Source organism: Notamacropus eugenii, chromosome 4 (genome assembly GCF_028372415.1).
Source record: "Notamacropus eugenii isolate mMacEug1 chromosome 4, mMacEug1.pri_v2, whole genome shotgun sequence".
Lineage (NCBI taxonomy): Eukaryota > Metazoa > Chordata > Mammalia > Diprotodontia > Macropodidae > Notamacropus > Notamacropus eugenii.
The window spans coordinates 31,835,122-31,907,210 of NC_092875.1; the positions used below are offsets into that span (position 1 = coordinate 31,835,122).

Here is a 72,089-nt window from a genome sequence, read left to right on the forward strand (position 1 = left end):
TCTATCACAGCCAGTACTCTATCCACCCCAGAATCTTTCATCAATGGCTAAGATGGGCACTTGTTTGGGGGGAGGAGGGGGGTAGCTTCTTACTAATAAGGACAATATGTCTTTTTTATAAATGTATTTCTAGTTCTTTGTTTTTGTTTTTGTTTTTGTTTTTAAACTAGATATGTGGTTTCATTGGTGTAGAAAACTCTGGTGATCAAAACACTTCAACAATGCAAAAAAAAAAAAAAAAGTAGCCACTCAACAATTTCTATAGTCTTTAAGATACCTTGAAGTTGACTGCCCTGGGGTTCCACCGCCAGGATCACCAGAGGCAACACTCGGAGTGCTTCCTGACTTCGGAGATTAGCTCTCTTCTACCCATTTTCCTGCTGCTTTTCTACTCACTTGCCTAAAATTATCAAATTGAATTAAATAGACGACACAGTATTAGACTCACATGACCAAATGCCCTATGAAGTTGGCACTACACTTCACAGATGAAGGAAAAGGAGGCACCATGCCCAGAATGGTACATAGGAAATCTCAGAGGTGGAATCTGGACTTAGGACTTCCTATATGTTCAGTCTATTTTTTTTCTCTGCACTACATCTACATATCTTACTTTCATAGGATCCTAGTTCTGGAAAAGACCTTAGAAACCATCAAGTCCAGTTCTCATTTTATGGATGAGGAAACTAAGGCCTAGACAGGTAAATAACTTGGTGCAGCATAGATTTAGAGCTGAAAGGGACTTCAGAGGCCAATTAGTCCAACCCTCTCATTTTACAAATGAGGAAACTGAGGCCCAGAGAAGGTTATGTCTTACCCAAGGTCACATAGGTCATAAGCACTAGAAGTGAAGCTAAGCACTGATTTTTTTAACCCCAAGTAGGTTAACCATAACCCTGAAAGTCAGGGCAGCCCTGAAAGGTTAAGGTAAGGTGATAAGGATTAAAATGTCCATGAAGAGTGACATGTTGAATGTCAAGTGCCACAAGAAAAGATAAAGAACTAGGACGACACCACATGAAGTTCCTAAGACCTATGTTTAAGTTCTGATGACTACTACTTCAGGACATATATCTAGACTGAGAGAGAGAGAGATTGATATATCTAGTACAGCCCCACTCCCATTTTACAGATGAAATAGATGCCTAAGGAGGTAAATGACTCACCCAAAGCTACATGGGTAAAAACTAGCCAAGTAGGATTTAGTCACATGTTCTTTGATTCCAAATATGGTGTCCTGTTCCTAGGATGGACTGCTCAGCTCTTACTTCAAAGAATACTGTACCTTCTGAACTTCAAGCTCTGCCAGATTTAAAAGTCAAATGTGTGAACCATTTCTTCTCTCCTCCTCCTTTTTGTCTTGTTTTTTGTTTTCTGTTTTTTGTTTTTTTTGTAAGGTACAGGTTTGTTTTTACTCAAGGATAGTTTGTCTGCTCTTAACCAACTCCTCAGCCCAGTCAAAATGACTTGGGGAGGCTCACCAATTCTGACTGGACATGTGTGTGGGGGCTCTAAATGATCAACCCCTCACTTCAATTACTGGATTGTTAAAAGGGAAGAAAGTAATCAGTGAAGAATTGGGTTCATGCTCAGGATTATCTCTCCTCTTTCCCATCCCCCAAATTCCAGTGGCTCCCTGTTACTGCCAGGATCAAACCTAAAATCTTCTGGTGGACTTCCAAAAGCTCTTTCTGCCTTTCCAGTCTTCTTACACCTTACTCCTCCCTCCTTACTCTGTAATCAATGACACTGTATTTCCTGACACTGGGCATTTCCACTGACTCTTCTCCATCTCTGGAACTATTGTGTTTCCTCCTCTCTGCCATCTGGCTTCCTTAAAATCTCAAATCAAACACCATTTTTTGCAAGGTGTCTTTCCCAGTCCTCCTTAATAATCTGTTTGGTTTCAATTTATGCTATCTTATTTTTAATTGTATGTTGTCTCCCCCACTAGACTGTGTGTTCCTCAGGAGCAGGGACTCCTGTTCCCTTCTTTGCATGCACAGTATCAGCCATATTGTCAGTCAATTAGGATTTATTAAGTGTTCTTGATTCCTAACGCCTTTCACTTCAAAACTTTTGGTGATGGGGGAACTCATTACCTCTTGAGACATTCACTTGTTGACAACTATGTGTTAGAAATGTTTTTTTGTTTTGTTTTTTCTTTGAGCTTAAATTTAATTCTGAAGAACTTCTGATCACTTAACTTCTGTACTCTGGAGCCAAGGAGCCAAGGTCATCCTACTGTTACAACTTTTCTTTTTTTTTTTTTTTTTTTTTAGTACTTCTCTCCCCCCACTTAATAGTATTTTATTTTTTCCAATTATATGTAAATGGTTTTTAGTATTCCCTTTTATTAGATTGAGTTCCAAATTTTCTCTACCCCAATAACAAGCAATCTGATATGGGTTGTAAGTGTACAATCATATTAAATATATTTCCACATTTTCATATTGTGAAAGAAGAATCAGAATGAAAGGGAAAAATGAGGAAAAAAACCAAAAGTGAATCATGAAAATGCTTCAATCTGCATTCAGATTTCATTGTTCTTTCTTAGGATGTGGATAGCATTTTCCATCATGAGTCTTTTGGAATTATCTTAGATCGTTGTGCTGCTGAGAAGAGCTAAGTCTATCACAGTTGATCATTACACAATGTTGTTGTTACTGTGTACAATGTTCTCCTGGTTCTGCTCACTTTCAGCATCTGTTCATGTAAGTCCAGATTTTTCTGAAATCCACATGTTCATCACTTCTTATAGCACAATGGTATTTCATTACATTCATATATCACAACTTGTTTAGCTATTCCTCAAATGATGGACATTGGTCAATTTCCAATTTTTTGGCCACCATCAAAAATGTTGCTATAAATATTTTTGTGCATGTGTTTCCTTTTCCATTTTTTATGATCTTTTGGGGATACAGGTCTAGTAGTGGCATTGCTGGATCAAAGGGCATGCAGTTTTATATAGCCCTTTGGGCATAGCTCCAAAATTATATCTCCAGAATGGTGGGATCCATTCACAACTCCACCAATATTTTAATGTTCCAGTTTTTCCACATCTTTTCTAACATTTATCATTTTCCTTAGTCAATGTTGATAGGTGTGATGTAGCACCTCAGAGCTGTTTTAATTTGTATTTCTCTAATCAATAATAATTTAGAGCATTATTTTTCATAGGACTAATAGCTAACTTTAATTTCTTCATCTGAAAACTGCCTGGTGAATGTCTTATTTCAACTGATACTCATGACTTGTTATTTAATGCTTTCACCATTCTAACTGTATTTTTTTTCGGAAATGTACTATATTTTTCCATACAACTTAATTTTATTTCAATTCCTTCTGAGAATAAAGGAAGGATATTGAAAAGATCTATTCTTGGTGCTTGAATATATTAAAGAAACACACTATATTAGACAAATGCAGCAGCCAGAACTGGTTTCTGACATTTAAAGAGTTGAAAATGCCAACATGAGGCAGACTCTACTGTTTTAATGTGTATATTTTGCTCCAGACATCCAAAGTATTAAAAAAGAACCATTTACCCAGGATTTTTGTTTAGCTGACATATTAAGAGGGCAGTTAAATCAGATGTTGAAAATGTCAAAGACTCTGTGATTTTTTATATCTTTATTCTGTCTTCTGTGTTAAGTGAGTTTTATCGTATAGTATCAAATGATGCCACTGAACTCAGCTTCGATGTTGATCATTGAGTGTTGCTTTGATTGTTTTCAGTCTGTCTAGGTGATGAGCTAACAAACTGTGTATGTGAATGAAAATGTAAGAAAACACCCGAGTAAGCTACGTAGATGATGGGGGTCCAGTTATACTATTTTTCCATGATTACTTTTGGTTATTTGCCAAGCTTTCTGTGTTGCTGGTATTTCCATCTTGTGGATTAGACTGTGATTCATGAGCTTTGGGGGGGGGGGGGTCTGTCTTTAACGATGTATCTGTAACAGCCCTTGCTGAGGATGGTTCTAGTTTGCTTGCTGGCTATGGACACCTTAGATTCTATCACCACCATATTGGCAGGTGACTTGAGTTTAACGTCTCATCTAAAGCTTCTCTGAGTCCAGTTTCTTTTTTCATCTTCAGTCCATGATGACCTAAACATTTGATAAATCCACTGGTTTTGTAGCATGTGCTTTTTCTCCAGTCATCTTGGTGTAATTACTGCCATTTACAATGGGCAGCAAACAGATGTTCCTAAGGTAGTCAGGTCCAACGGCTAAACAATTTTCCTAAATGTGTAGAGGTTTGCTTTTCTTTTTTAGAAATCAAGTCTGAAGCTATAATGATAGAATTTTAGGAGGAAAATATTGAGATGGATTCTTCAGATAAATATATGCATCTTTTCCAAACTGTACTGTAACCATTATTTGATTTTTTCATCTAAACATAAATATCTTTGCACCAGCCAACATAATGAAAGGCTATAGTTGGGATGGAAGTGATACCTGCTTCCATGGAAGCAGAGGCCTGGCTGCTCTTCACTGTTCTTAGAACAGAGAGATGGTACATTAGAAATGGGCAGCTGACGATTCCAGTGGCTTTTGGGGGATGCCTCTTTGGCCTATGGCATGCACATTCAAAGATGCAAAAGTGGTGAGAGTTGACAGGTTTTTTATTCCTGCAGCCCCATGTCTAGGTGACTCCCTCCTCTCCAGCCCTGGCCACCTCTTTTATTTTGAAAAAGTACTTAGGAATTAACATTAAATAGCGGTACAATCAAGCTTGATGAGAAACTTACATATAAACTAATTTCAACACTAAATTGAAGGTTTGGGTTTTTTTCCACTCATTCCCTCTAAATCCTCACCAGTGCTTTGATCCTATCTGCATTCGTTTTTCTTCTAATACAGTCAGAGTGAGTATTGCTAGGCAGAGAGCTGGAGTCAAAGACTCCAAGTTCAAATCTAGCCTCTGATGCTAGCTCTGTGATCCTGGGCAAGTCACTTAACCTCTGTATGTCTCATTTTCTTCATCCATAAGGGAGAGATAAGAGCACTTACCTCCCAGGGTTGTTATGAGAATAAATGAGATTTATGAAGTACTTTGTAAACCTTAGAGGCTTATCTTCCTCCTCCTCATCATGATTATTATGGATCAAGCTTGTCAATGTCCCTTCTAAAAGGTAGAAGCCCAAACTGAGATACTTCAGATAACGCTTGACCCAGGACCCCGAGAAATGAAGAAGAGGGGTAGGCAAGCTTGCCTGCCTGCAGAAGCCCTAAGTAGGGGCTTTCAGAATCATAGGTAACTCCTGCTCCCAGCTTATCTTGTGAACATATGAGGGGTGGGAGGCGTTAGGATCAATAAACACTTATTAGGCATCTACTATATGCCAGACAGTGGAAATACAAAGACATAAGTGAAAGATTTCTATACATGTGTGTATGTTGTGTATTCGTGTGTATGTACATGTACACACATACACACATCAGTATAGAAAGAATATATACACATGCAAAATGGTGTCAGGAGGGCAAGGTACCAGCAGATTGGGGGGGGGGGGTAATTCTACAAGGTGGAGGGGGAAGGGAGAGCATTTTGGGCATTGGGGACAACTGGTACGAAGGTGTGGGAGGTAGTATCTTGTGTAAAGGAGTGACAAGAGGGCCAGTCTGACTGGAGCATGAAATGTGATCCAAGGGGAGATAAGGAGGCTAGAGAGGTCATCTGAGGCCAGGCCATGAAAGTATCAGAAAACAGACAGAAGAGCAGCTTAGGATCAATTCCCTGAGACAGAAGGGGGCTATTAGAGTTGGAGTAAAGAATGACATGGTCAGGTCTGTGCTTGGGGGGAGGGGCAGGGAGAATTTTGTGCAGAGGATTTAGAGTTGGAAGGAATTCAAGAAATCTTCTGGCTCGACCTCCTTTTACAGTTCAGGAAACTGATGCCCAGAGTAAACAAGTGGAATAGAAATTCTGCATGATCCTAAATGATAACTTGTGGAAATGAATTCAAAACCATGTCCTCTAACATTAAATAAAGGCTTCTTAACTGGAGGTCCATTAAATTGTTTTTCTAACATTGTGATAATTTTGTTTCAATACCCTTAGTTCCCCTTCAATTCTGTATATTTTATTTCATGCATTTCAAAACATTCTTAGCAGTGGTCTTCTAGGCTCTAGCAGACTGTCAAAGGGGACACACACTCCCTGTAAAAGCAGCTAAATTTTGCCATATTCTCCACTATATCCTGTAAGCTAAGAACTTTGGAGCTACATTTTGTGTTGCTTTTCTTCAGTAAAATGTAAACTACTAAGGGCAGGGGTTCTTTCTTTCTGCCTGCGTTTGTATTTCCAGCACAGTAAGAGTAAATGTGATTGTGGACTTGCTGACTTCCAGATATGGCCACATTTAAGAGAGAGATCCTAGACTGAGACAGTCCTTTCAAACCCAGCAAAAGAACCCATGAGATTATATATGTGTATGAGTGATCTATAAATGTCATATATAAGGTGATATGTCATAAAAACTTGTGTATATATGTGTATTAGATAACATAAGACCTACCAGATTGTATATATGTACATATATACCTACATATGTATATAGAAATAATACATAACTGAAAAACAAATGTTTAGCAATACTCATCACTTCCACCCAGAGGTATGGGTGTGGAGGTGTGTATTAACACCTATGGGTCCTATTAGATGGTCTTTGACAAAGGTATTTTTGCAAAGCCAGTGTCCTCGGAGTCCACTAGCATTGTAAGGGTGCTAAAACACTGAGTGAAACAGTCCTTGGATGTCCACATCCGTGGAAACCATTTTTTCACAACAGCTGTGTAAAGTAGACACAACTGATAATGAACTCACACCCGAAACAGTGCAGTTCATTCAACCATGAAGATGATCAGTAGTCCCTGACAGCTTTAGTATTTTGGCAGGTACAAAGTGTAATTTCAGGTATGGGGAATTAATCTGCCTACAGAAAGAAAGGGAAGCATGGATGGTTGGGGATTTCTTTAGCTCTCTGAAGTCCTTTGTTCATGTAAGGGGATTAAGGAACATGGGTTGTACCAGCTTTGCCCAAGACCAGCAATTTTGGTTCTTGGGAGAGTGGCCCTGTGGCTTGAGAATATGTCTGGTCAAAGAGGGTGTCCTCTCTTGGACTTTCTCTAAAATTCCCCCAAGTCAGGTACTTTCATTTCTTCTTCAATCCTTTTGGACTCCTGCTAGGATTTTGTCTTCTTCCATTACAATGGAAGCACCTTAACGGTAAGGGTTGTTCCTTTTTGCCAATATTTCTATTCCCAACACCTGGTAAGAGGTTAATAAATGACTGTGGACTTGTTGATCTCTAAATATGGTCACACTTAGGGGATAAGACTTCTAGGAACCATGTCACATGGTAGCTTTGTAGCTTAATTATTAAATTTCCATGCTATTGGAGGAAAATACTCAAGTGGTTTTGTGATCTCTCCTTTAACAAGGCAAATCACAGCCACTTTTGTGACTTTTGATCATCTTTTCTTAAAAGATCACAGTTTTTGTGCAAACCCTTGGAACCTACCACTAGGTCTACATCCCAAAGAAATCAGAGGAAAAGGAAAACATTCTATGTGCACCAAAATATTTATAATAGCTACTTATGTAGCAAAGAATTGGAAAAATGAAAAGATGCCTATCAGTTGGGGAATGACTGAACATCTGATGATTGTGATGAAATGCTATTTGCTACAAGAAATTGTGAGCAACATGATTTCAGAAATCTGGGAAGACTTATATGATGCAAAGTGAAGTACACTTTGAAGTTACACACTAACAGCAATATCGTATTATGAAAAGTGAATGACTTAGTTATATTTTGATCAGTGTAATCAAGACAATTCTTTTCTATTTTTTAATAATTTTATTTGTTTTCAGTGTTTTATAATCACCTCCATATATCTTAGATTTTTCCCCTCCTTCCCCAAGACAACTTGCAATCTTATATATGTTCTACAAATGAATTCCTATTAAATATAATTTCACCATAGTCATGTTGAATAGAAGAATTAAAATGAATGGGAGAAACCATAAAACAAAGTGAAACAAAGATCAAGACAATTCTGAAGGACTTATAATGAAAATGCTATCTACCTCCAGAGTGAGAAATGATAACCTCTTAATGAAGATTGAAGAATATTTTTTCACTTTATTTTTCTTGCCTTTTTTTGCAAAATGAATATGGAAATGTTTTTATGAGTTTGCATGTATAATTGATATCATTTCTTGTTTTCTCCTGGGTAAGGAAAAGACTGGAGGAAATAGAGAATATAGAACTCAAAATTTTATAAAGAATATTTAACACAAATATCATTATTTTTAAAGGTCACAGTTTTTTGGCAAGGGGGGGGGGAACTTTCAATCATTCATGTTAAGGAAAAGACCTGATCTGTATAGAAAATTTGACTTCCCAAGACAAGAATCAAAAGAAGCATGTAAAGGTAAACAAGAAAGAAAAATCATAAAAGACTCTCTAAACCTGAACTATTTACATTACTACATGGAAAGAAAATATTTTTAACTCTTGAATCTTTTCTCAGTATTTGGGTAGATGGAGAGATTGTACACACACATGCGCGCGCACGCAGAGTACAGGGTGTGTTATATCAGAAGAGATGATATCCACAAAAAATAAAATAAAATAAAATAAAAAACTAAGGAGTGAAGGAGGAAAATTCCAGGAAGAAACTTCTGTACTTTATCTACATACCATGATAATGCCAGTGGAGCATGCTTTTGGCTGGCTGGCTGTACCCTTTCCAAATAGCCAGCTAATCTTTTCTTAACCATTCATTTATCTGACATTGTTCCTTATCTCTCTTGCAGCCTGTTGTGCCACAAACTATACTCTTCTTACCATCTGCTCAGTGGGGCAGCTAGGTGGTGTAGTCGATAGAGCACCAGTGCAGGAGTCAGGAGGATCTGAGTTCAAATCTCACTTCAGACACTTGACTCTTACTAGCTGTATGAACTTGGGCAAGTCACTTAACCCCAACTCCCTCATCCTGGGTCATCTCCAGTCTTCCTGATGAATATCTGGTCACTGGATTCAGATGACTCTGGACGAGAAGTGAGGCTGGTGACCTGCACGGCCTTCTCTCACTTAAAACAAAGTCAAGTGCAAGTCATGTCACTATTTCTCTGATGGCATGGTCTTCTTTGTCAACGAAAGGACAAACACACACCATCCTCTCAGTAAAAAGCAAATGAAATACTTAAATAGTGCAACCTTGAAGATTATCTACAATTTTTAAAGTCATGGTGGGTGGTATAGTGGCCAAAGAGTCTCAGAATCAGGGACTCAGAGAGTAAAGCTCAATCTCTGATAACTATTAATGATATAACCATGGGAAAAATCTTTGAGCCTCTCAGTGGCCAAGGTTACTATCCAAGTGTAATAGCTGCATAGCAAATATTCAATCAGCATTGGTAGGAGTTTCCTTCTTAGGATTCCCCTACTCCAGTGAAATCAAAGCCATTTTAAATTGCAGTGCCCCAATACAAAACCCTGGTTACCTCATCCTAGTTATGATTCTTCCTGAGATATGGAGGGAATTCCAACCCATCTACACATCAGTCTTTAGCTTTCTTGATGTTACACCAGCTTCAGTCTAGTAGAAAACAAATTATGATGCCTCAAAAACAAGGTATTTCTCACAGTAGAAAGAGTTAAGATAATTCTTGGAAAAGTGCCTTAGAGTAGGTGGATAGAGAGGTGGTCAAGGCAGTTGCTTCTGTCCTGCAGAATGATGGGATAAGCAAACATCCCAAACACATCATGGAATCAGTTTCTCCAACTGGAGAGTGATGTTAGGGGTATGCAGAAGGAATTCAGAAGAATCTTTTCATGGGCAAGACCAAAGGTTGCAAGACAGAATGGATGATGAATTGCTTTTTGAGAGTAATGACCCTTACATAGCACCATAAGGGTTCCAATTACACATTCCTTACAACACTGAGATTGGTAGAGCAAATACTCATTTTCTGAGTATTATTTAAGTGGCCACAGGTTGTGATCATACAGTTCATCAAATATTTCAGTGAATCAGTCTAACACGACTAGAGCCAGAGCCTAAGCCCACTTTGCACTTTAAAGTGTATAAATTTAATCAGGAGATAGGGTAAAGTTAGAAGTAAAAGAAAAAAGGGTCTGGGTTCAAATCCCACCTTTGATTATTCCCACGATCTTGGGCAAGTTCACTTATTCTTTTTTATGATTAACTATAAAATGAGGGAGTTAGATTATAAGGGCCTTTGAAGTTCTTCCAGTTCTAATTTTATGAATGAATGCTTCTGTTGCTTTGGTACAATGCTAGGAACCTGACCTTGATGAACAAATCATAAATTCGCCTCAGTTAATCTTCTTTCTTAGGAAAATAGCAGAAGTAAATTCTCCAGTCTTATTTTTTCACCTGCTTTTATTATCTTTCTAAACAAATGCAAGCAAGAAGACAGATTAGTATTGGATAAAGCCTGGGGTCCTTTCTGCCTTGGTGGAAATATCCTTAGCAACTGCTCTTAGCAGATAAAGGGATTTTTAATCCTTTGGGAGCAAGAGGGGTCCTGGAGGGGAGATTTCAGTGAGATAGTCTTCCTTCCCTAATTCACTTCTGGAGGACTGGAGCCAATGTCAGTTCTCATTAAAGAGGTGGATGCCCATCGTCTTTATTTCTGTTCCAACTGGAATCTACAGACTGGATAATCATCTCAGCAGGGTGTCAAGAGAAGAGGCACCTCCCTGCTTTAAATAAGGGAGAAGAGGGGGTGCTGACATTTTTCTCATTAAAGCCAAAACCTAGAAGATATAATTTGGGTCCCTTCTACCTTGAATAGTCTTGACTAGCTTTGTTCAGTTAAATGTCCCTGTTCACTTATTAGTGTCAAGATAGAGATTATAATTGATCTTTAGGCTTGGAGGTTTGGCCTTGGGGTGGCAGGGTAGGGAAATATGGAGCCAAAGGACACACAAGGAAAGTCATGGAAACCATTTTCCCTCTATCAAAGGTTTGAAACTATCTTCCCAGTTCAACTGCTTAAAACATACACACTAAAACAAATAAATCCTTATAAGTCATAGGTGCTTTGATATCCCTTTCAACTCTGATTTTTCTATGTTGTAAGGTCCGTTCCTTAGAAAAAGAAGGAGGTGATGAAACAAGGGTTGGCTTCATATAGAGGTGGAACTTGGAATTGTCTGAAACATGGAAAAGACTTGGATAGAATCAAGAGAATCCCCCCCCCCCCCCAAATGGGAAGAATGCAATTGGATATATGGAAGCAGTGAGGTCTATTCTTGGGACTGAGGACATCTTATCCGACTAGAATAGGAAATGTGAGCTGTGAGTAGAAGGAAGCAAAAGACTGTTGTTAGATAGTGATTTCTTATCCCAGAAGCTAAAGTCTGGGTTTATTTAAATAGTAGATTACTAAAGTCACTGACTATTGTGGTGGATCAGTGGAATAGTTTAGGTACACAAGAAACACTATTTTTAGCCAGTACCAAGTAGTTTTGAGGATGTTTTCTTTATAATACAGTTTTAGATCTGGTAGGCCACCTTCTCTTGCATTTGTTTTCTTTAATTCTCTTGATATTCTGGACCTTTTGTTCTTCTGGATGAATTTTATTTTTTCTAGTCTATAAAATAATTTTTGGTATGGTACTGAATAAGTAAATTAATTTACACAGAATTGTCATTTTATTATATTAGCTCAGTCTACCCATGAACAACTGATATTTTTCCAATTATTTAGATCTGACTTTATTTGTGTGAAAAAAATGTTTTGTTATTGTGTTCATATAGTTCCTGGGTTTGTCTTCGCAGGTAGACTCCCAACTAGTTTATATTGTCAACAGTAACTTTCAATGGAATTTCTCTTTCTGTTTCTTGCTCTTGGGCTTTGTTTGCTGATGACTTATGTGCATTTATTTTATATCCTGAAACTCTCCTAAAATTTATTACTTCAAGTAGTTCTTTTAGTTGATTCTCTAGAATTCGCGAAGTATAACATATCTGCAAAGAGTGATAACTTTGTTTCTTCTTTGCCTGTTCTAATTCTTTCAATTTCTTTTCTTCAGTTGCTAATGGTGACATTTCTAGTACAATATTGAATAAGAGTGGTGATAATGGTCATCTTTAATTTTTTTATGATAAGATTTATCTAGTTCTGAGATGGGGGAGGTTGAAGTCCCCTACTTTAGTATAGTTTTGTTCTCTATTTCTTCCTGTAACTCACTTAATTTCTTTAAGAATTTGGATGCTTATAACACTTGGTGTATATAGGTTTGGCAATGATATTTATGCATTGTCTATGGTACATTTTTAGCAGGATGTAGTTTCCTTCTTAATTCCTTTTAATTATATCTATTTTTGCTATTACTTTGTCTTAGCTCAGAATTGCTACCCCTGCTTTTGTCTTCAGCTGAAGCATAATATATTCTGCTCCAGCCTTTTGTCTTTACTCTGTGTGTATCTCTCTGTTTCAAATGCATTTCTTGTAAACAACATATTGTGGAATTATGGTTTTTAATCTATTCTGCTATCTGCTTCTGTTTTATGGGAGAGTTCATCCCATTCACATTCACAGTTATGATAACCAATTGTCTTCCTTTCCATCATGTTCCCCCCCCCCCATTGTTTTCTCTCTCCTTTCTTCCTTTTCCTCCTCACCTGTGTTTTGCTTCTGACCACTACCTCCCTGAATTTGCCTTCCCTTTCATCCACCCCCTCCCTTTTCTTCCCCCTTTCTTCTCCTACTTTTTTATATAGGGTAAGTTAGATTTCTATACCCAATTGAGTGTGTATGATATTCCCTCTGAGCAAAATCCTGTGAGAGTAAGGTTCAAATAATACTTGCCTTTCTCCCTTCTTTCCTCTACTGGAATAGTCCTTTGCACCATTTCATGTGGTGTAATTTACCCCTTTCCTCTTCTCCCAGTACAATCTTTTGTTTTTCATTATTTTTTTTATCATCATATAAAAGTCAACTTATATCCAAGCCCTCTGCCTATATATACCCCTTCTAAATGTCACAATAAAGATAGTTCTCTAGAGTTACAAGTATCATCTTTCCTGTTTACCCTTTTTGAATAACATTTTTTTTCTTTTCCTGTTTACCCCTTTTATGCTTCTCTTGAATCTTATATTTGAAGATTAAATTATCTGTTCAACTCTGAATTTTTCATCTGGAAAACTTGGAAGTCCCTTATTTCATTGAATATCCCTTTCTTCCTCTTAAAATGATGCTCAGTTTTGCTGGATAGTTGATCCTTGGTTGTATTCCATGTTCCTTTGCCTTATGGAATATCATGTTAAAGTCCTCTAAACTTCTAATGTAGAAGCTGCAAGATTCTGCATAATCTTGACTCTGGTTCTACAGTATCCAAGTTGTTTCTTTCTGGCTGCTTGGCAGCATTTTCTCCTTGACCTGATAATGCTGGAATTTGGCTACAATATTCCTGCTATTTTCATTTTGAGATCTCTTTTGGGAAATGATTGGTGGAGTCTTTCAATGGCTATTTTACTCTCTGGTTCTAGGATCTCAGGACAATTTTCCTTGATAATTTCTCAAAAGATACTGTCCAGGCTCTTTTTTTTTTTTTTTTGATCATGACTTTCAGGTAAACCAGTAACTTTTTTTAAAAATTTTAGATAAATACTACAACCTAAATACAATAAAAAGAAATACTATAAACAAATTTTTAATTTAGATATAAAGTAAGTAAAGAAAAAACGTCATGTATACAGCAGAACATAGAGGATTTAGAATATATAGCAGTAGTTTATAATTTCAAGAAATCCTATATATTAAATACTGTGGAATATGTTGAAAGCTGTCCATTTTTGCTTCCTTGTAGGTTTTCTTTTGTTCTCTATTGTGCACTTTTTACTTTGTTTTTTCACCCCCTTCCTCTCCCTTCCCCACCACCCCAAGGCTCCAATTGAGCATGGATAATAAAGGTATTGAGATAAACACACACACACACACGAGTAGAAGTTAACATCTCTTCAGGAAAGTATATGTTTATGTTTGCATATCTCTTGTTTTCTTCTCTCCTAACATCTCTTTTACTTCTACCTGCTACCTTGCCCTCTTATTATTTAACCTACTCCCACTACTGTAATCCCTCCCATTCTCCTAACCCTAAAGACCATTCTATATTCCTCTTTTAAATTATTCTTTCACCCTCCCATCTAACTATCCTCCTTTATCCTCTCCCCCTTTCCTGTCACCTTAGTTTCATTTCTTTCTAAATTTAGAAGATTTTTATACTCTTCTACATGTATATGTATTTCTTCCTCTCAAACCCATTTCTGATGAAAGTGTTTTCCAGAACTAACAGCTCCCTTCACCCATCTAATACCTCTGTATCAATTCTTCCTCTTGCACCTCGTTTGTGTAAGATAATAGCTCTTTTTTAGCTGTTCTTGAACTGTCTTACTTTTTGAAGTCTTATCATATTCAGGCCTACCACAATCTTTTAAGTTGTCTAATTACTAGTAAGAATCTTAGACATAGGTTTTACTTTTTGCATACAAAAAAGGTAAATATTCTATCCTTATTTAGTCCCTTGTAATTGGTCATTTGTATGTACCTTATATTTCTCTTGGCTCTTGTATGTCAAATCTTCGATTTGAGTTCAGGGTGTTGTTTTTTTTTTTAAACAGAGTCCTAGAAGTTTGATAGTTGATTAAATGTCCATTTTTTAAAATTCAGAATTATGTTTAGCTTTGCTGGGTATGATATTTTTGGCCAGAGGCCCAGTACTTTTACTCTTCAATATATGGTGCTGCAAGACCTATGATTTTTTTTAGTATCACCAAATCTAGATCTTGTGTGATTCTAATTGTGATACTGTTGCATAAATTGTTCTTTCCTTTTACTCAATATTTTGTCTGATCTGGAGATTTTGGAATATAACTAGAATATTTCTGTGAGTTTTCCTCATATCTCTCAGGTAGTAATTGGTGACTTTTTTCTATTTCTACTTTCCTCTCTTGTTCTAATGCTTCAGGAAAAGTTTCCTTAATTATTTCCTGTATTATTGTATCAAGATTCTTCTTTTGATCATAACTTTCTGGTAGTCCAATTATTCTTGTTTTTTTTTCCCTCAATCTGTTCACAAGATCTGTTTTGCTTATGAGATGTTTTGTATTCTCTATTTTTTTCATTCCTTACATTTTGGTTTTTTTCTTTCATCTATTATAACTTCCCTGGATTCCCCTTCCCCAATTCTGATTTTCAAGGAGTCATTTTCTTCCTTAAGATTCTGGATCTCCTATTTTAATTGGTTGACTTTTTCTCAATCTTCCTGTTTTTCTTTTATAATTATTATTATTTTTCTCTTTCCCCTCAATCTCATTTGATTTTTAAAGTCTTTTTAAGTTCTTCAATAAATTACTTTTGGGCAGGTGATCATTTGACAATAATCTTTGGGGTAGAAGAGGGTTTCTTTACTTCAATGTCATCCTCTGAAGATGATCGCCACGCTTTTCTTTTCCTATAATAGCTCTGTATGGTTGAATTCTTTCTCCTTTATGCATTTTTTTGTACTAACTTAGTGGTGAAATTTTCTGACCTACTCTGCCATCTTTCTAGAATTCTCTCCTAAACCAATTCTTAAATTATCTCTCCTTGGTCTATTTTCCAGGTCAATTGTTGGGTTTTTTTCTCAGTGAGATATTTTACATTTTCTTTTTTTCCATTCTTTTGATTTTTATTTGATTCTTGATGTTTCATAGTCATTAGCTGCCACTTGCCCAATTCTAATTTTTAATGAATTATTTTCTTCAGTTAGCTTTTGTACTTTCCTATTTGGCCAATTGTACTTTTTAAAGAGTTGTGTTCTTCAGTGGACTTTTGTTCCATTTGGCCAACTTATTTTTTTTAAGGAATTGTTTTCTACATCATTTTTTGTCCTTTTCTATGTTGTTGACTCTCTTGCATATCTCATTTTCCCACCAAATTTTCTTCTGCCTCTTATTTGACTTTTAAAAACCTTCCTGGGCTCTTCCAAGGCTTTTGGGGCTTGAGACCTGTTCACATCCTCCTTTGAGGTTTCAAATATTAGGTATATTGACAACGTTGTCCTCTTTTGAATTTGTGTTTTTTGATCTTCCCTGTCTTCGTAGAAAGAATCTATGGTCAGTGTCAGCTTCTCCCTTTTGTTCATGATGTTTACCCAACTCCTAGTTTTTTAAAGTTGAGTTCCCCTGCTGGAGCACAGAGGTCACCATCCCAAGCCTTTTGTGGTAGGGGCCAGGGGCCTGGTCACTGATTTTGTGTGCTCGGGTCTCTATACTAGCAGCTGGAGGCTGTAGGGGTCTGGCTGCTTAGGTGCTGAGTTGGGGTCCTAATGGTGGTGTCTTGTGTGTGGGCTTGAGGTTAGGTGGGGGTTTTCTGCGTTTCCCTGGTGCTACCCTGAAGTACTTGTTGGAGGTCTTCCCCCTGAAGGATGCTGCCTGCCTTGGGCTGCACCAAAGCATAGGGTGGTCTGGCTGCTAGGGGATGCCTGCCCACCAGTGCATATTGTGGTTCTTGCTTTTGGAGTCTGTTGGCTCCTCTTGACTGTGCCAAGGCACATGGGGTCCTGGTGTTGGCGCTTGCTCGCTCCACCACCCTGGGGCTTAGGATCTCCCACTGGTTTGCTGAGGTGCCTCCAGTCCTTGACTCCCCTTCCACTAGAGTAAAGAGGGACTTTCCTGATGATCTCCAAGTGTCCTGGGCTAATAGAACGCTTCTTCTCATTTTTCTGCTAGCTCTGCTGTTCCAGGATTTTTCCTGGGGTTATATCTTCTGGGTTTTCAGAGGTCAATAAAGGTGAATGAGAGCAACTTACTGCTTATTCTGCCATCTTGGCTCCCAGAGGTATAATACATTTTTTTCAATACTCTTGTCTGGAGTATAAGCTAACTTCTATAAGGAGTAGGATCTTCCTCTGACTGGAGTTTTGCACATATGAATTCCTCATGAACATTGAGGGAAGTAAGGGCAAGGATTACCAGGGGTGGGGTAACTGAAGCCTAGAGGCCACATGTGGCCCTCTAGGTCCTCAAGTGTGGCCTTTTACATGTGGCCTTGAAGCTACAAGTTCCCCACCCCTGGATTATGCTCTTTTAAGAGATAAAGAAGCCCAGATAGCATCATGTGAGATCAGAGACCTGGGTTTTGAATCCCACTCTAGTCTAGGCTTCACTTCTTAAGACTGGGCAAAGCCTGCTGAATATGGGTTAGTTCGTTTTAGGGCAAGATCCTCTGGCTAAGTAGGATCCTAGAGAGGAAGTAAATGTTGTATGAACTTCCAGGGACTGGGATTTTAAAGTGTTTGTCTTAATGTTATTTTATAGATGATAGAACAAAAGAAAATTCTTACTTTAGAGAAAGTAAAGAAAAAAGGTTACCTTTGAAGACCTGGGTGTTCAATTGTTAATTCAAATTAGAATTGAATTCCTGCTTAAAGGCCAGGCATAGCACCTGATAGTAAGGATGCAAAGGTAAAACTGAAACTGTTTTTGTCTTAAATAAAGGAGATTGTTTTATTGCAGAAGCATATACATAGATAAGTGAACCCCAAGAATATGCAAAGCAATGGGCAATAATTGGGAAAATGTGTCAAGAAAGGCTTCTCATGTAGGAGTTATTTCTCCATTCTTGAGTCTCAGTTTACCTCTCTTGCTCTTGAAGGGAGTGGTTCTTTAAATCTCATGCTCACTATTTCAGGGTGAGGGTGCATTGGATACTGAAGGAGGTGATATCTGTGTCCCATGATAGCCATTCCTCCAAAGGGGAAGAGAGAGAGACCCAATACTATTTTTTCCCCCCAAGTTGTCCAGTTTTACTATTGTGAAAGGAATGGGGCGGGGGAGCAGGACTGAGAGCAGTATGAAAAGTGAAGAAATTGACTTTTTTGGAGGCCCATCTTCCCCTCCCCCCAACACTGTTGCTCTGCAGTCTCTGGCTAGGGGCTGCCTGTTAATGGGGAATGCAGTATTAATGAAGTGTCCCAGATCGCCTCCACCACTGGTAATCCATCTCCATCAGGGCTGAGGAGGCTGTTGACAGGGTGAATGGAAGTGAATGAGTCCATCATCCTTGATGAGGAGGGGGCAGGGGAGGAGAGTTGCTGGGGAGAGGGTCTCCTGAGAGCACAAACACTCCTGTTCTCTCCTGCAGGTATGCAATAAATGGAGAGTGATAAAACAGGAGGCTGCACCAGGAAATCAATGAGAGGAGGGCCCTGTGGGCTCCCTTCCTCCTTCCTCTGCCTTCCCTTGCTCCTACTCAAGTTCACTTTCCCAGGGAAATGTCTAAGGTGAGGGCTATGGAAACACTTCTTCAAAGGCCCCTCTTAGGCTGAACTCACAGCTAAAGTGCACTAGAGCTCCCTGTTTCTGCTTGGAATTCTGAAGGAAAAAAGATGGAATTTTCCATCAGCCTTCCAGAGCCCTGTTCATTGGGGATGGATAGAATGGGTGGGAAGGCATGTAAAGGAAGGGGGGGGGGGGAGACAGCTTACCAAAGGTATTTGCCTCCCTGTTACCTCTGGGACAGTTATCCTCTTGGGATCCACAGACTTCCTCTCATTCCTCCAAGAGGTCAGTGGATAGATTTGTGAAATCGGTGGAGGAAGAGGGGTAGAATTACATCAGAATTTTTACTAAGACTTAGTGTTACATTCAATTGTGAAGTTGTTGGTTGGGTTTGTCCCTCGTTTTCAAAGAGGTCAATGACATCAAGATGATATGAGTTGCAGTTGACTTTAATTTGAGTGAGGGAGGGCTGTGCTAGATCACCAGCCTCACTTTCTCCTCCAGAGCCATCTAGGTCCAGTAGTGAGATATTAGTCAGGATGACTGGAGATGGCCCAGGATGCAATGGGAGACCCTGGCCCTTTTAGATTAAGGATTTTCAGGTTCTCACTTTGAGTGAGGTAATGTTCATTCAGTGAATAGGTTTCTTTAAGAAGTGAGTCAAGGGGATGGCCCTTTTAATTTAAAAAAATCACACATGGAGGGAAGACTTTTCAGGGTCGCTGGTCAAAAGAGAAACAGCTTCTACTGACATTTACTCAGAGCCAGCAGGGTCCAAAATATAGCCATTAAGTGGAACTTGGGCAGGGACCTATTGTGGTCCAATCTATGAGTTCCAGAGTGAAATGGGTTTAAGACTTGGCCATAGACAATGAAGCACTGATCTGAGGCTTCACTGGGCTGTCAAAGGTGTCCATGACCCAAGAGGTAAGAGCCACCTTGATCTAGAATTGAATGGAAACTCTTTAATCAATATTTAAGGTCCATTAACCCTTTCTGTACTCTGCAATCCAGCTATCCTTCACATAGGGTGCTATAACTTTCGAGTTGACACTTTTGACCAGGCTGTGCCTCATTTTTGGAGCATCTTTCCTTTTGGAGAATTCTTGGTTTCCTTCAAGAACTCTGCTCAAGCATCACTTTCCATCTAATGGCTCATCCTCTAGTTAATAGCATTACCTCCTCTTTATTTCTATATATTTCCTACATAAAAACCCTAGAAGCATAGGTATATATTTAGAATGGATTTCAGAGACCCTTATTTCTACTTTCCTAGTTTTACAGAAGAGGAAACTTGGGCAAGTCATTTAAGCTCTCTGGGCCTCAAAATCAAGTAGATAGCAATCACCAAAAGTGGGATTTGAATTCAGTTCTTCTGACTCCAGAGCCAGGGCTCTATTCACTTTAGTGTGAAGCAGATCTGTTTTTCTATCTTGATAGAATGGTGGAGACTCCTTGAAGGCAGGGATTATTTTTTTTGTCTTCATCTTTAGCTTCTAATATAGTACTGAGCTACTAGATATCTTAGTAAAAAGGGTTTATTCTGTGAAGTTTGGATTTGGTCAAAGCACTGAATTTGAGGACTTACAGGACCACACGTTCCCCACCTCTGATGTAGCACATAGTGTTTCTGATGGTTCTGCTCTACTGAGTCCCAAGCCACTTCTGAGAACCATTCTAAGAGGAGTTCCTGGGAGTGAGATGCTTATGTTTAATGATGCTAAAGCAGGAACACATTATGGGCTACATAGTGAGTCAAGCATTTGGAAAATGCCCAACTTGGTCTCTGCCCTCAGCAGCTTACAACCCAGTAAGGAAGAAGACTGATGTAGAGAAATAAATAGATTCAAGGCAGAATGTCGTGGTCACAAAGACACAAAATGCTCTATGAAGACTCGGGTTTGGAAGTTTTAGATGTTCTGATGTAGAAGGAGGCAGCAAAGTTCTTATTAGGACAGGGTAAGCAGACCTTTGTCACAGGGCTTCAAAATCTAAAAGGCATTAGTACCACTAGCTCTAGAATGGATACTACTCAGCAAAAGTAATCAACAAGAAATGAGAAACTATCATCTAGTGGCTTCCTCTACTACCCCTCTCCCAGCTGCAGCAAGTTCCTTCCCACCCTTCTCCTTCCCTTCCCATTCAGACAATAGCCTCTTGGTATTTTGTGATGAATCTTTACCCATACCAAAACTAAAGGGCAAGTTATCCCAACTTGCCCCTGACACAAACATTGTTAGATGTGATTCTGTCTAGCCAGGGTGATCTTTAGACTAGGAGTCAGGAACATGGTATTGTAATTAGTTCTGCTATTTAACTACACTGTTAGGTAAATCAGTCTCTCTGAAAAGCAGCATGGTGCCACAGAAAACACTAGATTTGGAATCAGAAGGCAATAGCCTTAAAAAGCAGTTTTGGACCCTTTCTTCCAAGATGGTGCCAAAGGCAAAGAAGGAAGCCCTTGTGCCCCCCAAGACAGAAGCCAAGTCTAAGGCCTTGAAGGCCAAGAAGGTGGTGTTGAAAGATGTCTGTAGCCACAAAAAGAAATCTGAACATCCCTCACCTTCTGGAGCCCCAATACACTAAGACTTCAAAGGCAGCCCAAATACTCTAGAAGAAACAAGCTTGATCACTATGCCATTGTTAAGTTTCGCTTGGCCACTATGAAGAAGACTGAGCACAACACCCTAGAGTTTCTTGTGAATGTCAAGGTCAACAAGCATCACATCAATCAGGTGGTAAAGAAATTGTATGACATCGATGTGGCCAAGGTCAATACACTGATCTGGACTGATGAAGAGAAGGTCTACATCCAACTTGCTCTAGACTATGATGCTTTAGATGTTGCCAACAAAATGGGAATCATCTAAACTGTGTCCAGCTATCCCACTCAACCTACCATAAAAAGTTTTCCAGGGGGGAATAAAACAGTTTTTGCTGCTTACTATTGATGTGGTATTGACCAAGGGCCAGATCTACATGCGTCAATCTTCCCTTCCATAAAATAAAGAAGTTACTCAAGCCCTCTTCCCTAGAGTAGTAGAATAGCTGCCTAATTAGTCTCCTTGTTTCTTGAGTCTCATCCCTATTATAATCTACTGCTGCTAAAGTGATTTCCTTAAGAGTAGATCTTTCTGTCATTTCTTTAGTCAATAAGTTTTCCCTATTGCTTTTAGAATCAAATTTGAAACCTTGTGTTTAGCATTTAGATAGCCCTTTACAATATTTATCCAGAATCATTGTTTGAATTAGAGTGAGAAGGGAAATAATAACACTCAAATTGCTTTTATCATTTTTCTCAGTATGATATGACTTTGTGCTGATTGGAATCCATTCCTCTATCACCAGATGTTGAGTGAAGAATCTAAGCTCTATTGGCAGGTAGAATAGAAATAGACATTCACAGAGCCTGATGGAAGGGATCTGGTCTTGAGGATAAAGGGGGGAAATCCAGGGTCCAAGACATTTAAAAGTAGAGCTGTCCATGATGGCTTAAGGATGACAAGAAGGAAGGGTTTTTATTTGTTTTTACCCGGGCCTGATGATGAGGGCAGGGAAAGATGGTATCGTTGATCTCTTGGAGACCAGAGAGACAAAGCAAAGAGAACCTTAACTGATCATATCTCTATACTATGGAGAATTAAGATTGACGGATGCTGAGGATCTCTTTCCTTATAGGGCCACCATTGACGGGGTCAGTGGCTGCCTGTGTTTCTGGAACTTCAGCTCCTATCCTCAGGGCACTGGGGCTCTAAAGCATTACCCTGGAGAGAGAACAGTTTGAAGTCTAAGATCACATATACTTAAGCTCACGGTTCTAAAGGCAGAAGGAATCTTGGGTCATTTAACTCAATACCTTCATCTTGAAGATGAGAAAACTGTGGCCCAGGGATATCAAACAATGTCCCCAATAAGTAAGAGTTGGCATTTGAACCCAGGTCTTGACTCCAGAGTCAAGATTCCTTCTAGCTTTCTTAATAAAAAAAGATCCTTAGGTCCTAAAACAGACCATCAGCCTCTTTTGGGCATTTCCTACTTCACTCCTAAATAGTGGCACCTGAAATTCTATCCAATGGCTTCCTTTTACCAAGGAAAACATCAGAACTATCTCCTCCCTTCCATCATATGTGGAAGATGCTAAGAAAAGAAGGTAGAGCAGTTTGCCTCAAATCCCGGTGACAGTTTTTGTACTATCCTCTTGTTTCCTAAACTTGCATGGAAATTGGGCTATATCCTCAATGCTGGCATTATGCACATTTGGATAAAATTAACTTCTAGGTATATAATTGCCTGTTAGGTCGATTTGTTTAGAGATGTGGACTTTGGGTACAGAGAGCTGGGTGACTTAGTTTAAAAAGTATGGAAGCAGAAGAAATGGACTAACATGTCGTCCTTTACAATGTTAAGGACATGGGTTTGTAACTCCATTGTGTAACATGTAGATGGAAGATTCTAAATTTTACACCCAGCACAAGGAAACACAGTAATGAAGCTGTCAGATTTTATACCAGAGAACTTATGTGAATGGCAAGTTTCAGGGATTTTAAAATACCTAATGCAGGAGAAGAATGCATCTGGGGGAACCAAAGAACCTAGAGAAGAATGTTGGTAGATGGAAGAATCTAGCTGCCAATACTGTCTCTGACACTTAGGAAGCAATAGATCAAATGCTACCTCAAACACTTTCTACCTACTCAAACTGTAGCAAGTGATTAACCTTTCTTGGGCTTAGTTTCCTCATTTGTAAAATGAGCATGGGAGTAAATTCTGGCCTCTAAGGTCCTATGATAATCTCTAGATCTTTTCCCTATGGATCTAGCATCCCAGAATGACATTTATGGATGTATTTGCTGGACTTTGAATGGACACAGGAAATTTCAGATATTCCCCAAGAAAATTATGGAAGTAGGATGGTTTCTCATGGAGTCTGGATATTAGTAGGAAATACTCAATGATACCACCCATAGTTCTATGCAGAGGGTTCGGGGGGAACGATGACTGCTGCTACTTCACCCCATAACTGGGGAGAAGAATATGTCCCTGTTTTCTTGTTATTGAAAAATCAGGAACAGCTAAAGGTCATAGTATCTTTTTATTTGAGAGTTGGGAAGCTAGGACTCTGGGCGGTGGTGGGTGGAGACATAGTTACCTGAAGCTCTCAGCTCTCTTACGTCAAGAAATGTGGGCCCACCTGACTATAATGAATCACTATGAAACCAGAACTTGAAATAGCTTCGTAACTTCCTGTTGAGAGAATGGTTATCTTGGGAATTAGTTGGGCTAACCTACAATGGGTAGTTTGAGAACCCAAACCTCAAAGGATCAAGAGACCTGTTTTGCTTGGGTAAAATGGTTAAATGACAATATAAAGGTACCTCCAATTTATATCACTGTGATCTCTGAGGAGATTCAATTCCCATATCTTAAGTCTGAAGGATCCAAATATGACTTGGAATATCTGAACCCCATGTAGGGCACTGCAGGTAACTAAAAAGATGAGAAAAATATCTCCGAGAATGATTCCAATACCAATAGCTTGGTCTAGGTTTCACATGTCCTCCTTGTCCAGGGACTCTAAAATTTTGTTCCTGACTTATCTTCTACTCATATGATAGTACAGATATAGCTCAGTACAATCACAGGCTAACTGTGGAATCAGAACATAGGTTCAAATCCTGTGGGTTTCTGTCTGCAATGCCAATGTCTTGGGCTACAATGTCAGTGGTAACAGTATCATGACTATCCATGCCCATTTTCTCCCACCAATGGTACCTACTATCTAAATGCAGGCTGGGATGGTTGGGAGAAGGAGAGTCCATAGTAGTGGCATCCCTTCTAAGGAGAGTAGTAGCATCACATCTCTTCCATCACCATCCTTTCATCAATTTCTTAAAGGAATCCCTTGAAGACATTTCTCAAGGGTTAGTGTGGTTAGGTCAATGAAAAGTCAAATACTAGGACCAAATCAGCCAACTCTACAACTGCCGTTTTGATTCTGACATAATCACAACATATATTCTTTACCCCAATTAAATTTATAATGATTTTCCTCTCTCTCAACATTTTGCTAGCTCAATGATCTCATCAATGTCAATGTTAGTTACTTCATTCTGTGGAAACAGATCAGAGTCCATCTGGAGTTCCTAAAGTTTATTTGTTTTCTTATTTCCTTAGCACATTACAGTATATACTCTATACAATATCATAGATTTCATTCCTCTCTCCTCTTTTTGTTCAACTGTGGGTCCAGTTGATAGGTCCAAGTGGATTGATAAAGCGACTGAAATTGATGGTTTTGGTTCATGACCCTCAGGGATTCATAGGTAATCCTGCATTCAGAAAGGCAGAATGAGAACTTAATCACAGAGGAATGAGTGAAATGAGCTTAAGGTTGATGATGAACATCTTTGTACCTTCAGAGACTGGAGATACTGCTTCCTGGGAAGCAAGAGCTTCCTAGAAGAAGGAGCTAAGCTCAGGTTGGGTGAACTGACTCCAAGAAACTCATCCACCAGAGAAGGAAAAAGTTGAAAGTATAGAGGCTCCACTCTGAAACTTTGTAAAGGAAGAAAAAGTGTGACACTGGTTGGTTCTTGGGTCTGATGGAGAGAAAGGCAAAACCTCAAGTGGGCCTTAGAATGAGTTGGGGAAGGAATACTATTCCTTTTTTTCTGAAAAAATGTCACAAAAATAGAATGTAGGGCTCTCTTGACTTTTCTGGAATGAGGCCCCAAGGAAAATCAGTCATGGGATGCCTGATGCACCATGGCACCTCCATCATAATGTTGTCCAAACACAAGGTTTTTCAGCTTCTCCGTCAATAGTCATGTGGTATCTGACAGGATTAATCTGAAAAATCTGAGTTTCTTTGGCTTCCTCTATTGTGGTCAGTCTGTCCTTACTTGACAAGGGCCCATTTTCCTGCTTGGCAGCAAAGCCTTGACTCTCTTATATGTAGGAACTCTCATGGGTGAGATTGAGAAGAAAGATCTCAAGGGACACAGTGTATTGAGGCTACCTTATTTTCAAGAGGCCTGATGATAAGGTCCATTCACAGGGAGCTGATAGAGAATCATGGTCCCCAAGAATTATCTCATTTCCAGGAAGTGCTGGCAAACCATAAATGGTTGTTGGTTTAAAAGGAGTCTGAGAGTTCCCCTTTCTGTGATGGAGCATCAATAGTCAGGACAATTATGGCTGAGCAAGAGTCCCTTTACCCTCTTAAGCCCCTCCTTCATCCTTAGCTGAGTAAGAGGGTCTCTTAGTCTAAGGTCAGCGTCAAGTTTCCATTGATCTGCTTATAATTAGTCTTTCCTGTTTACCTTATGTTAGTCCTGATTCTTATATTTGCAAGTCAGATTTTCTGTTCACTTCTGGTCTTCCTCAAAAATACCTTAAAGTTTTTTAATTAAAGATCCAGTTTCTTCCCCTTGCAGAATTACACTCAGCTTTGGTGGGTAGGTTATTATTGGCTCTTCACAACATCATATTCTATGCCTTTCAGTTTTTCAATGCAGAAGCTGCAATTTGGAACTATTTCCAAGAGTCTATAAAACTATGCATACCCTTCAAACCGTAATACCACTACTCCATTTCTGTTCCAAAGAGATAAAAAGGGAAAGGGGCCTTTTTGTACACCATTAGCAATCAGCAAAAGGTATGGGCCTTCATAGGAAACAAGCCTCCCCTAATCAAGCATCCCTCAGTAACCCCACCTGAAGCTTCTCAATGGACAGGGAAGATTTTTTAACTCATTACACACTCCCACACTGTTCATTGGGCAAAAGTTTCTGAAGACTTGGCTGCCACTAACACAGCTACTTCAAAAGCTTTCTGTTTGACCCCATGGAATCTCCACTTTGCTCCTAATTAGACTGCCACCTGGATAGGTTAGATTTTTCCTAATATTTTCCCAAATTATATTAGACTGGATGACTGTTTTACCCCATTTTTTTTATTGTTTGACACTCTGAAATTAAATTTGGATTGTTAAGTAATTTAGAGGGAAATTTGAGAGTCAAGTAATTTCCTGCTTTATGCTACCATCTTCAATAATTCTGTATTCTAACAGTTTAAAAAAAAAGTCAGCGTATTCAAAAGGGATGTGTCCCAAATGTCCTGGGGGAGAGTCCAAGTGATTTGAAGAGAATATGTGATTGAGGCAGATCAAGGATCCATAGATAATTGAAGCAATTTAATTTGTGTTGTACACAGGATAGAGGGGAACAGGTACTAAAAGGAAGAGGGTGGGAAGGAGGCAGATTTTATTCCTTAATTTTAGAAAGACAAGGAGTATGATAGTCTTCTTTGATGTCAATTCAATACTTATCCTAGAAACCAGCAGAGAACATAAAGTGCTCTGCCAATGGTGACAAATTATCTGTTCAGTTACTTAGGAAAAGTGGGTAATGGTAGTCTATCGCTGTGGAACAGACATGGCCGTGGCTGCCAGGATCCAACGAACTTAGAATTGGAGTTGTCCAGGGTAGACAACCAATGGGATTGTTATGTATCATATGTGATGATGGGGGAGAAAGAACATGGAAATATGGTGCCTTTTATTTCTTTCCATGAAAACAAGAAGGGCTAAACCACAAAGACCTGAACTTCCTGGAAATGAATTGTACATTTTGGAGAAGGTTGTTGAATTAGCAAACCATTGATAATGGGGCACTTTTGATCCTGGGGGTTTATAGTCAGGGGAATGACAACTCCTGGTATTGACTATGCATGCACTCACAGGCACACACACTCCTCTTCTCAGTGCACTTGAACTGTATCCTGACTGAATAGCTCAGAACGTAGGATAATCACTTCTAGCTGTTGTTCCTGTGATACTTGGGCCCTAGAACATAGTGTCCATTGTTTGGGACAGAACTAATTTTTACCTTACAACAAAAAACCCAGATCCTTGAGCAAATGGTAATGATGCCTTTTTAATTCTGATGTTATATACAGTAAAAATAAACTAGGCTCTATGAATGTTGTAAGGGGGAGAAAAAGGAAAATATGTTGGAGAGTTAGCATGAATCTCTCTTGTACTTGGTTTTCCATGCAGTATAAAAAGACTGGGGTCTGTAACCTCTCTAGGCACTAATGGGCTCTGCAGTTCCCCTACCACTATATATTGACAAGAACTTAAACCAGGAAGACCCACCACAAGAATTCTACAGCTGAAACCTTGAAGGCTAGTTAGTCTATATTGGGCACCAAATATGGATGCCAAGTGTCTGAGCTCTCTTTACTCATTTGTGGGAAGAGAGACTATACCTCAACTCACCAGTAACCTAGAGCTTCAAGTTCATGGCTAACCAGGTGGAAGAAACTGAGGACTGATTTTTTTTCCCTGCCAGAAATGAAGTTTAATGAAAGCTTCTAGATAATTTGACAGCTCATTTCATAAAGGTGCATTTCTCAATTCAAACAGGTCAAAATTTATACCTCTAAAATGTATCCAAAGTGTCAAGCAATTTAGCTTATATATTATGAAATCTCGGACAGGAGACTCGTGGGAGGCTCCTCCCTCTGTCAGCAAGGACATATTGCTGTCAGAGAGAGAAGTATGGCCCCCACTGTCAAAGCAAGCAACTTTCCATAATGGGATATACTGGGTAAATAGTCATGGTACCTGTTGTTTTCTCATCTTAATAAAGAACTGAGAAAAAATCGGTTAAAGGGGCCAAGAAAAGTAGGTAAGAGGAAAACTCTGTACAAGAAGGTCAAAGAACAAATTATAGGACAGTATGATTTCACAATTATAATCGAGAAATATCTCAGAAGAATTCAGTGGTGTGTTAAGATTGGAAGTCAAGTTGATAATGATTTCCCTTCTTAGTGCAAGAAAGTGAGAAATATATCCCTTGGGGACTGTGAAAAGATTTCCCTCCTGCTCCAAGATTCCTTAAAAATCAGAAGCAGAGAATTGAGGCCAAACTTTTCCAGTATTAGCTTCTCTGGTTGCTAAGTTACCTATGTTAACAGGATTTTTACTGAACCGGTCTCTAACCTGGGAATGCTTGGAGCTGCACAAAGCAGGCCTAGGGAAAGGAAGTGCCAGTATCAAGTAGTTTAATTAATCGGTTTCAAAGTGAGGAATGTTTTCATAGCTGAAGTAAAAACACAGGTTATATACTTTCATAAGTGGGGAAGGAGGGAGGGAAGGTGGATTACAAACAAATGATGAATCATTTCCCATGAGAAACCCACAAATCCCCAAATACAACAATTTTGGAGTCAAGTCTTTGGGAGTTGTGACCACCTCCCCTAGGGTACAGACCCAGAGTTCCGTGAAGGGAACAGGTTCTACCATCTTTGATTCACTTCACTTAAGGTCCAGTGATTGTGAGTGTGTTGTCAGAATTTTGATCAGTTTAAGCTGCATTGTGAGTTCTGACACTCAAGCCAGAGAGACAACTCTTGAGAAAATGAAATTATGAGTATACTCATGACACATATTCATTAATATGAAAATCAGCACCACATTTGTATCTTAAAAAGAATTTGGTAGGATTCCTTCTTTGCCTATTTTCCCAAAGAATTTGTATAGTATTGGAAGAATTATTCTTTAAATATTTGGTAGAATTCACTTGCAAATTCTTCTAGTCTTGGAGGTTTTTTCTTAAGGAGTTCATTGAAGGCTTGTTCAATTTGTTTATTGAAATGGGGTTAAGTATTTTATTTCCTCTTCTGTTAATCTGGGCAATTTATATTTGTGTAAATATTCATCCATTTCACTAAAATTGTAAATTTATTGGCATACAGTTGGGCAAAATAGCTCCTAATTATTGTTTCACTTTCCTCTTCATTGGTGGTGCATTCACCTATTTCATTTTTTATGCTGGTAATTTGGTTCTTTTTTAAATCAAATTAACCAAAGATTAATCTGTTTTCTTGTATTTTTCATAAAACCAGCTCCTTAGTTTTATTCAATAATTTTTACTTCAATTTTATTAATCTCTCCTTTATTTCTAATTTGGTATCTAGTTGGGTATTTTTAATGTGTTCTTTTTCTAGCTTTTTTAGTTGTATGCCCAATTCATTGATCTCTTCTTTCTCTATTCATGAAAGCCTTTAGAGATACAAAACTTCCCTTGAAAACCAATTTCACGCATCTCCTAAATTTCGGTGTGTTGTCTCATTGTTGTCATTCTCTTAAATGAAGTTAGAGTGTTTCTATGATTCTTGTTTGACCCCCACTCATTTTTTTTAGGATTGGATTATTTAGTTTTTATTTTTAGTCTATCTTTTGATGACCACTTATTACCTGTAACTTTATTGCTTCATGATCTGAAAAGGATGTATTTAATATTTCTGCCTTTCTGTATTGGATTGTGAGGTTTTTGTGCCCAAATACATGGTCAGTTTTTGTGTTGGTGCCATAAACCACTGAGAAAGGTATATTCCTTTCTATCCCCATTCAGTTTTCTCCAGAAGTCTACCATATCTAGCTTTTCTAAAATTCTATTCATCGCCTTACCTTCTTTCTTATGGTTAGATTTATCTAGTTCTGAGGGGGGAGGATGAAGTCCCCCACTAGTATAGTTTTGTTTTCTATTTCTTCCTATAACTCCCTTAACTTTTCCTCTAAGAATCTGGATGCTATACCACTTGGTACATATATGATTAATAATGATATTCATTGTCTACAGTACCTTTTAGCAGGATGAAATTTCCTTCCTGATCTCTTTTAATTAGATCTAATTTTGCTTTTGCTTTGTCTGACATAAGGATTTCTGCCCCCTGTTTTTTGTTTCTTGCTTCAATTGAAGCACTATATGGTCTACTCCAGCCTTTTACCTTGACTCTGTGAGTATCCCTCTCCTTCAAATGTGTTTCTTGTAAACAACATATTGTAGGATTATGGTTTTTAATCCACTCTATGTGCTTCTGTTTTATGAGAGTTCATCCCATTCACAATTCTCAGTTATATTTACTATCTCTCTCCATCCTATTTTCTACTCTCCAGTCCCCGTTTATGCTTTTCTCCTTTCTCCCTTTTCCTCCTCACTTGTGTTTTGCTTCTGATCACTGCCTCCCTCAATCTGCCCTTCCTTCTATCTACCCCCTCTCTTTTCTTCCCCCTTTCCCCTCCTACTTCCTATAGGGGAAGTTAGATTTCTGTACTCGACTGTGTTACAATATTCTTCCTGAACCAAATCCTGTGACAGTAATACATGCCTGCCTCCTTTTCTTCTACTGGAATAGGTCTTTGTGCCATTTCGTGTGGTGTAATTTACCCCTTTCCATGTCCGCCTTTCCTCTTCTCCTGGTACAATTCCTTTTCACCCCCTTTTTTTTTATCATCACATCAAAACTAACTTATACCCACACGCTCTGTCCATGTATACCCCTTCTAAATGTGATAAAAATACAATTCTCAAGAGTTACATGTATTATTTTCCCTTGTAGAGATGTAAACAGTTTGCCTTTAGTGAATAACATGTTTGCTTTTTTGTTGTTTATCGTTTTATGCCTCTCAAGTCTTATATTTGAAGATTAAACTTTCTATTGAACTCTAGTCTTTTCATCAAGAAGGTTTGGAAGTCCTCTATTACATTAAATGTCCATCTCTTTCCCTGAAAGATTATGCTCAGTTTCACTGAGTAGTTGATAACTCGTTGTAATCCTAGCTCCTTTGCTTTACAGAATATTATATTCCTCCTCCAATCTTTTAATGTAGAAGCTGCAAGGTCCTATATAATCCTGACTGTGGCTCTATGATATTTAAATTGTTTCTTTCTAACTGCCTGCAATATTTTCTCCTTGATCTGATAATTCTGGAATTTGAATACAATATTCCTTGACGTTTTCATGTAGGTATCTCTTTTGGGAGGTGATTTAGTGGAATCCTTCAATGACTATTTTACCCTCTGGTTCTAGAACCTCAGGGCAATTTTCTTGATGATTTCTTGAAAGATGCTGTCCAGACTCTTTTTTCAATCATGACTTTCAGGTAAACCAATAATTCTTAAATTATCTCTCCCAAACCTATTTTCCAGGTCAGTTGTTTTTCCAATGAGGTATTTTGTTTTCTTCTATTTTTTCATTATTTTGTTTGATTCTTGATGTCTGAGTCCTTAGTTTCCACTTGCCCAATTCTAATTTTTAATGAACTGTTTTCAATGAGCTTTTGTAACTCCTTTTCCATTTGGCCCATTTTACTTTTTTAAGGAGTTCTTCGGTGAGTTTTTGCACCTTCTTTTCCATTTGGCCAATTCTACTTTTAAGGACTTGTTTTATACAGTCAATTTTTGTCCTTTTCCAGGCTATTGATTCTCTCTTGCATATGTCTCATGTCTTTTCCCCAATTTTTCTTCTACTTTTTGTTTGACTTTTAAAATCCCTAGTGAGCTCTTCTAAGAAGACTTTTTGGGCTTGAGACCAGTTCATATTCCATTTGAGGTTTTGGATGTGGGTTTATTAGCAATATTGGCCTCTTCTGAATTTGTGACTTGATCTTTCCTGTCCCCATAGTAAGAATCTGTGGTCATTGTCCACTTTTGCTTTTGGCTCATATTTGCCTATTTCCTGTTTTTTAAAGTTAAGCTCCCCTGCTAGAGCACAGGGGGCACTGACCCAAGCTTCTTGTGCTGAGTCCTCAGGTGATGGCAACTGGAGGCTATAAGAGTCTGGCAGCTTACCTAGTGCTGAACTGGAGTCAGCAACACTGAAGCTCTTTGGGGGTACGAGAGGGGTATGGTCCCTGGAGGACAGCTGCTCTGAGGCACCAGAAGGTTTGGCTGCTGAAGGATGTTAACCTGTCTGGAGTTCTGCTTCCTGGAGTTGTACTGAAGCACCAGGAGGTGCCTATGCCAAGGCACTCCAGGGTACTGCCCTTTTGAGATGTGACAGATGGATCAGGACTCCACTCACTAGAGTTTGGCTGCAATGAGAGTAGTGAGCAGGATTTCAGAAGGGCTTTTCCACTGTAGCTCTGAGTGTTTTTGTAGATGACATTTCTACATTGGTTGGATCAGGGGCTGAGTTGCATTTGAAGTTTCTAAAGAATGTGACTGTGAGACAAGATGGTAGGTCTCTGATGTCTTCTGAGTCAACCCCATATGTCCTTCAGCAGTTGGGAAAAGCGGGGAGGCAGAGAGTAAGAGTGCAATGAGCATGGAAAGAGTCTGTGGGGTTTGGGCTAGATGCTGAAATGCAACCTCTTGCCCTCAGTTGTTGCCAACCCATGAAAAATTTACAAGGGGATACACATCCTAAGTCATTCCAACACTGCAAGAAAAACAAGGGGAAACTGGAAATTTTGTGTTTTTTTTTCTTCATTTCTGCCATTTGCTATTCACCCTGCCCAAATCGTTCCCCTGATGTCAAGAATTCCAAATTAGTTTGCTCAACTGCTCATGGCAATGAGAAATTTGATGATAAAACTTAACAGTATTAATTAAGTACTTTATAGGCTCTCAGGAATATACCTGTTCTTATGAGTAGCTAGGATAGACTGCTTGGAATGCATTTCCCTACCTTCTCATCTTTGACCCAGGATTAACTCTACCAGTCTGAAAAAGCAGCAAAGAATAGTTGATCTTTCTAGAAAATTTGACATAGGCTCCCTTACCAAGCACCTGACGTTCTTCCTACAAAAGGAGAGAACTATTCAAGATCTTCTGAGACTTATTTTTCACATGAACATATAAATTCATGAGGAGATCCTTGCAAATTGGATGCTTCTGGTCAGGAATAAAATGGAAAAAAGGTTATTTTCATTCAGTTCTATCCAGAAGTGAAATGGGTTCCATCTGGTATTTGGACTTAAACTCACTGGAAGCTTTCAAGTGCAGGGTGGGTGTTAGAAGTGAGCCCATCTAACAAGCCCCCAACAGTGAGAAACCATGCTCACCTTAAGCAAAGAACAATACCTGTTGTGAAATCAGAAAAGCTTTTATTGATCTTTACGTCCATTCCCCATGAATGGAACGGGTAGCCTTCCCAGTGAGGTTACAGGGTGACTACAGCACGTGTGGAAAGATGGGGTTTCTTATACTGTTTTCCTATCTTTGGATCTCCCACAATACCATCCTCTGACCATGTGACTCCATGTTCCCCTCTCTGATATGCCCTTCCTCACACAGCTGCTTGGGCCTGCGCATTAGTTTCTGACCTCTACCCTGTCCATGCTAGGTCATAACCCTTATCACCTAGGATTGTGGAAAACAGAATTTTTTTAAGATATATAATATTTTTTATTAAGTTCCACACAGCCAATTGATTCTCACAGAATGCTTTTCTTGATTTTTGCTGAACTCCTGTATCTGTAGTCAACCCATTCCTGCAATTCAATCAAGATTGGACAAATGGAGTCCCATCACAATAAGTCAACTCTTTTCTTGATAAATCTTATTGTCGTGAAATCTGATGTCTTATCTCCTATTAAATTACTTCTCATTCTTGTACAAATTGTGTTCACTAAACCTGACCTTCTTTCAGTAACAGTACAATCTTTTTTACTTTTTGTACAGTTGTCAGGTAGCTGGTGCAGCAGATAGAGCAGTGTTCCAATTGGGCCTCAGACACTTACTAGATGAGTGACCCTGGGTAAGTCACTTCACCCTGCTTGCCTCAGTTTCCTCATCTTCAGAGTCTGCTTTTTTTATCTTACATTTAGCTCTTTTATAGCTGATTAATGGTCACCAGATGGAAATGAGAAGTTCCTGCTTATTTTTGACTGAAAATGTAGGAGTTTATAAAGACTTTTTTAAGGGGCTGTAGTAAAGTAGATAAATAGGAAGGGAAAGGGAAGAAAAGAAAAATGTGAATCCATGTTCTTTTTGCTTTGGGTCAGCACTAACATAAGAACTATAACAAATTAATTAAATTGATGATTTTTCTGTTCAGTAAAGGGTGATGTTTATTATAATCTTAATGCTATCTACATCCTTAATCTGTTACTAATTTAGCTAGGTAACTTCCTTAATCTTTATGAAAATATCATTAATTGCCTTAGGTATTACAAGCCATCTGCTTGAACCCATCATTGTATAGGTTCTTCCTGAAGCAGTCTGTTCATAGACATATATTATATCATTATACCCCTGTATGGCACAGAACATATAAGGGGTACTGCCATTTCTTCATAGACCTTTTCTGTAGTTTCATTGGTATGAAACACATGATCAAAACCAAAGGATTTTGTCCCATCAGTTTGAGAAATCGGTCTATCTTCAATCTTCCAGGGAAACTGCGTAGCATCACCAAGGTCTTGTTCTCTACTGATGAGTGGCCGCACTCAAACACAGATCGTGACGGTGCCTTCATCCTCTATCCCAACCAGCCTGGGAGAAAAAAATTGAAGATTTGAAGATGGAACGTTCTTGCCTCCCACAGTGGGTGACCTGCTATTCCCTGGGATGAAGCAAAGATTCTTTTTTGGGGCAGGAATTAGCTGAATTTAATGGCCTGAGATTCCCCACACATACCTCAAGTGTACAGTTGAGATTTGATACAAGCTAGGATAAGGAAAGCCTAAAAACACAGGAATTTACAGAAGATCTAATGAAGGATTTATCATTTCATTTTTCAGTTCTAAATCCTTTGATGCTTTCTTTCCATTATATTTGATGCTATAGTTTTGGTTACCATGTTTTTTTTGACGTGTATAACATTGCTTCTTAAATGAGACACCCAAAAATAAACATAGGAATGAAGGTGACATTTTAGACTATCAGAAGCCAGCAAAAATGTCCCTCATGACACAACCCAAATATTGGAAATATCAAGGAAGCAAAGAAATTAACCAAGATAGTGGGTAGTTTACCCTAAGTTCACCCAAGAGCATGCCTTGACCTATTCAAGAATTTATCAGGTTGGAAATTCAATGCTGATGTTACTATGGAGGTAGAGGAAGAAAGTAGCCCCTAGGCCTTTGGTATAAGGTTTAGTGCTTGGATTGCTGATGCCAAAGTCAGCGTTGGGATTCAGTGCAGGGTCTCAAAGCGTTCAGGAGGAGTGTCTGTCTCTCCCTTTTTTGAGTGTTATGAGTTCTAATGCTTACCAATGTCAAGATAATCTTGATCTAGAACCATGATGAATCCTGGTTGGAGTTGCCATGCATCTTCAGAATAACAAGTTCCCAGGTCCTTTGCACTTGCTATGCAGAAATAATATTCTTAGTAAATACTATTGAAATTGAGGATGAGGTTTCTGCATTCAAATGGTTGACCTTGGGAGACTATCAAATTGCAGAATAAACTTCAAACTATGTCTTGGCTGCTGTTTCGCCCTGTTAAATTCATATAGAGCTTGTCCCTTCATAAGTCCCTCAAACCGTTTTGCTCATGGTCTAACATCATAAAGTCCTTCTTGGTCATATTGACTAGTTCCTGTTTGTTCCAAGGAGATTTGGAATTCTCAACACTTTGTTATGCAAAGCAAAAAGTGGTCCCCCATGAAATATTTTCAGGCAATACATTAGATTCGGTATCATAGTTCACTCTTCTCTTTCTGACAGAAAATGAAAATTTATACCCTTTAGGCCATTTAATGGGACGAATTTATGACTCCTTGCCCTTGATATCAGCTATAGTTAATATCATTAAGGGAGATGTAAGCCCCAAGTTCAAGTTCTTTTTTTCCAACATTGGTACACAGCATTGCAAGGAAGTATTTGTGATTACTTCTCCTGGTCATAGATCTCATTGATCACTTTTAGACCAGCCCTTCTGTGAGATTTAATTTCCAAGATGAACATAGCCCTTTGTTTTTACTGGGTGACCTCCAACATTCATCCATCAGAGACTAGGATATTCCAGGACTTGATGACTTACATTTGTCTCTAAGAGTGCAGTTGGTAAATACATATGCCTCTTTCCCAGGGTTCTGGGAATATGTTAATGCATAGTTGGCCAAAGTGATCCTAGATCATTCTCCCATTCGATTCCCATTTGATTTTCCCAATCACAATTCTCTCATTGTGATTGACTAGAATTGTACTATACCATGACTGTTTAGATTTCTGAGTTGATAAACTCAAGTCTTTGGTGTTTGTTTTTTCTATGTTTGTTTAACCTACAATATGAGGATTCATATTCCTCAGTGGAGAGGAATATGAGGATTCATGTTCCTCAGTGGATTAGATGTTTCTGGAGCACATGAAAAGTCACCGAGAAAGGAACCTCCAAGGACTCAGTACCTTGCATGAGGAAGGACAAAGTCTGATCTCAGCTTAGAATTGTGGGAGACTCCCTTGACCAAACATTTGTACTGTTTTGAACTCTCTGGATCTCCAGGATCTATAAGGAGGAAAGGAATTGGATTATGACAGGAGCTCAGGCTGGAAAGACTGATTGGAGAAGGTATTCTCCTACTCCCCTTAAAAGAAAGACCTGAGAGCTCACATTGGACCTCCTAAGAAATTCATACACCAAATAATCCAGGCTGTGACTCTTAGATTGTATGGAAAGAAACTGGCAAGAACAAAGAGAAACCTGGAGGTTACTACTTCTCTGGGAAGAATTAGAAAGCTGAGGGTTTTTTTCCTTTTCTGATGGCAAGATTTATAAAATAGAAACTTATTTTTGGGGCAGATGGGGAAACTCCAGATTTTCTTTTTTTTTTTTTTGTAGTGTCATTCACACTTGGGTCTGTATCTCTGAGAAATAGAAAAATTCTTATATATATATATGTGTGTGTGTGTGTGTGTGTGTGTGTGTGTGTGTGTGTATGCATGTTGTACATGGCAATGTTGCTTCCTGCCTTACCATTGCCCTCTATCTGTCCAGAATCAGGTTGCCAACTGACCAGCATTAAGATTGTTGTTGTCAATGAAGACTGAAGTTATCTCTTCAGAATATGCCATTATGGAACTCTGAATGCTAACTGAAATATGTAATTTTTTCACCTTTTCTATTTTTCTTTAAAAAATTCTAACATAGAAATGTTTTACATGATTTCACATGTATAATTGATATTTCTTCTTGCCTTCTCCGTGGGTGCAGAAGGGGGTGAGAGAGGGAGAGAATTTGGAACTCAAAATTTAAAAAGAATTTTTAAAAATAATAAACAGATTCTTTTGAAAAGTAAAAAAAATGAAATATGTGAGTTGGTAGAAAATGTTAACATGGTAATAACAGCAGAGAAGCTCTCACTAATGTATTGTGTTAAGGCTTTGTTTTTAGTTTAGATTGTGATAATTAAACCAGACGTACTTGTCACATCTCTAAAATGTGTTCTAAGATGCACTCAGATAGACTTTAAAAGGAATACCATAGTGGAGGTCACTCTGGGGACCAACACGGAAGGTGGTGGGCCTTTGTCCCTGACCTAAAAGAATCAGTGGACACTGCTGTCTTGTATAGTCAAGGGAGAAGCTGCTTTAATCTCAGTCACTCTCTTCTGACTTTGCAGATTCCAGGTCATCTCCTTGGCCTCTAAGTGTTTCTCAGATTAACTCTGCAATGGCTCTGTCTTCTCTAGCTTTTCTACTTTCTTAGCCACATCTCTCTTTAAGTCCCAATCTGATTTTCTGGGGGCAAGATTGGCCAAATCCACTTCCTCCATAATTGTTTCAGTCTTTGCTGCTCCTAGCTGATCTTCTGCTTTCTTTTCCACTGAGGCTGTTTTGACCTGAGGCACCTTCCTCTTCTTTAACTCCTCATCCTCAGGTACATAGTTCCCCAATTTGAGTTCCTTGTGTTTCTCATCTCCTTCCTTTTCTTTGAAGTCTTTACTTTTTGGTTCCTGATCTTTCTTATTCTTGCATCCAGTCTTTTCTCTAAGCACCTAGAGCTGCTTTCTCTGAGGCAACCCCTCCTTTTCTAGACATCCCATACCAGGTATCAGCACAACCATCTTGTTTCTCAATTCATAATACCAATTTTCTTAAAGTTTTGGAAGTCTCTAATTCCATCTACCTATCAATAGTTGTTTATACTTCATTTTTGAAGAGGACCAATCAAGCTATCAGTCTTACTTCCTCTTCCAAAGTCAAAGTTTATTTGCAAGACAAAAGTCAAGATGACTGGAAATGACTTGAAATACCACGGATGATCATGAAATCTTCGATATCTGATCAATCTCTAAGTGTTCCATAGCACCTGCTTTAGCAAACTTCATGACCAATAATGCAAGACTTTCTAGTGAAACACCAAACTTTAACTTTTGGGGATCTGTCTTGTGTTGCCAGGCTTTCTGAGACTTTTCTGCACCTCAAATGTGGCAATTATGATGGTTAACAAAGCCACTTTTGTGAACAATGGCTGGATCAGAGAAGGTTAAGTTATTCGGAGGGTCACTGGAATTTTCACTTTATTTCACCAGTTGACAAAAGTTTAACCTTGAAGAGGAATCTTTTTCAGGCATCTGAACATTTGTAACCTTGTAAGCATACTTGTGTAGCTTCATATTTGGTATCCTGTGCATATGATGGTCTTTGGAATGTTCAATTGGCAGACAACTGGTACACTGATGTTGGGGGGGATTCTGCACAAATGCCCTCTCAGTTTCAGCTGCATTCTCATTGCTTGCTTGACATCTCCCAAAATTAGTAGAGAATTGAGCCGGTTTCTTTGAAGTGTTTTTTTTGTTGTTGTTGTTGTTACTCTGGTTGTTATTTAAATTTCTGCGGAAGTCTTTCCTCTTCTCATGGGAGGTAAATTTTCTTTTTACTGCTGTCATGAACATGAATTCAGCTAACCAGAGAATAGAGCTGATTTTTTCTGTTTTGGAAGGGGTGGCTTCTGGTTTCCTACCCACCTTCCACTCATCTTCAGTGTTCCTCCTCCACCTGTGATTGGCCTGGGGCGGGGGGGAGGTAGCTGACTAGAGAAAATGCTTCTTGACACTTAGAATGAGGTCAAAAGGTAGAAAAGTGATGAAATCCCTGATAGCATCATAATAACCAAGTCTTCTCAGCTAAGTTGGTACCCATCTAATATTTATACACTCATATATGTATGTATACGTAATAATTGAGTGGAGTAACTTTTATTGGGAAAGACTGTCTTTGCTCTAGAAGTGTCTCTTCTTCCTCCTGCCAATGTGTCTTGTACATTGATAAAAGAATTCATGGGCATGATAGTGGCTAAGGTTGAGAGCTGATGTACCTATGTCCTTGGGTCCTCCTGAACAATCTTGAAACAGTCTCTTAACTGCAAATCATGTTCTATTTAGGGACACCAATCAACATCCCTCTTTTTCCTCCCCACCATACAACATGTTGGAGGTGGATTAATATATCTGATCAATCTCTATGAACACTTAAACCCACAAAAAAAACCCTCATAGATTGTAAAACCTGATGGGTTATAGGGGATACACTATCGTAATGAAAACCCTTGAATTTCTGACTTTACCACAAAGAATGAAGGGTTGTTTCTCCGTAGCAGCAATCAAAACTTCTCTGGGATACTTTGGCCTAACATCTATCTTGACAAATTTGTCTCCGTTTTAGAAATATGCCTTCTGCCTATATGAAATACTGACTTTTCCCTATCTGCAGCTAGAAACTTTGGAGGGAGAGTATCTCTTTGTCAAGGCACACTTTCCTTTCTTGCAAATGCCAGGGATCTTAAAATATTGCTTTCTATTCTCATTTGAGGTCAACTCAAAATACCTTAAGACACATATACCCTTAGTCCTTTCCACAGAGCAAGAAAGACTTGCGTGTGGAAGTTCCTCATTCATTACTCATGAATAATGTAGTCTGCCCAAGTCATCATGCTTTCCCCAGGGGTGGGGAACCTGCAGCTTCAAGGTCGCATGTGGCCTTCTAGGTCCTCAAGGGCAACCCTTAGGCTGGATCCAAACTTGATATACAGCAAATTCTTTTATTAGTCCTGCCTAGCTTCATCATTTCTCTTGGTTCCAAGATCCATGGTGGTTTACTTCTGATTTAGCTCTTGAAATTCTGGACAATGAGATTCAAAGATACAGCTTAAGATTGCTTACGGTAGTCAAAGCCATTTATTTACAATATTACTGTGTTACTTGTTCACCTTGCTCTTCTCAACTAAATGTGCGATGAAATATTATTGAGGCTGTTAAAAAAATGAAGAATACAGTTTCAGAGAAACCTGAGGAGAATTGCATGAACCTTTTGCCAATTTTCAATTTTGATCATTGTATCTTTGCCCAAGTCTCACCCTCCTAGAACTTCCACAATCAAGGCAATATTTTCTTTTATAAAGCTTTCTGCAGCCAGATTCTACTATATTCTATATTTCATATTGTCATGTATACATGATTCAAAAGCAATATATCCATTTTCAAAGTCAAGTGATGTTAATAATGGGAGCAGTGAGCTTCTTAGAAGAGTCACTTTGAATGGATCTGGTAATTCTCCATTCTAATTCCACAACAGTCAGATTCACCTGAATCACGGGTGGACTCTAATACATACTCATGGTTTTCACTAATCTGTTTTAAAATGTCTAATTATAAAAGCAAAAAGAAAACCCTCTCAACCCCCCTGTAGCCCAAAGGCTATTGTTAAGGCATAGAGTTAAAATAAATACCTTCCACTCAATTTGAATATTCAAGGACAATTATCATGGTACTACCTGTAGCTGGGACCAGAAGTTCAATATGACTGCATGCTTATTGCCAAACTTGCTTTACATTGGACTATTCAAATATGTGGCAAGGTCTTTTAATTTGTTTAACATCACCACATCAGTTGAAAAAATGCTAAAAAGTGACCTAGGTTCATTGAGTTCAATAACCTCCCCCTGTGAGGTACTTGTCTAATATCCACTGACACAACTCATGTTATCAAACTTGTACCCCACATTCAGTAGGAGAAGGAATAGGACTAGAGTTCAGTTCTAGCCATTTGAGAGATATACAACTTCCTTACCACTGTTTATAATTTTTCTATCCAAGATGGTAGGGTACTCTTGGGAAACACCATTGTTAAAATTAAGAGGTGCAGGGTAAGATAAAAGTGTTCACCACATTTAATTTCTACCAGGGTTCAGATTCAACTTGCATAGTGTAATGGTAATTTAAATAGGAAGATCTTTCCCATTCATTCATAGGGCCATGTGACCTGCTTAAATCACATGGAAGCCTAAGTCATACGTGGTAGGAGGAGCTTGCTGAATGGGTGTAGCAGAACTGGGAGGAAGCTGGTGAGCCTGTTTAAGGTAGAGGATAGAGGAGGCAGACAGGCATAGCAAGTCTTGCGAGTGCTTGCTTTTGGGGAGACAGGCTGTGGAGCAGGGGGGGCAGAAGCAGGGAGAAGGGGAGGGAAGGCTTATGAATGACTTTGTCCTCTGCTGTGCTAATGCATATTGAGTTCTTGGTTTACTGTGATGGATTTGGCTTCATAGTGTCTGAATAAATGTTGTTCTTCTGCCTTCTATATGGAGAATCTGTTATACTTTGATTCAGCGTATTCATAGTTGCCCTCAATGCTGTTTGCGATATATGTATAGATATAAAGTACAAATCAGACATCATATTTATATCATATCACTGGTCAAAATTGTAGTGTGGAGTCTCATAAGCATTCTGAGGTAGACGTATGGAATCTCCTTCAATACCATGGAAATGCCTTATTTTTGAATCTGAAATTGAATGGAGATTACGATTTGGGGGACTAGAAAGAAATAAGGGTACATATCTTGTTGCATCAGTATGTACCCTTGCTCATGTGGCAACCTAATTTACATTGTCCACAATTTTTTCAAAGGTGAAGGTGTTGGCTACTATTGCTACAATCCCCATGCGCCAGGATGTTGATTTCCCTGCCATACAGCTCATCACCAAAATCTGTCCTCCTCACACTAGATCACCAGTTCTCGGGATAAATTAAGTACTATAGAACCTGAGAGGGCAACCTTGCCTTAACCCAGCCCAAATGTTGCTATTTGGGGAAAACGATTCATAGAATGAATAGAAGTCTTATCTTGAGGGTGTGATAATGTTCTCATTGTGCGAGTTGGGCGGTTTTTGTGGAAATTAAAGTATTCATCAGAAACAACCAGTCCACTCCACTCATTCTTTTTATACTTGGAGTAATTAGTGATGAACCCTCAAGAAATTTTGTTCTCACAAGTCATTCAGTTAGCATAAAAGCCCTTCTGGAAATTCGTGATATGTACATCCCTGAGGCTTCAGTTCCCTAATCCTTTTGGTAAGACTGAGACATACATTTATCTATGTTGTTACCCAGAGAAATGAGTTTTCAGTTCACTGGCAGATTCTTGAATGTTTCCTAAAGATCCTAAAGATTTTAGATAGCTGTCATTTCGTGGCTTACTCAGATATTTACTTTCCCAGTTGTATAGGTAATTTACCTATACATTAGGTAAATGGGTAATTATACTTTGCTAAGTGGCAGCGTGGACAGAGCATTGGCCCAGCAGTCAGGAAGACCTGAAATCAAATCCAGAGTCAGGCACTTGAAACTTGCAAACTGTGAGACCCTGGGCAAATCACTTAAACCTAATTGCCTTCCCCTCACCCCAAAAAAGAAACCCAACTATTATTACTATACTCTATTGCTTGATTGGGCACAATTCAGGCAATTTTCTAGATCAAATCCCTTCTCTCATTCTCCCAAAAGTTCCAATATATTGGAGAGTCATGGGATTGTGGGATAAAGTATTGTGGGATAAAGCCCTCAGAAATCCATTAAGATGTCCTTATTAGTGAAAAAAAACTTTAGGAAGCCTGTAATGACTTATACTTCTACTGAGGCATGAGAGTGGGGTTTCTAAGCTCTCTCAGTCCTAGTTAGCAGCTGGCAACACACTTGACTGCTCAATTACCACTTAAGGTCTCACATGTCCTTTATAAAGACCAACTGAAAGCATTTTTCTGAATTAAACCATACTTCCTTTCTTCACGATTCTGCACTTTGCAGAATCTGGAGACAGGTTAATATTCTATTCTAGATCAAGAGTGGTATTTTCAGATTCTGAACATTTCTTCTACAAATAGTTCTTACAAGAATAACATACAGAAGGCCGTTAGAGAGAAACCTTGATCAAAGTGTACCTTAAGAAGAAAACTTACTTTTGCAGTTTTAAACACACTGCCTTGGTGTCAGATACTTGGTGAGCATTTGTAGGTAACAAAATACCTTCAGAGAGGGAGAAATTGTAGCCTTAAGTTTGCATAAAAGTCTCCTCCTGTTAGCTTTAAAATATATAGATATAAGGAGAAAAGAGTTCTTCTACAGAAAAGAAAAGGAACACAGGGAAGTCATGCTAGAGGACAGTTAAGGAAAATATGGAGGCTACCCTGAAACCCTCAACAACATGTAAAATTAAGAGGCTTAATTTTCAAGTAGACTGTATCTCCACCTTTAAGGCTAACATGGAATTGGTGGGTACCTGTGATTAGAACCTCATGTTCTGAAAAACAAATCTCCTCAACCAATAAATTTCGTTAATTTCAAAATTTCTTCCTGAAATCGACTCCCCCTTTTCATGAACTAGGAAAGGGTTAACATTTCACAAGATTCCAATTGAATATCAAGTCCAAATTCTCCTTTGAGAATGTAATCACATTTGAATCTACAAACTTTTGGTATTCAAGATCATTTACTAAGTAAAGCTTGATTCTAAAAAGTAGGAAGAAAATTTACCCTCTAGCTGGTGCTTCTCTAAGTGAAAACAAAATTTCTTTCCACACTCAAATTCAGTTTGTCAGTTGGCATTTCTTAAGTTTGTCTTGTCAGTAGAAAGGGTAGATATTTAACTTCTAAAACTTGAAATGAGGGATCAAAAGAAAGCACCTGGAGAGAAGTTGGGGTCAAGGGAAAAGAAGAGCTGTCTTTGAAATTTGCAGCTGTTCCCCACTTAAATCCCTTTCTTAGGGAGTGCTATTTCTAGCTGGCAAGGCAAGGTGATTAGATAAGGGAGAAGGAGCTGAGGGAAGCAAAGGAACTGAAGAAGGAGCTGCAGAAGAAGGCTGGAAATCGGGAGGTTAGATCAGAGGAAGAACATACGAGGAGTAGGAAAGAAGCAGGTAAGCAGGGTAGGGAAGCAGAGCAGAAAAGACTGAGTTGATGCCATCACATGACTGGATTTTAGTGGCATGATCATTTTGGGCTTTCACCTGTTATAATCTTTAAATGTTCCAAGCTATGATAATTAAAAGATTCCTATGGAAGTCACAATGATTCCTCAGCTGAATTAATTGATATTTAAACATCACAGAACTTAACTTTTGGTTCTTGTTTTTGTTTTTGTTTTTCCCATCCCTGGCACACTGGGGAGCACTTCCTTATCCCACTGTATAAGCAGTTTTTCCAAGGGAGTTCCTTTTGGCACATGTGATGTTTGCTATTTTTGGAGATGTGTGGGTATGTATATGCTGTATATGTAAAAATGTATTACAGTTATAGTATTGAAAGAATGCTTGTGAAGCAAATTGTTGAGTCCTATAAATACTCAAATCTACTCTAAAGGATGCATGAGGGAAGAGGCTATCCATCTCCAGAGACAGAACTGATAAATAGAAGTAAGCATAGTATTATCAAAATAGTTTACTAAATGTCGCACTAGAATAAAATTTAGAAATATTACACTAATATTCACTATCATGAATTTAAATGCATGAAGCAAAAATCTTATTTTTTCTCAGAATTAAATTTATTTGCATAAATAACTGACTGAGGGCATGTCATTTGGAACCAAGATTTAATTCTCAGTATAAAGTTACATTCACACTTTTAAAATATACCTGTAAGTACAGGAATTTGTAAATAGATGGAAACATATATTACTTTCCAAGGTCCAGCTTCAGTTCCTTGTCTCCTCCCACCAAAAAAACAAAACAAAAGAAAACAAAACAACAAGAAAAGCAGAAAATGAAGCAAGGACAACCTGTCCACAGCAACTTTAACATTTAAGGAATGATGATACCAGTTAAAACAAGAAAGTCTGACAACAGCATCATGGATCACTAGAGAGTATTACTGAAGTAAAATGGTGTTTTGGCTTTAGATAATGCTGGATTATCGAAAAGCAACAATCTCTGATACAGACTTCTTGTTTTCTCAAATTCTTCTTGGTTGGTTTCAAAATCCAGGTAGGATTCCTGTAGTACCTCTGGCTTGTCCAAGCGTGGCTGACCAAGAGCTAACTCATAGATGGCACAGGCTCTCTCGACATCTCTGAGAATTGTCTCTAACTCAGCAAATTTGATCCATGAGATTCAATTTTCTGGTGCAAACTCCAGGAACTTTTGATAAAGGTTCCCGCACTGGTCAAATTCTAAATGCTGAGGATTGAATTCAATGTAGCCTCAAAAACGATTTGTTTTTGGAACTCTTGCCAATAGAGGTTCCCAAAGCTCTTCTGGCAAAAGGGAGATTTTTCTGTCTTATTTCAAACTGGGCATACAGTAGCCATGTTTTTAGCAAACGCAAACTTTTTGTGAGGAATCAGTTTTAGGCAAGCTTGATAAACCTGTCTGGATCCTTGGTCTCCAACTCTTCAAAGTGTGTAATTGATCCAGAGGTATATGTACTGCTTCCAGTGTCTCTTCTCTTAGATCGGAGGCATGTTGGCAATAGCCTTTTCATATACCTCTCGAACAGTATCTGGTTCCTGGGCATGTCGTTGCAGCAATCAAAAATAATCAAACCAGGCATTGTAATTGTGGGGGGACTGACCTTTATCTACTCTTCATACTGGAATTTCCGTTTACTCACAATGATGTCTTCAATATCACTCCTATCCCCACAATTCTTTTCAAAGACTGTAATTTTTAAAGAGCTCTAGGGCGGCCTGCTTTGAAATTCTGTCCACGAAATATTTATTGATCACTTGTGTCCATTCAAATTCTTTCTGAATTTCTTCAAACCTTGCAAAGGCCACATAGAGATGTGCTCCTCTCCAAAGAAGTCTATAGCACTTTCATATACTTTCTTTGCATGACCTAAGGAGCCATGTTTTTCTTCACAGCTAGCATATTTGATTCACTTCTTAACCTCAGAGTTCACTAGGACAAATCTTTGGTAAATGCTGCCTGCCAGATCCACCTCTTTATATCTCAGTTCAAAGTTGATATCACAGTGCCAGGCTTGCTCCTCGGGCTGCCATTCTATCAGCGTTCACAGACTTGGGGGCCTCCAGAACATTCCTCAACATCTCTTCCATAGAAGAGTATTTGTGTCAGAAGTGCCCGACCCGTGGAAGCATTGTTATGGCCCTATCCCAAACATTTCGGGCATCATAGACTTGTCTTCATGTCCATTTCTGCATATCATAGCCACAGGATGATATTTCAGTGGCTGACATTCAAAACCCGCTTGTGTATGGAGCGGGCTCTTTGAATTTCTTTCAGTCTGTTTTCTCATTGGGCATATTTGATCCAGTTACTCATCACGGTTCTATTCCTCCTTATATTATCCTCAAAAATATTTCTTTTCCTCAGTATGTAATCATTGAATTCTTCTGAATCTGTGATCTTCTCTAGCTCTCTTTTTTTAGCTTCCCTTAAAAGCTGTTCTGCTGTGATCTGTATTTCAGCAGGGGCTTTATTTTTCACCTTGGCCACTTTGGGAATCCACTGCTTTCAGGCTAAGGCAGAGGCTGCCTTGCTTATTTGGATGGTCCCTGCACCTCTTCAGAGCTGACTCCAATCCCTCCTTTAATTTTCCTGGGGCTGCCTTGACTCAATCAAGAAATGGAAGTAAAATGGTCTCTTTCCCAGAGATTAAGAATGCCAAGGTATAGGGAAGAGTATCCCTCAGCCTGCTTTAGATCCAGATCTGCCTCCCTGACAGCAAATTGCTGGGACTTCCCCTGACAAGTGAACTTCAGTCCTGATTGGTGGATACCTAAGGAGGAGATGGGATAAGTTCACACCTTCCCTTTGTGGGGGAGGGTTGTAAACTGACATTCCAACAGCCTCTAGCAATGTGGGCTAAGGAAACACTTCCGGATTTCTCTAAGTTTCTCTTTTGTAAGCCAGGTCACTCCAAACTTTTTTAGAATGCTTTTTAATATACAACAAAAATGTAAACGTTTCCGATCTTCACTATGTCCACAAGTCTTATCTTCCCAAGACGCATACTAGAATGTTAGTTCACACAGCAGACTTGGGGAACATGTGCCTCTGTAGAATAAAAAAATGACAAATCCTAGGATGCTCAGCTAAGTCACAGAGTTGGCTTTAAGCCACTAGAGCAGTCTCTGGCTTTTCAAGTCCTCAAATGTTTCAAGTCCACAACATTTCCACTGGCATCTTCATACTCCTCCTCAGTTTCAAGTTGCCACCATTCAGAAGCCTTCTGCAGTTTCAATTTGGCCTACAAAGAGACAATAGCTTCAATCTGGGTCACATTAGCAAAGTGGGCTGTATTTGGAATGCCCAAGCATCTCATACCGTAAGCATGACTCCTCTCTGCAAAATGCCACTGGAAGGTCATGGGTCCTCAGTAGGTGCAGTTGCCACAGATCTCACAGTTATAGTTGATGTTGACACCATGCAGCTTATACAACCAATAGGGAATGGGTTTGTGATTCCACCACAGGGGCAGGTTTTTAGGATTGTAGATAATCTCATTCTCTTTGTCTTCACTTTCACTCTCAATGATCTGCTTCTCTTCCTCCTCTTTAGTCTCCTGTGCGTGCCTGTTTGCACTGCACATTTTCCTGAGTGAGATGCAGCTGTTCCCCAGGAATCTCTACATATTCATATATTTGAGCGTCAAGGAAAGCAGTGTCTTTATTCCTCTCAGTGTCCCTCTTGGTTCCCTTTGATTTGAGATTCTTGGCAAACAGAGAGGAGGCCAGGGATTCCAGGGACTTGCCCTTAGTGCATGCCTCTGCGCTCGCTGTTCATTGTGTCTTCACCTTTCAGTCCTAAGGCCAAGAGGGCAGTTTTCAGTCTGTCCAGACCCAAGGAGGCCAGCTCTTCTCAGGAGGAAAATGGCGAGAGGTCAAGATGTGCTCCAGCATGGGTCAGTGCACTGCTTGTGTCTTTCACCAGCCTTGGGAAGGTACCATTGTCCCACTTTTCAAATTCATTCTGAATCTTCCCAAACAGTTGCTTCTGGTCTTGTAGGGGCTTCACCCTGTCTGTGTAGTCCTGGAGGTACTCAAGCAGCATCTTCAGGTACCTCTTGTACTCTGCATTCTTCCTTTCCTTGGGAATATCAAATTGGTCAAAGATAGACAGGTAGGCGATATAATCCAGTTACTCAGATGCTTTCAAGTTAACGTACTTAAGGTAGCAGTCATAAAGATGTAGATAAAGGTCACATCCTTCTTCATCTGTGAACTCTACCCAATTTTGTGCCTTTTCTCTAGGATTTTCTCTGGCTTTCAGGAGGTCCTCAAATTCCACTGACTGGCACACAGATCTCATTTGGGTGCTTCTAGTGAAATTCTTTGATCTGTTTGAATCTATTATAGAATTCTGCAAATTCATTTGGTCCTGAAATAGCACTGAGCTCCTCCTTACTTAACCCCTCTTGTTATCATGCAAATCTCTCAGATTCCCTCTGACTTTCATATATGTGTCCTGCATAGTGCAAGTGGGATGGTCTGAGTTGATCTGGTCCTGGAGCATGGACTTATTAAAGAGCATCTGCTTAGCCATGACGTCCATGAGTAGCTTCTTCTCTTCTCTTCATGGTAGTGCCTCTGCTGCTTGAGGAAGGTCTCCATCTTGCCCCTGCCACCTCCACCTGTCACCCTAAACTTTGAAGAGAGAAAGGATAAGTAAGAGAACTAGTAGTGTGGAAATAGCTCAGGTTGGCTTCTGATAAGAGCGGAGAGTCCAAGCCTTGAGAAGGGGTTGCAATGGAATGGCATTCCACAGCGTTAATAGGTCAGGAAGGGTTTCTCTCTTTTTCTTAAAGTAAATATTTTCCATTCATTTATTGTTACACAGTATATGCTTCTATAGGGGATGGGGGTGGGGCAAACAATCTGCAAACACTGCTAATGAAGCCTAATGAAAATGTGGTCTTTGAAGGAAAATAAAAACTCAGGTAACAAATACCCAAATGTGTATTATTGGTTGAACAATTTCATTTCCAAAGATCACAAGAGTCCTCTCCTGAAACAGTGATAAGTAGAACATTTTGTTAAAATTACAAAAGATGTGGTATACAGAATCACACTAAATGTGTTAAATAGCATGATATTTACAAAACAGGCCATTTCATGAGTTCCAAATTCTGTTGATAGAACATTATGAAGAAAACATTAAAAAACACGGACTTAGAAAGCTCTTACTACAAATATTAACAAAAGAAACAGGATTAGTAACTAGTCCACAATAGTAGTTGAGCACACAGTCCACATTGGGGTATGAAATCTATCAAAATCTCTTTAAATCAATTGCTCGGGAGTCTTCAGAGAGAGGCAGCATTTCTATCCAGATGGCAGTGGAGTACAATTTTTTTTTTCAAAATAAAGATGTCTTGCTCTTTTTCTGACGTGTCAGAGCTCCATTGGAACTTTAGAAACGTTTAACTAAAATATCTCTCCCTTTTGCCAATAAACACTATTTGCTCATAGTTGTATTTTTGGTTTACATCTGTAACAGAAACAGGTTCTAGTCCTGCCCAAGGGTCCTCGAGCATTGAAGGTTTGAGATAGTTTTCCAGATGATTAGATACTCTTTTTCTCTTTGCCACACGCTGAAGCAAATGATGTAGATGCGCTGGGTGAACCCTGGAGTGGCCTGGTCGGCGGGCCCGGGAAGAAGCTGGAGACCGAGGCAGGGGAGCGGGGTCGCTGGGCTGGGCGCGGGGCCCAAAGGGCGGCGTCTGATGTGGGTTCCTGTAGCTGTCCCGCAGTGAGGGCGGCTTTGGGCAGGGAAGCCACTGGCAGCTCGGGGAGCTATGGAAGTCGCCTCCTCGGCAGCCCCAGGAGCCCGGACTGGGCCCCCAAAAAGGGCGGGGGGAAACCTCAGTGGGTGCATGTGGGCACAGGACTGCGGGCGCCAAGGGTGGGAGCGGGGAATGCATCGGCTAGAGGCACTGCCGCCAGAGAGCGAAAGCCAGGAAGGGTTTCTCTCTAACCTAGCAGAAGAGATGCCCTTTGAAATTAGAAGGGAATATTACAAATTAATATTGATAATGAAAGGACATAACATTAACGCTAATTTTCCTCAAGGAAACAGGACAAATCCTGAATGAGTTTCACCAGTCAAATCCTTGACATTTCTTTTTTATTATTATTATTTTTTCTTTTTTTCTTTTTTTTTTAAATTTTATTTGTCAGGACAAAGAAAAAAAGGTGGGCCTTGAGTAAGTGAAAGAGTAAAAAAGTAAAAGTGTAATATTTAGCACTTTTATAAGTTAGGGATCATTATATCTGAATTGAATTTTTTCTCTGCACCATAAGGTTCATGGTAAGATTATATTATAGACAGTGGCACTACATTTAGAGTGGATGAAATAACATTCAAGTCCAGAGAAAGAGGAAAGGTAGGAAAGTGTCAAACAGGTCTGTTGTTTGTTTTTTTTTTTTAATACGCTTAAGTTCCCTATTAGTAGTTCTTCCCATTCTAAGGAGATACTATATTATTTCTGGGTAACCCACGGTCCCAACTTGAGTCGTAAAACCCGGAGTTTGTATGAGAAGTGATGAAACTAAGTCTAGGATCTAGTCACCAAGCCCAGGCTTAGGCTCATACCTGGATATGGTTTTTCAGCATTAAAAATTCTTCTTGCAGTCCCTTGTTTTAAGGTCCCTTTGGAATCATAAAAAGGGTGCTAGGCTCAAAAGGTTCCAGACAGGAGGTTCTGCTTTAAGTAATCTTGAAAAAAAAAAAACGCCCCAAAGCAGACTCCCCCGTATGTCCATAGTCAGGGAAGTATGTGCTTGAATTCTAAGTAGTTTTCCTCTTCTTGGCAGATGGCCTCTCAAATACATCTCTTACCCCAGCTGCTTTTTGCTTGAAGAACTTGGTATTTTGGACACTCTCTTGACCCCAGTATGAATCAAAGGAAGTGGTATCTTGATCCACAAGGTGGGTGTACTTGGTTCTGCCCGACCGTCCAAAGTTTTTGACCTGCAGAACTTTGGGAAGAATAGTCTTATTGAAATGATCCTCCAGGGTGGGAGCACTGAAATTTCTCTTGTATACTTCTTCATCTTTATCCATGAAGAAAGCACCCCGATGATAGTACTTCTGCAAGAACTTGTATTTGCCCTTAACAGCTTTGTTGGTAATGACTTTGCCATTTGCTCGGAGATCAGCTCGTCTTTCCTCTTCAGTCAGGTTTCGCATACGTTCTATCTCTGCTTTCTCCTTCTCGATCGCTTCTCGATCCTCTCTGTCCCGTTTGATCCTTTTTAGCTCCCGAACTTTCCATGCCTCATATTCCTCCTCATTGTTCTCGTCATCTGTATTGAGTGCATCTAAGGCAGCGAGGGAACGTTTGTTTTCCTCCACTTCCTTCTTTGTCTCCTCTTCCACAATCTTTAGTGTATACTTGCGCCTCTCCTCAGCCAGATATTTTGCTTCCTGTTCCAACTCCTTGCATTTCAGTGCTTCTGCCTCACGCTCTTGAAGTGTGACCCGATCCTTCTTTCGAATAAAGACTGGCTTGAGGCGGGGTTCCATTTCATCCTCACTGTTGTCTGTATATTCTTCATACTCAGACTCTGATTCTGATTCCTCACCAGAATGCCCTTCATCCTCCACTTCCATGACTTCCATTTCCTCATTTTTCCTCTCCTGTGCTCGCTGACTCATCACGCCACGCCGCCACTCAATTTCCTCCTCATCAATTTCTTCCTTCTCTTCCTCACTATTGTCCTCTCGCTCCGTTCGCCTCGCATCTCCTTCTACTTCAGAATCGCTTTCTCCCACTACTTCAGGCTCTACTATTTTTCTGTGCCGGGTCAACCTTTCTTCAACATTTTCATTGATGCGGTTCTGCAAACGCCGAAGCCGGGGATCACCAGGTGAATCTTCTTCCTGTTCCTCAGGTTCTGCTTCTTGTTGGTTAGCTTTCTTGATGAACTGAAATTCTTCATACTCCTCATCTGAGGACTCCATAGGAGCATAGTCTGGCCTCTTCCCAGATACATAACGTTTCACCTTCACTTTCTCCATTGAAATTTCCCCTTTCTCATTGCGAACGGGGACGGCCCCAGCCGTGGAATAAACTGGGGGCTGCTTCATGAGGGCGCTGGTGATAGACATGATAGCAATAGCGGCAGCGGCTGCCTTCCCAGAACCTGAGATGAAGAACAAGCCTTGACCTTTCTGAATGATAAGAGACGTGAAGGAAAGGTTCTTTTATATTGCTTGTGAGAGAGGTGTGAACTCTACGAAAGGTTGGCACCTTTCAGATGGTTGTAAGGGCTTCTTCTTCCATGAGATCAGTTAGAGTGTTCTTAGGATATTATAACTGATCTCCATCTCTATTTCTCTTTTTATTATCAACAACTGTATTAGATTAATGATTTACTCTACAATCACAAACTAAGCTTTCTCTTCAGCCTGGACCTAATCTCAAGGCCTTGCAGGCCTCAGGAAGAAGCTCTTTCCTGGGGGCCAATTAAAGGGTGTCGTGGAATACAGTGGCCTAAAAATGCAAGTGGGTCAGTTGACCTCCTGGTCCTAAACACAGTGAAAAGAAATTAGTCCTCTTCTCCCCTGTTTCCCCCAACCCCTACCCTCTTCCACGATTCAACAGCAGTAAAAATCCATAATTGAAAGCCCATAAATGAAATTATTGCTTACCTAGCATTTCCTAAACCTACAAGAGAATTGAGCCAGTTTATTTGAACTTTCTTTTTAATGTTGGGGTTATTTAAATTTCTGTGGAAGGTCTTCCTCTTCTCATGGGAAGCAAATTTTCTTTTTACTGCTGTCATGGACTTGAATTCAGCTAACCAGAGAACAGAGTTGATTTTTCTGTTTTGGAAGGGAGGGCTTCTGGGGTGGGTGGTTTCCTACCCACCTTCCACTCATCTTCAGTGTTCTCCTCCAGCTGGGATTGGCCCTGGGAAGAGGTAGTTGACTAGAGAAAATGCTTCTTGACACTTAGAATGAGGTCAAAAGGTTAGATAAGTGATGAAATCCCTGATAGCATCACAATAACCAAGGCTTCTCAGTTAAGTTGGTACCATCTAATATATCTATCCATATATCTATATAGATAGACATATCTATATAGATATATGGATGCATATGTCAGTCTGTGTCTGTACGTATTAATTGGATCGGGTAGTTTTATTAGGAAATGCTGTCTTTGCTCTAGAAATGTCTCTTTCTTCCTCTTTGTACGTTGATAGGAATTCATGGGCATGAAAGTGGGTAAGAATGAAAGCTGATGTTCTTAAGTCCTTGGGTCCTCCTGAAAGATCTTGAAACTGTCTTTCTTCTTGTGTTGATGAGTATCCCTAAACAGTAGCATAGACCAAAGTTTGCAGTAAAGGGCTACGTTCTAAGTCCCTCTTTTCCTCCCCACCCCACAACATGTTGGAGGTGGATTAATATATCTAATCAATCTCTGAACCTTTCAAAAAACCCCCACCATTCAAAGGTTGTCAAACTGTAATAGTAATCTGAATTGGAAAATCTTTCCTATTCATTAATAGGCCTATTAAGTCACATGGAGCCTGTGATGGGAGGATTTTGCTTAATGGATGGAGCAGGAAGAGACAGAACTAGGGCAGAGCTGTGAGAGGCAGTTAGTCTTGAGAACAGTTGGAACTAGGAAGGATGCAGGCTCCTGGGTAGCATGAGTCACTTTATAATTGTGTATGATTTAGTTTAAGAGCCTGCTTTTGATGAGTATAATGGACCTGGTTTGGGGGAAGGGTTGGGGATGGTGTTGTCCTCTGCATTGTTATTGTGTATAGATTTTTGTTGTTGTGATGGATTTGGGTCTGAATAAATGTTTAGTTTTTGCCTTCCTGCGCAGAGTGTGATATTTCAGAATTCTGAATTGTGCCATGATATTCACTGCTGCCATTGGTGCTGTGAATATTGCATTGGCGCTACAAAAATTTATTGATCATAGGGTTCATATTGTCATAATGATGGCTGTGAATTTCTGACTTTACCACAAAGGATGAAAGGGTGTTTCTCTGTAGGAGCAATCCAAACTTGTCTAGGATTCTTTGGCCTAACTTCTATTTTGTCTCTGTTTTAGAAATAAACTTTCCACCTATAGCAAACAGACTCTTCCCTGCCAGCATCTAGAAGCTTCGCAGAGGGAGGGTCTCTTGTTGGCACACTATCTTTTTTAGCAAATGTCAGGAATCTTTAACTATTGCTTTCTGTTCTTATTTGGGTTCTCCTCAAAATAGCCTTCTAAGGACACACACGCACATGCGCACCCAGACGCACACACAGGCTTTTTGCATCCCAAGTTCATTTCTATCCTGGCTCATTTGTTTATCATTTTCAATTCTCTTTTGGCCAGGGCCATCACTGAGAGGGATTACATTTATTACTTCGTTTCCTCCATGCGTTACTGAATCCAATTGCTTCTGGCAACTCCTCTGTGACTGGGTGTCCTCTTGAAGATCTATAAAGGAAGATGAAGCATATCTTCTAGCCTGTTAAAATGGAGCATAGAAAACCTCTTTTCAGGATGAAATACACTTCAATAGGTGATGTAGTGTTGGGATCCACTGACTCCCTCGTCAGTTTAGAATAGATGCAGCATGGTATGCTGCTTAATAACGTATCTTTTACACTTAAATAGCATCAAATATTACCCAGTACCCTTTGCATTTGGAAAAACCATGCAGTTATTTAGAATTCCTTGTACCACATCTTCTGACCATCAGGTGAGATGCCTTGTGTTAGTTCTCCATAAAAGTCTTTTAGATAAATGTTTATTTGGTGTACAGACTACATGGCCAGCCCATCTGAATTGTACTCTTTGCATTATGTTGGGTCACCCTATTAAACTTTTCAAAGGCTTGTGTGTCACTTTCTTGAGTGGCATTAGCAATTCTGATTTTCTCTTGGGCCCCGAGCTAAGCCTTATACCAGCTGTTTTAGGAATTTGTCCCTAGTTCTGAGGGGGGCAGCTGTCTTCTGGCTGCTGTGAGATTTAATGGCTGGCAGTTTTGGGGGTACAATCAAAGTGGGAGGAGGGCTGGGATAACAGGGAGATGGCAGTGACTTTTCTTACTGGGTAGCAGCTGTGAAGTATTACTTCAGTATTGGCATCTCTGAGATCAGAATGGATTTCAAGGTTGCTACAGGATGTTCTTCTACACACAGAAAACACCCATTCTTGGCCTGTAACAGGGCTTCATGGCTAGAGTGAGCTGAGAGCCTTCAAGGTGGGGCAGGCCTCCTAGAGTTACACAAGACAGTCATGACTCTTTCTTTCTGTTCCTTTATTTCTGGCAGGGTAAGAAGTCTATAGCTATGCGTGGAGCCATTGTGAGTATGTGTGAAGTTGCCTTGGTGGCAATAACCCTTGGCCAATTAAAAGAAGCCCTCAAAGAAATTCAAGAGCTGAAATATGGTTAGGTCAATGCCTTGTCAAATGGCTGGAGCAACCAGAGTATTTCTGGCTTCCCTTTTGAGCTTGTTATTCCTACTCAATTCTTGCTAGTTCTCCAGTCAAGGATCCAAGGTCCCTCCTCCTATCCCTCAACATTCTTTTTGGTTTTGTGATCTCATCAGTGGGGGTTCCTACATACAGTCAAGATAGATCCAAGCCCATATATAAACATTCTCCTCTCTGGACTCCTTAAGAGCTTGGTCATCTTACTACCTTAGCAAACTTCAATATTCTTTGTACCTTCTGGTCCATTTGAGGGCCAACTGACAATTCTCCATCCAATCCAGTCAGCATCTATTAAGTATATATTATGTCCTAGGAACTGTGCTAAGTGCTGGGGATGTAATTAATTAAAAAAAATAACAATCGCTGCCCTCAAGGAGCTTAGGTTCTAAAGGGTGAGATACTACATGAAGGAACCAAGAGAGCAGAAAAGGGAAGAGCTAGAGGGCATCTTGTTCTAGAGAACTGAAACCAGTAACACATCAAATGAAAAGTGAAATAAGCAGAGAGTCTAGTTCCTGCCTTCTATAAAGGAAGGCATTGGGAGGACTTTAGTACTCCATCCTTTAGCCTTCCAATCAGAGAGGAGAGGAGGTTGAGGGAAGTGGTGTCAATCAAGGCTTGAGTTAGCAGTGTAGTGATGAGTTTAGACATGAGCTCATCCTTAGAGGTTCATCTTATTCCATGGAATTCAAACCAGGCAGAGCAGCAGATGAAAAATGGCTTAATACCCTGCACTTTGATTTTTGGAATTTATATGCTAATGTTTTCTGGGAGCATCAGAGTTTCAGAAAAGTTCCTCAAGACTACTTGCTAAAGTGGATTAGATTCACTTATTTGGAAGGGCAGAACCAGATCTCAGGTTAGAGCAATTAAGGTCATGTGCTGATGCCCAACAAGTGGATCTGTCTTTAAACCTTTGGAGATTAAAGTTTCTCTATTCAAGGAGAAGGAGTAAAGTTGGCAAGAAAGCTGAGCTCAGGTTAAGTGAACTGGCTCTAAAATCTTCTCCCTGAAACTTGAGCACTTAAAAATAAGTGATACTAGCTGACCTTGGAACTTAGGATAAGGGAAAGTAGCAAGGAAAGTGCTAGAGTGATTTGTTGGGAAACATCTCCATGTGGGCTCTTAACTCTCAGGAGGTCCAAATGAAAACTAGCATTAAGATGTCTGGTGAGTCATGGAGACTCCATTGGCATGACAAAACTCAAGGTTTCTCAGCCTCCCCACAGATGGTCATGTAATATTCTGGACAAACAACTAATAAGTCCTCTCTGGGTTTCTTTAATCTCTTCTATTATGATCAGGTTGTCTCTGTAAGAATCACCTCATCCACCTTGGAATACAGGTTCTACTCACTTGTGTTAGAGACTCTCTTAGGATAAGTTAAGAAGTAGAGCTGAAGGATGCAATGCCTTGGAAGCAGCTCATTCCTTTGGTTCTTTCTGAGTTCAATTTGCATCTGTCCTCCATCTCCTCAAGAGTTGATAGAATTATTATGCCTATGAATGCTTCCTCTCCCAGGAGTTGTTAGTAAACCCTATAAATGACTTTTGTCCTTGAATACTGAGAGGTCCTAATTCTCTAATGGAAAAGTAATTATCTTTAGATGGACACTATCCTCTTCATGTTTTAATTAGAGAATTGTCAGGATTAGTTTTTGATGCTGGGTCTGGGGCCATCATCATTCAATCCCATGTCTTTGGGGTCATGAACCAGTGAAGCAGAGAGAATACAAGGATCTTTTAGCCCAGAAAAATCCAAAGGGCCTTGATTATATTCTAAGCAGTGATTTCAACGGAAGTATCCAAAGACCTTTTCTTACTGACTGACTTCATGTTTGTATGAAGGTCACAGGCTTATCTTGGCAGAGCATCCCATAGTTGCCTGCAGTTGCCTGTTTCCTACACACAAGTCATCAGGTCATATATACTCGATGTTGGTATTCTACTTGGACAAAATAACTTCATCTTGGATGAGAAGTTAAACCCATTAACTGTGTACTGGAGAGTTAGTGCTGGAATTGGGTATAGAGTGGGGTGTATGGATGAGGAAAAAGTCAGTATGGGGTAGAGGAAAAAGAAAAGAATGGTTTTTTTCACACTCTCTTCTATAGAACATGTTACAGGTGAGGTCTGTGATCCCACTGGGCTCCTGAGAACTCGGTAGATGGGAAGATTGTTGTGGTAAGAGACAGAAAAAAGACAATTAATGGGATTCAAAGGATATGGAGAGCAGTTGCTAAAGATATTGAGGAGGGGAAAGAATCTGGTACATTAATTTTTAAAAATACAAGGACTGGGATGTTACCAATCATTAGACTGGTAACTTTTCCTAGGGATCAACAGAAACAGTAAGGTACCTTACCCAAAGTAACAAGGTATACATCTAGCTACTTCGAAAAAGGAAATTTATAGTTTTATATTGTATCCTCTCCTATGTTGTGCTGTGTACGTAGAAATATTCTTTTTTTCTCTTTCTCATTTTGTATTAAAGTTCAAAATGAATTTAAAAATTTACCTAAAAGGAATGAAAATAAAATGCCCAAAGAGAAAAAAGAAAACAAAATAGTGTCTAGTGAATAATGAGTATCTATCACTGTGGGGACTCAGTCTAAATGCTATAGATACCAAGATCCAAGGCACCTAGAGCTGTCTATGGTAGCCATTAAAAGTAATGGCATGATCTCATTACCTAACTCTGAGATGAAGAAAATATGACATAGGACATAAAAAGATGATGCCCTTGATTCCGTCATAAGACAGAGAGGGATTAAGCCATGAGGACCTGGATCCTTGGAAATACATTATTTATCTCTGTATTCTAGAGAAGACTGTTGAATTAGTGAAACTGGGTGATGGGCACCTATGTTCCTGGGGAAATTTTCAATTGGAGCTCTTAATACTTATTCCAAGTTTTTGGTATACTTTGCAGTACGAATAGGTATGTGGATACACACATCGTTCTCCCCAGTACACTTGGATAGTATCCTAGATGAACAGTTTGTAGCTTAATCTCACTTCCAGCTTTTGTTCTGATGATATGGAGGTTTCAGAATTTGTATCTATTGTTGGATGTGTTTGGCTTCTCTTCTAGAACCTGGGGGCCCCAAAGGGATCTAGGAGTCTAATGCTTTTTTTGTCCAAAGCATGGGATGGTAGACCTAACCTCCACCCTTGTTCAAAAAACACAGAGCTTTGGGAAAATGGTTCTGTCTCCATTCTTGACATCTTAATTATTGAGTGCCTAGAGTTTCAGCTGGCATTTGCCAATTGTTTCCTAGAGCTCCACATGAAGTAACAGGAGGTATGTTTAATGCTGATACTTACAGTAGGATAAACCAAACTTTATATAAACGGCAATACAAAATGAATAACATAACCCATGGGGAGGAGAGTATATCTGGACTGACTGTGGGAAGTTAGAGCACCATGTTCATGGCTAGCCAAATAACAGAGACAGAAAATATTTTTCCCTTTCTAGAGATAAAGCTTATTGAAGGCTTTTAGATAATTTGAAAGCTCATTTCTTAAAACTATGTTTCACAATTCAAGTAGGGGGAAATTTCTGACAAGCATGTCTAAAGTGACTTGGTTTAGCTTCTTTATTCTGAAATTTCTGACAAGGCATCTGAAGAGAAGCTTCTTTCGTTGATAGCAGAGATATATTGGGCAAGTAGTCATGGAACTTGTATTTATTTCTCTTGGTGAAGAACCAAGAGAAAAATGTGTCAGAGACAAAGAGAAGTAGGCTAGAGGAAAACTGTGTATTAGGGATCCTTAGGACACATTCTGGAACAGTATAACTCCAGAACCATATTTGAGAAGTAATCTCACTGGATTCATAGGAATTTATACACAGTGTTTGTCCTAATTTTGGTTGTCATGAATTGGCAATTACTTTTCTTCTAGTGTAAGAAAGCATGGTCATATTCCCTCAAAGGTGTGGGTTTGTTTCCCTCTTACTCAAGACAGAAAATTCTGAGGCCAACTTTTCCAAAGTTTCATTTTTCCTGACAGGCTCCATCTGTGTCCAACAGAACATGTTAGGAAAATGTTGATTTTCTTTTATCTTTTGAATTTAAGTCTAAAATGAATTTAAAATTGCCTTAAAAGGCATGAAAATAAAATACCCAAAGAGAAAAAAGCAAATAGTGAATAGTGAATAATGAGGATGTATGACTGTGGGGACTCAGCTTCAATGCTATAGATACCAAGATCCAAAGCACTTAGAGCTGTCTATGGTAGCCATGAAAAGTAATGGCATGCTCTCATTCCCAAACTTTGAGAAGTGAAGGGAGGAAGAGATTCTCTGATGGAATAGAATGTTCTCCTTTGCTTTGGCATTTCTCAAAGACAGCTAAAAGAGTTCTGCAATGTGGGAGATAGGCACTTAAGAATCCAGAGAAAAAGATAGCTGTAAGTTATTAAAAGTGCCTTTTCATCTAGTTTCCCCAAAGTGACTATTCATGTGGGCAAATATCTGAAATCCATTCCAACTCTAGAGCTATATCTTAATTTCCTTCAAGTCATATTTGGGAATTTTGAAACATGTCTTTGACCTTGGAGTTGGGTCCCCACCTACTCTGATCATCCTTTGAGGGAGAAAAATGAGGGAGAGAATGTTTTTTGGGAACTAGAGGATCTTACTAGTTTGGCTTCTTAGACTGTATACAATCCAAGCTATATCTTTGGTTTATATGAACATGGAACACTGCCGACATTTCCACACGGTGGATTAGACATCTGATGATATCCTGTGGTCTCTAGGTTCCTGAAAAAATGAGGTCTTGAATAGGAGCCTAAGGTATCATTATTGATTTCCCATTTCCTTTGGTACAAAAGATTTGTAAAAGGTTTCTCTTGAACCCAGAATTCTTGGTTTTTAGATATGAGATCTTCTATGACCAGGACAAGACCATGGATTTTCTATATCACACGTAGTTGAACTCATGGAGGGAATGGGTTTCTTGGAATATTACTTCCTCATATGTGATGACTCTCACATTTATATAGCTCAATCCTGGTTACCTAGATGTCATCATTTTCAAGGATGATTTGAACCTGTTAAGGATCTTTTGCAAGCCTGAGCTGAAAGTCTGTAACATGACTGCCACCTATGCAATGAGCTATTGTCAATTTACAGGTGGTGATATTGAATGGGTATTGTTTTCTAAATCACTTCTCCTTGAATTAATCTAGGATTGCCTTTTCTGCAGTGCAAAGCTAGTCCTTTCAATAAATTTTGTTTATGGATTAAACATTCTGGTCCAAGTTCCTTGAGATGAGACATTTTCTGCTGTCAGATGGACAGGTAGGGGAAATGAGTCCAATAGAAAAGCTTAGAGTTGATTGGTGCAATTTTTTCCCATAGTGATTCATTTAAGATATACAATTATCCCTTCCACATTACAAGGGTTAGAGATGCAGAGCCCCTGTGATCTGCAAAATTCATATAAATTCTTAGACCCTCCCTTCATAGCAGAGAAGTCTGAATTGTTATGATATTAAGAGATAAAATATGTTGATATTATACTATAGATATATTTTATGTACTTTTGAGTTTCTAAATTTTTTTTCTGTGTCATCTATTGGCCTTTGCACACTATTTGCAGCTTTCACAAAAACTCCCACCCCTCCAGAATTCCTATTTAATTCCTTATGCCAACCCACATATCAAAACCACAGTGGGGAAAGTCATAACATGGAAGGGATTGCTGCATTAAGAAAGCAAGGACATAGGGAAATAGAATCATTTAACATGGAAAGAAGCCAATGAAATAAGAAGTTTCTTGAAGGTTACTTTAGGCAAAACTCCTTTAATTACTATGAAAACAAGTGGAAACCCTGTGAAATGGAGCATCACTTAAATGTTTCTCATCGGTTCCCATTCTGTGAATCATATAGCTACCATTTCCCCTGCCCTCATGAACAATAATAGCTAACATTTATATATAATTTACTATATGTTGGCTGTTGGTGCAAAGCACTTTACAATTATCTCATTCGATCCTCCCAGCAGTCCTGAGAGGTAAGTGCTACTGTTACCCATGTTTTACAGATGAATAAATTGAAGCAGACTGAAGTTAACTGTCTACACAGCTAGCAAGTGTCTGAGGCCAGATTTGAACTCGATCTTCCTGACTTCAGGCCCAGTGTTCTCTCCACTGTGCCACCTGGTGAAGTGAGAGCCAACAATTCAAATATTTTTGACACCTTTAATGCTGGTATTCACTGAGTACTTGTGATTATCAAAAACATTCAGAGATTCTGGATAATTTAATAATTTTACTAATAAGGCCAGCTCATTTATGAATAAAAGGAGGATCATTTGGTCATCTCTCTTAGATTAAAAACCCTTCATGATAGTAGCCTTATACTTTATATGTCCTTCAAAGAGTAGGTGTTCCTGGAGGGTATCATTCAACTTTAGTTAACACAATTTGAAATGGACTATATTAAAATGAGGGTCTCTGGGGTACATGACTTGGGACACCCAAATTTTGGCCAAAGAGATATCAATTTCTATATCACATCCCTTGACAAAAGAGAGAATTAACATTTCCCCAGATCTGTCTGAACAAACACAAGGAGCAAGAATTAACCCATTAGCCCACATTTAGAATTTTTTACTGTCTGATTAGATATTGTCCTGTATAAATCTTTGAGATATTTCTCATACTTGTTGGTTTCTGGATGAAGAAGTAGAAAAGGAGTAGAACCTTGGTCCTGATTTAATAATTAGTTATTAAATACAAGAGGGAAATATTCATCTTTCACAGTGTTCTTGGCCTAGGATATAATCAACCAAGTAGACTTTTGCCCAATATGTGTATATAGAGAGTGCCTTGACTTTCATTTAAGCCTTGAGTCTGACTGGTGGATGCAGCTGAAACTGTTCTCTTCTTGCCAATAGAGCATATATTTGAATGAGTAAGTTCTGTCTTGGTGGTGTGCCTAAAGCAGGGTTGAGAGTTTGACTGCTTGAAAGATGATGCAAGTTCAGAGGTCCTTTTGCAGGGCTTCTTAAACTTTTCCCCTTTGTGACCCAGATTTAAAGAAGTGCTACTATAGGGAATGCCCAACCTTTGTCAGATGGAAATGGAAATTTATGAGATAACATGCCAATGGACTTGAGTATGAATGAGAACATGTATCTTAGCCATATGGAACTTGAGCTGCCTCTGATGGATTGAACATGAGAGGAGATAATACTTTGGTGTAACCAAACCTTATGGGAGGGGTAGAGTGGGAAAAGGGAAAGTTATCCTTGTTTTACTCTTCTGGAAGCCTAGGGGATGAAAGCAGAGCATCTGGGACAAATGGGAATGAGATGTATAATGTTATAGTTTGGTGAAGACTGGTGTGTTAATGAAGATGGATGATGAACATCTGTCCCTTTGGCACTGGAGTTACAGGTGGTGGCACCTCAAAAAATTCTGGGACTCTGTACAAATCAATGTTTTGTTTGAGTAGAACACGGTATTACCTTCCATTGCCCCAGAACCTCAAGACACTTCCTTGTTGTAGAAATTAAGTTTGTTGAAGGCTTTTAGATAATTGATAGCTCATTTCTTTAAAGTACACTTAACATTTGAAATGTAAAAATTTCTACCATAACAAGTGTGTCTAAAGTGTCTGATCCAGTTTAGCTTCTGTATCCTGAAATCTGACAAGACATCTTAAATAAAGTTGCTCTCTCCAATGGCAGGGGCATATTGCTCAACAACCAAGAGAAAAATGTGTTTGAGGCCAAGAGAAGACACCAGACACTGAAGATGCCAAGAGATGAAGTAGGGTTGTTTGAAGAAGCCACTGGGGTAGTAGTTACTTCTAGTTGCCTATTTTCTAGATCAAAGTAGAAATCATCAGGTTATGTATGTCTGATGTTTCTGATCTACCTAGTCAGATAAAGTAGTCATGGCTCATATGGGAAGAGATCAAACTATCTGGAACTGGGGAATTAATCAGGGGACTGGGCATAGAATTGGGTGTGTGAGGTGAAAGTCAGAATATGGGGGAGAAGAGAACAATAATATCTCTCTCCTAAAACATTAACACTGGGTATCTGGACACCTTGAAGATACAGTAGATAGTAAAGTAGTCCCTGGGACTGTGCCAAGAGATTTGGTGTATTGGCTGCTCCTAGGAGAGTCTGTGCTGGGATTCAGTGCAAGGTCGTGGTGTTTAGGAGGATAAAGTAAATGCAGAAGAGTCTGTGTATTTCACATAGATGCAAACACACACTTCCATGTAGAATGAGTTAGGGGATGATTTCTTCAGCTCTATTGAACACACAAGTGTTTTTGAACCCAAAACCCTGAAACTGGGATAGAGAACCTGATGACTCTTAGTTGGATTCTATTATGTAACTTCTAAATAACATGTTTCTAAGCCATTTCTATTTGCCATTTAGGAATAATATTCATAGGTAACAGCAATCAGATCTGGCTAACACTATTCATGGTTTCCATGGGTGGCTGACTATCACTTTGTTGTCAAACTAGATCTTGTGGTTTCTACGTCGCCTTGTTAGAGTCATACAGAACTTGCAGTTCAAAAAAAAAACCCACCCCAATTGTTGCATTGTGAGGACAGATTTGAGAACCTTATTAGATGAGGTATCCACTAAATTTTGGGATATTTTTTGGTTACACTTCTATTTTCAGGTCCACCTGGAGCCAGGGTGGGAAGGGACAGACATTTGAACTGATGGTTAGCTCCACAGGTCTGACCTGGAAGAGAAGTATAAGACCTAACTTCACCAAGGACATTCACCTGTGCAGGCCTCCCCTTGATCCTCAAATGAACAAGGGAGTTCAGTTGGATATCCTCTAAGATTAATTCTGTTTCTCCATCAATGGCCAGTGGCAAGTCTTTGCCCCTGAACCCACAATAAAATAGTATCATTATAGCCTGCTATGTTAAATCAACCACAGAGGTCTTTTCCCATAGAAAGTTACTAACAGTATAATCTCCTTCCTGTTCTTCTTAGATGCCAAGATGGTCAATCAGGGTGGGACAGAATCTCAATGAGGCTCACTCATGAGTTAATGCCAGAGATAGGGTCTTTGGGCTGGGGTCCAAGCATGAGCACCCCATCAGGGTCACATAGCTAGTCATTGTCTGATGAGGAATTTGAACTTGGTTGATTCTGACTCCAGGTCCAGTACTCTTATCTACTACACTACTTAGCTGCCTCTTGGTCACCATCTCAGTGATCCTTTGTTTTAAATTCCAGCTTTTCAATGTTCTTCTTCAAATATAGCACCCAATTCTTTAGGTGTCATCTGACCAGACCAGAGGAAAGTGGAACTGGTTTCTTGCTTGCACTAAGGGATATCAAACACCAAAAAAGTCTTTTGGGGCAAAATTTTTTCCTAAGACAGTGTGGAGTGAAGCTGTTCAGTATTTCCCAGACCCATTTACAAAACAAAAGGAAGTAGCCCCATAATAGAGATAGAGATGGCTTCTGTTAGGATGATCTGAGTTCAGGTCACAGCTCTGATAATTACTAGGTGTGTGACTCTTGACAACTCATAAATGTTACTATTATGTGGGGGAAGAAATGTGTAAAAATTGAGGAGGGACTTGGGAATTCCAGAAAATAATTCACCTCTTGCATATTTCTCTCTGGTTCTCTTTTCGGAATAGGAGATCCTATATTTGCAGCAACTGAAACTCATGAAGACATATGAAGTTAAGAATTAAGGGTCTTTCTGGGAGATATTTTGTTTTTCAACTGTGACAGTTACCAAGGGTGCATAGTACCCAATGCATATTCTCATCTGTTGTTGTTCAGTCACATCTGATTCTTTCTGACTCCATGGACCATAGCGTACCCTGTTATCTTCCACTGTCTCTCAAAGTCTATCCAAATTATGTTCATTGTTTCCATGATGCTATCTATCCATCTCATCCTCTTCTGTCCCCTTTTGATCTTATCTTTAATCTTTCCCATCATCAGGATCTTTTCCAGTGAGTCCTATCTTCTCATCATGTGGCCAAAATACTTAAACTTCAGCTTCAGTATTTGATCTTGCAGTGAATAGCATGAAATAATTTCTTTAAGTAGTAACTGATTTGGTCTCCTTGTTCAAGGGACTCTCAAAATTCTTCTCAAACCCCACAATTCACAAGTGTCAGTTTGGTGGCATTCCTCTTTCTTTTACAATCCAACTTTCATAAATTACTACTGGAAAAACCATAGTTTTGACTAGACAAGTCCTTGTCTGCAAGGTCTCTGCCATTTAGTATGTTGTCCAGATTTGCCAAAGCTTTCCTTCTGGGTAGCAAGCATCTCTCAGTTTCATGGTTGCAGTCTCCATCTACAATGATTTTTGAGCTCACAAATATAAAATCTGACACTGATTCTTACAGCATTGGACTCTTCCTTTCATCACCAAGACACATGTGCAGATGAGTTTTCATTCAGCTTTGGCCTAGGCACTTCATTAGTATTGGAGCTACTTGTATTTATCCTCTGTTTTTCTTCAGTAATGTACTGAACAGCTTTCAAATTGAGGAGTTCATATTCAAACATCACCACTTTATCGTTTTATTATGTCCATGGTTGTTGTTTGTTTGTTTTTTACAAAGATACTGGAGTGGTTTGCTAGTTTCTTCTCCAGTGGATCAGCTTTTGACAGAACTGTGATCTACCTGTCTCAGGTAACCCAGCATGGCATAACTCAGAGTTTCATTGAGCTGCACAAGCTCCTCTGCCATGACAAGGCAGTCATCTGGTAGGGATTCTCATCTAGGAATAGTTTAAGAAGCAGCCAACTGTGCAACTGCTGACTTCTGAAACTGGGATTATTTGTTTCCACAATTATTAATTCTTATGTATTTCTGCTTCTGATGCCATTGATGTGGATACTCCTTTTTCTGTCCGTTGTACTAATTGCAAGCCATGCATCCAGACTTTTCATGACTTTTTTCATTTTCCCCTGTCAATGGAGCTGTCCCAAAAATGCTTGTAAAGCAAAAAGACTAAGATCATTTGACACACAAATTCCAGTAGAACATCTGGGCTCTCTGTCAAATATCCCTTAATCTCAATATATAGGACTCAGTAGCACTGTTTCTGGTCATGTATCATATCTAGTATATCTCCTAATATTCTTTATTGGTAATATTTTAGTCTATTTCCATTAGATATCATTTGACTTATGTGTTTTTTCCTCAGTGACTAATAAGTTCAGTTAAAGTATCCTTTGTTAATATCACTTTCATGATTATTTTAAAGAAATATTTGAATTTAACACCATATCCCCCAATTTTACACCTGTGGGTACTCCTTTGTTATGTCAGTTAATGTAGGAAATGCCTTTTTAGATCCATTAACTCTTATCGTGGTAGAGGATTGTCTGATGTTTTGTGATAGTTTCTGGACAGGATGGCCAGGAAATTCATATGGAAAAAGATGGGAGGGCACATTTTAAACAACCGTTTTTAGTAATTCACACAAATAGCATGTCTTGAAGGAGTGACATTTCTGTAGCGCCATTTTAAGCTGCGTGAAAGGTGATGAGAAGAATCTGCCTTTGAACTGGAGACACTAGGAATGGATACATCAACAGGTGCCAGAGGGGCCTTGTGAACTCATGGCAGCTACAAATATCGTATCCTATTGGAGTCAGTCTTGTGTGGTACACAACATAAAAAGAATGTATGGAGTGGCCTGATTGGTTAAACCATTGCATTCAGTGCTGCATAGTACCATCTGATAGGCACTGAAATGGTCCGACTTGTAGGACACAGCTAAAATAATGTAATATGGAAACTCTACTGGGGCAGTATGTCTTATCTATTCCAAGAATGGTTTTTCTCCTAACATTGACCTTTATAGAGGAGTGGGACAAGGTTGTCCCCTCAGCCCTATAGTTTTAAATTTAACTCTGGTAATCTCTACCTTTTTAAGGCTAGGGCTAGGTTTTGTGCTAAAATCTGTTCCCTTAGCAATAGAAAAAAGAGGGCATTACTAATCCAATTCTAGGTTCAAAAATCAAGAGATTTCCATGATGCCAGAGCATATATACCTCTATTTTGGAATCCTTATGGGGTTCTACAACAAAGATTCAGTCAGTTGTGCTAAACGAAATGTGAGTTCTGATTAGGATCCAGGAGAAGGATCAGATTTAGCATTCTGGAAGATATTAGGTACGGTGAATACTTTTATTCTTCCATGTGTCTCCTTTTATCTCAATAATGGTATGGTCCCCAAGAGCACCCTTAGTCAAGAAACATAGTAAGAGATAACCGTACTTTCCTTAGAGAGGCAGCATTGAGCTCCTGTGTTTCCTCTATCAAACTGGGGGCAGGGGAAGAGAATGAATTTTCTGCTTTTCCTTGTAGATATTGAAGGAGTGATTCACAAGGTGAGGCTACTAGCATTAACGAACCATTCATCCATCTACAGGTGATACAAAAGATATATACTGCTTACTACCACTACTGCTTACTACCACTACTGCTTACTACTACTACTACTACTTACTACTACTACTTATTACTACTACTTACTACTACTACTACTACTACTACTACTACATCACTAGGGAGAAGAGAAACTCAGAATTTACAATTTGGCTAAAACAAATTTTGTCTTATCCATTTCCTGGGAGCAACAGAGGCCTTCTTCTGGTGCTATAATGACTAGATTCCCTGCGTTAAGATCTTCATGGACTAAGGTGACCAGTACACATTGAGACCAAATATATCTGTCCTATTGCCTTTCAGAATCCCTTTTTAAAATAGTAAATATTTGCATAACCCTCCCTAAGTCATAGAACCTTTGTGCTTTCACTCTCTCCTCTGTGAAATAAGGGGTGGGCTTAATGTCTTTCCAACTCTAGATCTCTGATCCTCTGACATGACAGTAGTTAATCTGAGGCTAGATAGTAAAAGGTAAAAGCCCCTCCTAGAAATACCTCCTCAAACTGATCCTAGATTAAACTCATGAGAGCCAATGAAATCAGAGATTATGCAATCAGCTCCCAAATATATCCAGCCCTAATTTTTCTCCTTATCACTGTTACAGTCTAGGGGTGCTAGGAAGCTCAAAATGCAAGGGCATATAGGGTAGGAGTCTGCCTCAGAAGAATTCAACCACTCAAGCCTTCTTTCAATCTAAATAAGGGTAGAAGAGTTTACTAGTCAGTCTGCACATTTATGATGCTAATACAAGTGGGCTAGATTTTAAGAATCTGTGCACTTGATAGAGACAAAATTGATGCTTTTGTACAGAAAGACTGTGGGGATATCTGGATGGAATCTAGGAGTGGCAAGTAGCCTGGGGTTGGTCCCCAGGTAACAGAGAAGTGGTCTAGATAATAGTCAGGAGTATGAAGAAAGCTAATTAAAGTAATCAGAATGGGCTGGGGTGTGCCAGATGCCTTGGGCTGAGGTACCAGCATTCTGCACTATTAAAATATAAGGGAAAATTCAGGGACTGGGTAGCTTTCAAAGATATGGTGTTTTCCTTTTAGAGGTTCAGAACCCATCCCCATCAATCAACAAATGCTTATTGGGAATTATTACCTAGAAGATTGGTCATTTGAGATCCCCATGTCCAAAAACAAATAAACATTTCCTCTTCACCACCACCACTTCCAATTTGTTCCCTAGTTATATTGATCCTATCTCCACAGCTCCCTTATGTGTCTTCCCTCCTCCTTTCACAACTAGGGACTCATTACCTCTTAATTGGACTATTGTAGTAGCCTTCTACTTTGTCTCTTCTCTAATCTGTTTTCTACATAGTTGCCAGTTGTAGGGACTATAGTGCCCTGTAGCCAGGATTTCCTAGACATTAGTGGCAAGGAGTAATTGGATCTACCAGCTGTAACAGCAAACACCCTGGCACAACCAGGATGACTCACTAGCACTGGTTCTTGGATCTGCTTTTCTTAGAGAAAAGCAACTTTTAAGGGTCAATAATCTTTTTTAATTACATTCAATAGCTCAGGGTAAAAGTCAGCAGACTGTCAGAGGAAAATGCAGGCAGAGGAAAATGTATAAAAACCAACAGAGCTCTGACTGCCTAAATCAAAGCAATATGGCTATACCCTTTACATACACCACTGAATGGAGAGAGCCTTTATATCTGAGCAATGTGTGTGAAGGGGGGCAGCTTACTCAGAGTCTCAACCAGGAAATCAAATGGTCCTTCTCATAAGTGAACCCCCAAAGCACAATATCAACTCAGAGTGTATATATATACTTCTCAGAGACAGAAGGCATCACACCTCGTGTGACTCAGTGCCTAATCAACTTAGCTCCAAAAGGTATGGAAGCCTTCTTACAAGCAAGCCTCCTTATAAGCAAAGATCTTCCTTAGGCAAGTCCCTCCCACAATGGGCTCCATGGTGAGACCTATTGATGGGCAGGGAAGATCTTATTATTCCATTGACTTTACACCAATGCTAAAAGACTGCTTTCCCCTCAGATGTCTTCAGATAAGAACTTCTTTGCAATAAATCAGTCACTTAAGCATTTACCAAATGCTTACTTTGTGCCAATTATTGTATGAATCACTAAGTATACTAAGTATACAAAGATAAAAGGAAAACAGCCCCAACCCTTAAGGAGCTTATGTTAATTTTTAAATTATTTATTTATTTTTAGTTTTCAATGTTCATTTCCACAAGATTTTGATTTCCAAGTTTTATCCCCATCTCTCCCCTCCCCCGACCCCAAGACGTGATGCATTCTGATTACTCCTTCCCCAAACCTGCCCTCTCTTCTATTACACCCTTCCTCACCTTTCCCTTATCCCCATCTTCTCTCTTATAGGGCAAGATAGATTTGTATACCCCATTACCTGTATTTTTCTTTTCCTAGTTGCATGCAAAAACAATTCTCAATATTCATTCCTAAATCTTTGAGTTCCAACTTCTCTTCCTTCCCCCCTCCCCACACATCCCCACTGTGAAGGTAAGCAATTCAATATAGGCTATACATGTGTAGTTATGCAAAAGATTCCATAATAGTCATGTTGTGAAAGATTAATTATATTTCCCTCCTATCCTGTCCCCCATTTATTCTATTCCCTCTTTTGTCCTTGTACCTCCCCAAAAGTGTTTACTTCTAATTACTCCCTCCTCCCATTTGCCCTCCCTTCTGTCATCCCCCCACACCCCACTTGTCTCCTTCTCCCCTACTTTCCTGTAGCATAACATAGATTTTCATACTAAATTGAGTGTGCATTTTATTCCCTCATTAAGCCAAACGTGATGAGAGTAAGCTTTTTTCCTCTCATCTCTCCCCTTTCCCCCTCCATTGAAAAAGCTTTTCTTTCCTCTTTTATGAGAGATAATTTGCCCCATTTCATTTCTCCCTTTCTCCTCCCAATATATTCCTCTCTCACCCCTTAATTTTATTTTTTTAGATATCATCCCTTCTTATTCAACTCACCCTGTGCCCTCTGTCTATATGTATACAATCCCTCCAACTGCCCAAATACTGACAAAAGTCTCAAGAGTTATAAATATTATCTTTCCATGTAGGAATGTGAACAGTTCAACTTTAGTAAGTCCTTTATGATTTGTCTTTCCTGTTCACCTTTTCATACTCCTCTTGATTCTTGTGTTTGAAAGTCAAATTTTTATTTTCAGCTCTGGTCTTTTCATCAAGAATGTTTAAAAGTCCTCTATTTCTTTGAATAACCATTTTTTCCCACTGTATTATTATACTTTTGCTAGGTAGGTGATTCTTGGTTTTAATCCTAGTTTCTTTGAATTCTGGAATATCATATTCCAAGCGCTTTGATCCCTTAATGTAGAATCTGCTAGATCTTGTGTTATCCTGACTGTATTTCCACAATACTCAAATTGTTTCATTCTAGCTGTTTGCAATATTTTCTCCTTGACCTGAGAACTGGGAATCCGGTTGCAATATTTCTAAGAGTTTTTCTTTTTGGATCTCTCTCAGGAGGTGATGGGTGGATTCTTTCAATATTTATTTTACCCTCTGATTCTAGAATATCAGGGCAATTTTCCTTGATAATTTCATGAAAGATGATGTCTACGCTTTTGCTTTCATCATGCCTTTCAGGTAGTCTCATAATTTTTAAATTGTCTTTCCTTAATCTTTCTTTCCAGGTCATTTGTTTTTCCAATGAGATATTTCACACTGTCTTCAATTTTTTCATTCTTTTGGATTTGTTTTGCAATTTCTTGGTTTCTCATAAAGTCATTAGATTCCATCTGCTCCATTCTAATTTTTAAAAAACTGTTTTCTTCTGTGAATTTTTGAACCTCCTTTTCCATTAGGCTAATTCTTTTTAAAACATTTTTCTCCTCATTGGCTTTTTGAACCTCTTTTGCCAATTGGGTTAGTCTATTTTTAAAGATG

The 72,089-nt window shown here is 39.2% G+C and overlaps 4 pseudogenes; all 4 read right to left on the reverse strand.

Moving 5' to 3' along the window:
* Nucleotides 1-37,589: 37,589 nt before the first annotated feature.
* LOC140498073 (coiled-coil domain-containing protein 12 pseudogene) lies at nucleotides 37,590-38,117 on the reverse strand (annotated as a pseudogene).
* Nucleotides 38,118-45,182: 7,065 nt separating this feature from the next.
* On the reverse strand, nucleotides 45,183-47,298 carry LOC140502170 (crooked neck-like protein 1; annotated as a pseudogene).
* A 109-nt stretch (nucleotides 47,299-47,407) lies between these two features.
* On the reverse strand, nucleotides 47,408-48,898 carry LOC140498070 (splicing factor 3A subunit 3-like; annotated as a pseudogene).
* Nucleotides 48,899-51,026: 2,128 nt separating this feature from the next.
* LOC140498071 (microfibrillar-associated protein 1 pseudogene) lies at nucleotides 51,027-52,397 on the reverse strand (annotated as a pseudogene).
* Nucleotides 52,398-72,089: the final 19,692 nt, after the last annotated feature.